Source organism: Emydura macquarii, unplaced genomic scaffold (assembly GCF_026122565.2).
Source record: "Emydura macquarii macquarii isolate MOO-44397 ecotype Brisbane River unplaced genomic scaffold, CSIRO-AGI_Emac_v2 contig_295, whole genome shotgun sequence".
Classification (NCBI taxonomy): Eukaryota; Metazoa; Chordata; order Testudines; family Chelidae; genus Emydura; species Emydura macquarii.
In genome coordinates this window covers 2,514,019-2,568,627 of record NW_027130432.1, presented here as the reverse complement: position 1 = coordinate 2,568,627, position 54,609 = coordinate 2,514,019, and the positions used below count along the sequence as shown (strand labels likewise).

The following is a 54,609-nucleotide window of genomic DNA, read 5'->3' as shown; positions in this document are numbered from 1 at the left end:
GATGGAAGACAGTTGGGTTGTTTTCACTTTGAGTTATAATTTGCACCAAACCATTCTCTCTCTCTGTGGTGGGGGGCTCCACACTCCTGTCTTTATGAAACACACTTTATTGCTTTCCCCTGAAGCTTTTAACTGTTTCCCTGCTCACTTTCTCTCTCCTTTCCATCCCATACCTTACACTGGCGTTTAATATCTGCTTTTTATATAGAAGGATCATAGGAGCGTTCCCTCCCCCTTTAAATCCATGCATCTTGCTTGTGATTCTTACCCTTCTGCCCACTCCTTCCCAGCCTTTATTTTACTTGACTTAGGCCACAGAGAAATAATGGTCTTGAGCTTCCAGGTTTTACATCAGTGCGTACATCCACTGACAACAGTAGCGCCTGTTTCACCCCTGGTGAGGGAAGAACGGATGCCCTTTTGGAGTCTTGTATCAGTGACACACATATGGGCTACCCTACCTGACCTCTGCAATGTAGACTAGATGATCGAAAAGGAGGACAAGACAAAAGTCATAGAAACTTCGAGTAAAATTACAGGCCTGATCCTGCAGCCTTTTACTCAGGCAAACCGTCATATAGATGCTCTTTAGGTTTTGCTTGTGTAAAGACTAAAGGAGCGGGTCCTGTATCTCATATGTGCCTCTCCCTTGTATCTGTCATAAAATGATCCGTGCCACAAATACCGAATGGTTCCACATGAAACGCCACACATGCAAAGGCTGATGGTGCTCTTTTACTGTAGGAAAATAAAATCGCCACTTTCCCATGAAAGTTTTCCCCTGGTTGCGAGAGTCGCATTAATATTGTACAGCTGGAAATTATATTCCCCCCAATTGCAGCAAATCACCGAGCTTCTGCCATTAAAAACTCCACAATTGCGCCCGGAAAAGTCTTGCTCATTCAGTTTCGGTGTTATGAGCCCCTCAGCTCCCCTTCACAGGGAGCCCCTCCTGGCAACTGCACTGACATTCATTAGGCGGGCTCGGAATTATTATACTTTTATTAGTCCAGGTTAAGCAATACACAAGCTCAGCAAGTCTTATTTAGCCAGGGGTGTTACGCTAAAAGGCATGCGTAATGGGACAGTGCGGTTGAAGGATTCCCTTGCAGCAGCTGATGGGAGTGGACTATGAACTCACTGGACGGGAATGTAGCACAAAGAGAGGGGGAGGAGGACAGCTGCACCTCTGAGGGTTTCCTGCCTCCCATTTTTGAAGACCTCAAGCGTCTGTTCTAGGCTGAAATCTGTATAAATCAAAGCGTGGCAGTTGTTCAATGCGCTGAGCAAACAAACGCACTGCAGTGGGACCCGGCAACCCACCTGACGGGCCCCAGGCTGCTCCACCGCCCCCTGTGCTCCGAACAGGAGTCCTCGGAGCGAATTGGCAGCCCCACGTTGAAAGGTGGAATGCTGCTGCTTATGGGAACTCGTGGCAAGGACGTTCTAGTTCCCCTGGCATTATCATGGGACACCGTCCCCGGCTTCTGGGGCTGTAATGAGGGATTTGTAAAATAGTCCGGTCTTTTTCCTTCCCTTCCTTTCGAATTGAGTGTTTCGGTATTCAGGTCTAGCGTGGCACTATTGGAGGGCGAGGGGCAGACCCTACTTCCAAAAGGTTGATGTGGGATTTGTCCGGAACGCCCTTTTGGGAGGATTGAGAGCTGGGTGGGATTGCAGCATGGCTGGAAATATGTTTAAATAGGAAATCTGAGCTCATTCCAGATGGGCTCATTTTTAACTTTCATTACGTTTCTGGGGCTCGAACTTGTTAAAAAGGGGGGTGGGGATAGGAATATTATGGTCTGTGACTAGCTTTTAGTTGATGTCTTGGAGACAGCTACAAGGAGCTTAGAAGCACACTTTGCAACAACTCAATGGACCAGAGCTGAGAAGAAATAAAAGGCGACGTCGCAGACTTCAGAAAAGTGCATCTGCCCAAAGCAAGTCGCAGGTTCAAGGCTGAGGTGCTATGTGAAGGTCAGCAGGGGGATCCATAGCTTTACTATTTTGATTTTGCAAAATTTTGGATTTTTTGCCCAAATTCTCATGCTATGTTTTCTTAACCCACTATTGTGAATCAAACGGAATGCATTTCGGAGTAATACATTGATAATACTGCCCAGAAGCTTCATCTTATACCATAGGCTGTAAAAGAAAACACTCCTTTCAATGATCCCACTGAGTTCAACAGGGGCCGGATCCATCCCTAAAAAGACTCCGTCCGGGCCACCGAACTGGGAATTTTGACATTAATTTCAATTGAGACAGGCTCCTGGCCTAACCGCACCTGTTCTTTTTCACGGACAGTAGGGTGTGGAAGATTCTTCCAAGGATCGGGATGGGAGGCAGACAGGCTAAGCCATTTAAAGGGATACTGTCAGGCTACAAATCACAGTTCTGTCTGAATATATATTTTTGTTACTGTGGATCAAAGTAGCACCCGAAGATTAGTAAGACGGAAAGAGAAGAGAGAAAAGAGATGTGTTTGTTCCTATTAGTGGTGATTAGTTACCTTTTGCATCTGACAACACTTTTTGTATACGCAGCTCAGGCATTACCCTGCAAAGTGTGTTAACTTCGCCCTGCTGTTTGTGCGGGCCTATCAGACCTCAACAAGGGAGAGCATTTAAAATAAACTTAACTATACAATCAACTGTAGTACCTGAAATTACTTTTCTCTCTTTTTTTTAATTGACCAAATTTAAAGTGGAAAGTGGTCCTTTAAAACACTAGGGCATATACTATGGGAGCACTCCAGCAGTGGTTGGGGGTGGCCTAAATGCCCTAATAAATGTATCTTAATTTTTAAACATAAAGTCAATGGGAGTTAGGCGCTTAACTGCCTTTGTGGACCCACCTACTGGCTAGTAGGGCTAGACACGAGATTCTAGGTCATGGTCATATTAGCTACTCTCCAAACTACGATTGCCATGCATAAATCATCACACTTACTAGGTTTTTAAAGTGCGGGATGATTTAGTTGGAGTTGGTCCTGCTTTGAGCAGGTGGCTGGACTAGATGATTTCTTGAGGTCCCTTCCAACCCTAGTCTTCTATGATTTATTTATAATTCTCCCTCTAATGAGGCCATAACAATTGCAGCTTGAATTATAAAGAAAAGGCAGGTAGGTCCGGTTCCACAAAGGTATTTAGGCTTCTAACTTCCATTGGCATCAATAGAAGACAGGAGCCTGAATACCTCTGTGGATCTGGGCCATAATATCGCTTGCCAAATCCTGCTCATTTTGCTGATACCGACTGTCCCCTTACGCCATAATGCAGCTGTGTCGATCAGCCAACTTGTGATGAGTGCACGGTATGGCCGCTATATATCTTAAAGTGCGGTGAGTCCGCTGAGAGCCTTTCCTTGATAAATGATTCTAGCATGCAAAATAGCACTACTAACATGCATCACAATCATGTCCGTCATTCATTATGCGGTATTGCTTCAGATGTATGCCACCAAAGAATCAAGTCAGTGGCAAATTAATTTGTCTTGTTTGAGAAAAATCTCACCCCTCCCCCCCTTCCGAAGATGAGGTTTGATGTTGGTCTGAGGAGGGTTCAGTAGGTATCAGTTCATCAAGAGGCTGGAAAGAACTGGGATCTGGAAAGAATTACTCCGGTTCGCACTGGTCAGCGCTTAGCTAGTGTGGTGAGGGGCGACAGAGAAAAATATCAAACGAGTACAAATCGTGATTGGCTAGATTAGCTCGCTCTACTTTCTATGACATTATTTCTCAGGTCAGTATTTCTCCTATAAATAATATGCAGTACGAGAAGCCAAGGTGAGAGAACACCAGTTTTGTGCAGGACAGCGATGGATCTACGTCCGAGCCAAGGGACTGTAGTGCCCAGTGGCAGTGGAGCCGTAGTGACTGGTTTAGTGCGCACGGAGGCTAAGGCTGCTCTTGCTGTGGTCCGGTAATGTACTGAGATGCTGGATTCCTGCGATAATCGTTTGGTTTATTCGGCCCGCCCAATCAGCAACATGTATTCAGAACATTCCAAGGGCCATTTTACAGCTAAGGAAAGTAGCCGCACAGCGAGTAGGTGACTTGTCTGAAGTCTCCCAGCGAGCCAGGGCAGAGCTAAATTCATTCCAGAGCTCCTGAGCCGGGCTCAAAAAGCGCCCTTCCCAGGAGAACAAACTGCATATGTTGGCCAGAAGCATTTGTTTAAACACAATTATATTTAATGAGCAGGAGGAAGCGATGTGTCAGCAATGGTAAGGTCACGGCACTGACAGACATCAATATCTTTGGGAAGGAAAGCGATCCCTCACTTACTGTGTCAAGCCGCTGAGGCACGCGTGAAACAACATACAGGGACCCCTGCACATTTTGGGCACAACTACATGAAGATGTGTGCCAGCCTTCACGGTCGTTTTCTTTTCTATTAGCTTGTTGTCATAGCATTAAAGTGACACTATTCAGCACATTGTGCACGGATCTGTGATCGCATTTCAGATCCCATTCAAAGCAGTTGCGCAGGTGGGAGACCTTTTCCTCCACAACAATTGCATTAAATTAAATTAAATCATAAGGAGTTTGCAGCTCCCAGATTTATGGCCCAGTCATGAAAAGGCTGGGGGAATTCGGAATGAATACTTCACTTTTACACGGGCATCGTCTAGTATGATAGTGGGGTTCCCATTGCCGTTTGAATGAGGAAACACAAAGTTCGCATCATAATTCCCCGTTAGGGCAGGGGGATGGATTCTTCTTTAACAAACTATATTGAAGTACTATACATTTAAATCAGAACCCAATGGAAAGAGAAAATTCCAGGTTCAAGAGCGGGACACTACCGGTGTTGGGTATAGCTGCGGAATTGTTTAACACTGGAATAACATTCTGGATTTGATCTAACGGACAGGGTTTGGGGTTGTTTTGTTTTTGTTTTTTGCGGTGTAAGTGTGCGGACGCACTGAGAACCACTCTCAGCCCGGGACAGCAGCAAAGAAATAATAACAATAATAAACCCCTACAGCGAAGCTTTTATTTACAAGTTACACACAGGAATTATTGTAATAGAAGCAAGTGGTGCGCTATATCCATAGCCAGAAGAAACTTTGTTTTTAATAAGAGTTCATGACTGTGCTCTGTATTGAATTCTGCGCCCCATGCAAGGATCCCGGGGGGAGGGGTTGGGTCTTGGTTGTGGCAGAGCTCAACTGTACAGCTCCAGTGCATCTGGTTCTACGATCCACACTAGAACCTCAACTCCAGGGCCACCGCCACAACGCACCGAACAGTAAGAGCCTGATCCTGCTCTCGCTGAATCCGGCTCCAGCCCTAAGAAACAGCTCGTCCGCGCGCCTTTGCTCTCTTCAGGCAGGGGATTCGAACCCACGTGCAACGGTCACGCTGATTTCAAAGCCCGTGTTACATCCAGAGAGCGGTTTCCTGGAGGCTTATAGAGAAACTTGACTCTCCGTGTGTTTGTTACAGGTCAATCGGGAGGGAAGCAATGGAATGGCTTCGATGCAATCTGCATCCGGGCTGGACATACAGAAGGAAAGGTGCCTTCATCTTGCAGTAAACAAACCACTTTCCCTCCCCCTACCTCCCGAAACCCCCTTGCCTTGTTACTTAAGATCCCTCAGATGAAGCATTCCGTTGAATTCAGGAAAAAAAAACCCCTGCAAGAATTCAACCAATGTTTGCTCCAGCCCAGGAAATATTCACGTGGATTTCATGTGCAAATATGGCATGAATACCGAGCACCAGCGTTTACATGTTTCTTTCGTCTGCAGATCACACAGAGTTAAGGGAAGCCTTTGTTTATTTATTTATTTGTTTTGGTGCATCTTCTCCCCCTATCAGTTATGGAGTACTAAAATATTTCTCTCGGGCGCTTTGGGTCCCATAAGCCTCTGATCACCCCATTAAAGCTTGGGCAGACATTAATCATTTTCTTGCAAAGGGCTCGGCAAACGGCACTGAAATGAATGTATTTAAATATCCCTTCAGATCGTTTGATTTCACGTCTGTCAATAAAGAAAGCAAAGGCGAATCCTTCCGCACTGGATTTTGTTCAGAGCGTTACAAAACCTGATCCCTGTTAACATTCACCGCAAGATAAGTCGTTATCTTCAGGTGGTCTCGTGGGTAAAAAGTTGTGTGTACTTTACCCACTCATTTCCTAGACCGTATAGAGAGGTTCCCTTTAAGTGAGACAACACGGGGTGCCAGAATACTCTGGGCACCATAACCAAAGCCTGAGTCAGCGTTTGAACAAGGAGCTAAACTTTCGTGAACCTTTCTCCTTTCTGAATGACTCAGTTCCATCTCGCGGCAGCCCTGCCATTAGGGTTAATTACTACTCTTTATTAGACAGCTAGAGACCGGATTTAATTTACTGAAAACGCAACTAGATTAAAATCCCAACCATTAAGAAACCAAACCACAGTAAACAATGAGTTCAAATCGTAGGCTCCTGTCTGAAGTGCAGAAAGGAGGTCATTGACTAGTTCACTGTGCAGAAGCCGTGGGAGGATGATTTTTCTCCCCAACACTAAATCCTACTAAAAAGCGAAAGAACGAGGTTGATTTAGCAGATGTCTGGGGATGTAAAGGAAGTCGTTGCTCCTGCTGCAGCTCTTTAGCTGCAGGGCTTGGACAATTTAGGATCCCTACGAACAAAAAGCTCCAAACTCCTAGCTAGGGATTTAAGCCTGCGCTTCTTACACAGGCCAGAGAGTAATTGATTGACCGCGTACGGCTGGCAGTGCTTGGAGTATGCCTAGGCTCTTATGAATTTATTAGACTTGTCTGCTTTTCCCCGTGTTATCAGAGAGCACCACTCTGCTACTTTGGGTTTAAAGCGGCTAATTGTGCAAGTAGCGACACATGGGCTACACCTGTAGTAATTGGGCACAGTGTGTAAGATATAAACCGAGTTCAGTCTGCAGGTTTCCCCCAGACCGTGTTTTAACCCGGCCCTTGAGGGTCTCCAGCTGTCGTAGCACAGAACTTGGCCACTAGCAAGACTTTAGGAAACCTCTAGCTGCACAGCTGGTGACTGTGAGTGGCCTTTGTATACCTTTTGCCATCGGACTGCAAACAGCAATTGGCTGGACCTGAGACGGACTGCAAAACTTGTGCCTCCGTCTATGACCGCTGGAGACCAGCCCTGGGAGGGGGACGCCCCAGGAATCCCCTTTGGGCATGTCTGATGTAGGCGGGGCTGTACGGTACGTTTTCTTCTGCCGTTTATAACAACGCTACTACTAGTAACTAATCGTGCAACAGCATCAACTGTTTGCTCATTGGTCTCTGCCCAACTGAAGATGGAACAGAAATGTGTTTGAGGAGGCAATAGCCATAATTACCGTGTGTAAAATCGACTAGATGTCAGAGCTAGGAGATCATTACACTCCCATGCCTGCGTGTGGCTCGATACAGGAGAGTGGCCTGAAGTTCAGGCTAGACGAGCAAACCAGAACAAAACGTACCATAGCGTCCCTTCTGAACGCCTACAATTCTGCCCCACTTCAGCACGAGCGATGGGGTTGCGTGTTTCTGTGCGCGCGTCTTGAGATGACCTGTGTTCCTAAGACACGAAGTGCAGCTGTGAGAGCCACAAGGAGACACTTCCAAGGCAAGGCATTCCCGGGCCATGCTGCAGCTCGGCCATCCGGCTCCCAGCAACGGGCCTTGTCCTGCAGTGGGTAAAACCCTGGTTTCGTCATATTAAGGGCTGCACAGGGGAGATTTGAAGGTCAAGACGCCACCGTAGAAGATCAAAGCTTCCTCGCTGATGAAATCACGTGACATGCTCAGTTGTCTCTTTGAAGAGCTCATCTCTCCATGTGAGGTACCAAGCCAGGTAAGGTGCCCTAGACACGCTCGATATTTTAATATAGGTGACGGGATATTCACTTCCTTTTTTGGGGGAAAAGTTGATGTGGTGATTTTTTTTTTTAAATCCAGTGCTAGATTTTACACAATTATCATAGGCGGAAGAGAGGTTCTCCCCACGAACTAAAGACCTTTATCTCGTTTGCTAGAGGTCCTCATCTGCGTTCACACTGGTGTCTGTGATGTCTCTTCTAATGCACGTGAATTAGTTGAGGATCCCACAAAGCGAAACGGCTGACTTTCCCTTCCCCCACAGAAGCTACACCTTTCTGTTTATACAACACCCCCCTCGCCCCCGACGCACCTAATTAATTACGGATCCTATTTACCTGTGTTTGTCACTTGGTACTTATAACGCTCAAAATGAACAGTTCGTACTTTTTTTAGAGCCTTTAATATATTTTCAATTGCGGTAAGTAAATTGCTGCTTGAATTTAGTGCTGATTGGAGTTGAGCGTCAGTTTACACAACAAGAACTTATGTTTCATTCAGCTAATTAGCATGACTGGTGTTCGGTTGATGAGCCATAGCGCTAATGGTAATGACCAGAGCTGATTGATTTCTAATGTGATTATAATTACACAGATGTAAGGGAATTAAAACAAATCCACACCGTTAATTGTTCTTCTTGGGGGCTGGGCGGAAGGGGAGCAGCAAACCCACTCTAATTATTAACAAAAATGTGGATGAATAGTTCTGTTAAGATTGTATTTAAATGGAAAAAAGTCAAGTACAATTAACTCACTGAACGGTTCATCTATATCCTGTATTGCGAAATGTCATTTCCTCTCTGCTAACCCCCTAGGCACTTCCTACTTCCCCATAAGTTTCTTGAGAAGAAGCCTCACAAACTCATTTCTCGCAGAACATGCAGGCAACGTGTTTCCCAGATTGCCTGGGAAATCGGCTCCCAACTCCCTTCGAGCCCGGCTGCTCTGTCTGTGTAGTTTGCCAGCCGTCTGCAACAGACTTCCCCTAACTCCTTCTCAGTACTTCTGGCGGCACCGGGGACGGCTGCCTGCTCTGGGACATGGCAGAGCCGTGTGAACGCTAGCGCCCGCCGAAGCTTCCGGTTCTCTCTTGCTGTGGAAGGGCCCCTGGGTGAGCATCTTCCCCCTAGCAGAGGCCAGGATGGCGCGGCTAACTAGGGGCGAGTCTCGGCCAGCATCAGTATTCTGGGCCGCTGAGAGACTGGGGCGGGGGGAGCGTCTGTAGCTCCAGAGCCAGCACGGCTGCGCCTCGCCCTCACTCGCTTGCTGTCCGCGGCAGGCACAGAAATAACAGACCCAGCATTAGCCTCCGCATTTGCCGGTGGAGGGATGGGGTCGGCGGGCTGCGCCTGGCAAGGACGCTGGATGTGCAACAGGTAAACAGTGGGAGCGGCTCGGCAGGCTCCGGGGGCCGGCGGGGAGTTAGCTGGGCTGGACGGCTGCAGGGCTGCGTGTAAACGGACTAGCGCATCCCCCGCTTATCAAACCATACCCCTGCCGCGGCTAGCCGGTGCATGCGCTAGGGTCTGCTGGCAGCGGGGTGCAGCGTAAGGGGGGATCGTGCAGTAAATCCTGGGCTCTAGCAACCCCCACCGCTCCAGCAAACTTCCCCTTCGCCCGTGTCCGCCCGGGGGGTCCTCCCCCGGCACTAGCTGGCAACCAGGAGCAGCGGCTGCAGCTCTTCCTCGCGGGCGGGTCCTAGGCAGGGCATCGGCCTAGCTGGGGGTGGCGCGTCTCCAGCGGGAAGGTGTCTCGGCGAACGCACGTGCTCTGGGGGACGCCCAGGTTGCCACAGCCGGTGCGGCGCTTGGAAGGGCCAAAGCTGTGAGAGGCGGGCTGGGCGGGGGGAACCCCGGGGGCACCTGTTCTGGGCGTGTAAAACACTCGCGCTGTTGCTAAAATAGTGCGCTTCAAAGTCGTGCCAGCCGCTCCTGAGTAATCCAGCTGCGGGCGCAGCTTCTGCTGCTGTTAGACGCCACTCGAAACTTGCCGCCTTTGAGTAACAAAGCGGGGAAGTTCAGACAGAAGCGGGCTGGGGACTGGAGTGCAAAGATGTCATGCTCTTCCCCGGCCACGCCGCTTGCAGACTCCTTGGGGGAACACGAGCCTTCCCCCTCCCCCCACCAGTCCTGGCCCTTGCTGCTGAAATCTCTGCAGACGCCAAAACGCTCAACCGTGCGGACGATCACAGGAAAGTTGCTTCTATATTGCAGCACTCGTGGGTTCTCCAGCCTTTCCTGGGCTGGGGCGGAGTGCGAAAGCTGGCTTGTGACAAGGCAACGTTGTCTTTGCCAAGAAGCCCCTCTGCTGCAGGCTTAACTTTAACGAAAGAGGCACCACTGTCCTAAGGAAAATGAAACTAAGTTCCTTTGTCCTCAACTGGGTATATGGGATGGTCAATTTAGGGAAAGGCTCAGAGATAAAAGTAACACCGGGTACTCTGGGCACAGAAAGAAATGATTCGCTCCCTCCCCAATAAAGATGGGGTTTATTGCATCTTCTGCTAGAGTCCCTGAGCAGTAAGTGAGTTAATGACCTGCTTTGCTGTCATCGCATCCATCCACTGCCTTAGAATTGCATCGGAAAGAGGGTGTATGAGTGTGTGTCTGCGAATGTGAATGTGAGAGAACAGCCTAAAATACATAAACCCTCCCTCATCAAACATTTCCCTTCTCCAGGAAGGCTGAGGGAGGTCTTAGACAAAGGTCTGTCACAGATGCTGTAAGTCAGTGTTTTGTGACACTTTTCTCTGGGAGTGGGCTATCTTGTCACAAACCCTCATTCGAAGTTGGTGTCGTTGGGTAAGAGACTGGTTCTAGCATCCCAGACATTTAGAACTGGGAAGGGAATTTACAGAGAGCCCTCAATAGTTACATTAGACACTTCCTGCCCTGTAGAGTGTCTCTTATTCTATGACTGTACAATGCCTAGTACAATGGGGTCTTGATCTTGGTTGGGGTCCTTTGACAATTCAAAAAGGAATAAAGGAATTAACGTATTGGAACAGACCTGAGATCCATTACTATAGTCCTGTCTGACAGTGATCAGAACCAGATGCTTTGGAGGAAGGTGTCAGAACCCTACAATAGGTAGACCTGGTCAGCCACACACACAAGGTATCTTCCTGGTCTCTAATAGTTAGAGATTGACTTAGCTCCTGACACATAAGGTTTAATATCCCTTCCAGAATGTTGTTAATTAATTCTGATTAACTCTGGATATTCCTGTTATAAACATCCATTCCCTTTTTGTTAAATTGTTTTCACAGAAAACAATTGAGACCATGAGTTTCACAGTCTAATTTACATGTTGTGTGAAAAAGTATTTCCTCTTATTGATTTTGAATTTGCCACCTTTTATTTGATTGACTTTCTCTTTACCTTCTGTTCTCCCTGTCTCATAATACAAGAACAAAGTGGCTGGGTGATATAGTGACATAGCTTTTACCTACAGTGCCAGAGGTCCTGAATTCCAGTCCCCAGGGAAGCTTGCCAAGAGGAGTGGCTTTTTATTCTCAGAGCCTTGTATTTTTGCAAATGTGAAATAATACCCCCCTCCCCCCCCCCCAAAAAAAAAAAAGAAAAAAAAAAGAAAAAGATGGTATAGAACAAAAAAACACTTTCCTTGCAGCAATAGTTCTTGAGGTTCATGTTGCATGAGACTGCATCTGGTTCCTGTTCTATGCATTGCAGCATGGGGTCACAGCACTGTTCAGGTTTGGCCTGGCTGCCCCTTTATCATCTTTTAAAAAGGTATGCTCTAATTCAAAAGGAATTATTTTGGGAAAGTTCTATAGCTGTTCTACAGGAGGTCAGACTATGATTACAATGGTCCCTTCTGGCTTGGGAATTTAGGAAGCCTCTTGAGCTACCTTCTCTATCCTGTTCATTATTTTATAAACTTTTAGCATGTCCCTTCTTATTTATCTCCTTTCAAAAATGAACAATCCCAGTCTTTTCAGCCTTTTTACATGTGAGATTTTTTCCAGGGTCCTAATGGTTCTTGTAACTTCTTCTAGTTCTGGAATATCAATTTTGAGATGGAGTGATCTGTTTTGCCCCAGTATTCCAGATGAGGCCATGAATTATTGATTTCTATAAAGGCATTATAATATATTCCATATTATTTGCCATCCCATTCAGTATGCATCTTGACATCTTAGCTTTTTTGACAACAGCTTGACATAAAGAGCAAAGATCCTAACTGAGCTGCCTGCAATGATGTCCACACCCCGTTCTTGGGCTAGTACAGTTAACTTATTACCCTGTCAGGTGAATGAGGAGTTTAAAATCTACATCTAAAGTGCATATCTCTGCACTTATCAGTGGTGAATTTCATTTTTCATTGACTATATAATAAACAATAGGGTTTGGTAAAACATTAACTGGGTTCTGGAAATGACAGCCAAGCTGGCAGCAATGAAAAGTTCTGAAGCACACAGGACATCCATGTCATGTATAAAAGGCTCATTTGCTGTTCAAAAGTATATGTAGGGCCTGCTCCAAAGCCCACTGAAGTTAATAGGAATCTTTCTGTTGACTTCAGTGGGCCTTAGATGAGGCCCATGGATTGAAATATGGCTTCTGTCTTCTAAGCATATAGAATATTGATACTCCTACTATGGGCAAAGAAGCCAGAGCTCAGGATAAGATATGGTCTGAAAGTGATCATATCTCTGGTAGGGTATTAGAATGAAATCTCCGCTTCTGTAAATTGGTAGTTCCACTGCAGTATCAGATTTTTGCAAATTGTTTTTCATAGGGAGAAACAGAAGATCATGGAGTAGATTTCTTAAAGTATTTCCCAGAGTGTTGCTGCAGATGTATAGCCCAGTCCTGACACTCTTAGATACATAGGGAGTTTCATTGACTTCAGTAGGTCTGCTTGCATGGGTCAAGGATTACTCAGATGCATAAGGATTTGCAGGATCAAATCCATATTGACCTTTGATCTATTTTTTTTTTTGCTAGTTTGACTATTGGCCTACATATGTTATATGAACGACTTTTGCCAGTTCTTTCTAGATCATACAAAACCTCCTAACCACTTCATATAGCTAGGTAGCACTAGTGACAAACAGTATCTGTGAGGTGGCATAGGGATATGTAATATGAAAACGTATTTCCAGTATAGTTTGTTGAAAATCGTTGAGTCCACAAACTAGGTCAGCAACATCCTTATTTTGGTTTGGGCAATCTGAAGTCAAGGCCAGTTGCTCTTTTTCTGCAACAGTAGATTATGGTGGGTCTTTGTGTTTGAAAAATATGTTGCTCAGAGTACTACCTTCACAAGCAAATACTGGTAGAGAAACTTTCTTTTGTAGCCAGCAGCATAAATACTAGATGTTATGGACTGAAAGAAAGTTCTGTAGGTGGTAACAATTCAGAAGATATTTGGTCTTGTGCTCCTCCTCCCTTCCAGAATTAGTTCCTTGGGCACATGTCTACATATTCAGTTGTATTTCTTGGTTTATCTCTACTGGAAATTGCCTGTCAGGTATTGTAGAATTTCAAGATTTATCAGCAGCTTACATAAAATTATCTATTGATACTTCTGTGGAACCAAATGCAATGAATAGCTCTGTGTATATTTTTGGGGGGTTGGTGCAGGAAGTTCTGCAATACAGGTGGAAACAAATAGGCAGATTTTGGAGATGAAGGAATACTAGGATATAGCAAAAGCGTCATTTAGGAGTGAAGAGAGTGGAGTTGAAAATAACACTGTGGTTTGCAAGCCTGAGGATGGTTGAAGTGCCAGTTGTGATTAAAAAATGGGGAGAGGGGAAGGCTGGGGAGAAAAGATAAGGAATTCAGTTTGTCATGTTTAGTTTGATGTGATGATGGACCTTCCAGGAAGAGAGATCAGTCTGAGATCTGAGACTGAATGGAGGGGGAAAGATATCTCTGGGAATTCTCCATTGTGACCAATGCATGCATTCCCTGGTGCATCTTTGTACTATGTCTCTGCTTCTTCATTAGTCCCATCAGGTGTGCTGTGAGCAGGGCCCAAGCATAATTTTTTCAGGCCCAGTACAAACTTGTAACATGGGCCCTCTTTCATGCTCACACATGGGGTTGCAGCCTCCGGGCCCCAGTAAAGTGTATCATTTCCCCCGCCCCCCCATGTGGGGGCCCTGGCTGTGAGTATAGCTGGGTATCCTGGAAGAGCCTTTCAGTTGGGGAGTCCACAGCTACAATACCCAAGATTCAATTTACTCTGTCCGGTCCAAACTGCTGTGCTACTCTAGATGGTATAAGTCTGTCAGTACAGTCATGAAAGGGGTCAGGCAGGGAATTTATCTAGTCTATATACATGTTGGGACTGAAAATGGTCAGAGGACTAGTGGATGGAATTTCCTGTACAGGAGGAGTGTGAATATGTGCTGTCACTTTCTGTCCCTGAGAGAGAGATGGGAAAACATCTTGATCCCTCTGGGTTACAAGATCTTATCAGTACTCTGTAAGAATATTCCTTTTGCTCCAGAAGATATTCTTGCCCCCAAAGAGGGAGCAATGTTGTTGCTGGAAGTTAAAAACAAGCTACACAATAATGGGGTATATAGAGTTGTATGTAGCATCTGAGGAGTACTGGTCAGTAGACACCCATACAGTATCCCACAGCTAGCACAATATATGCTTTTATTTATTTATGGTGTATTTGCACAGAGTTGTACTCAAATATATTGAGCATGTGATATGATAGCTGTTTCACCAAGCCTACATTGCCCATTTTTTCAATACTTTGGTAAATCCATCCATATTTCAATATGTGCAAGAGATGCTTGATCCTATGTGTGCCATAAAGCAAGAGAAGGAAAATAATCCCTAAAGTAATTACAAATATATATATGACCTTATCTTGGGATTGGAAAAAGTGCAATAACTTTTGTGTGTATGCAATATATAATATGTAAATTGCTTGTGTGTCAAAGACAGAATGAAAACAGTACAGAGTACAACAAAGGTACCTCTTTAAAAGGTTAGTGCTAGCAGTTTGAAGGAAAAAAGGCTTATGAAAATAACGTTGGCAGATCTCTGCACACTGACTTCCATTGAAGTCAAAAAAGCTTCAAGTTTTTCCCCTTAGTGCATGGGGCAGTTTACAGATGTACACGTATACCAAACCTATATTAATTTCAGTGGAGTGGTACCAGTATAAAACTGGTGGAACAGAGCAGAAAATCAGGTTTGAAGTATTTTAAAAATGTGAGTAAGATTAAAATGTACATACTCAGATTCCCCGGGACAGTAGTTTTCAACCATTTTTCATTGGTGGACCCTTAAAAAAATTTTGAATGGAAGTGTGGACCCCTTTGGAAATCTTAGACAGTCTGTGGATCACAGGTTGAAAACCACTGCCCTAGGACAGCTACCTAATACATGGGCTTTTGAGACACAATTCCTATATGCTAATGGCAGTTGTGATGCAGCAGGCTAAAGCCCTTTGGTTACAGCCTAGCAGCTGGAAAGATAAATGAGTACTATAGAACTGTAGGTCAAGCACAGAATTATAATTTGATGATTTCTTTTACCATTTAAGAATGTTTAATGCTTGCTTTATTTAATGGATTCCAAGTATGCTGGAAGATGCTGCAAATATAACCTTGGGGATAAGGTGAGATGTGGGTGGTGAAGTGGACTAGTTTGTTGTTCTGTAATGAAATTTTGACTTCAAAGGGTGGTGTTGCTAAATTAATACAGCTAGGAATTGGTCTGATTAGTGCAATTAATGTCAGCATATTCCAAAAACTAAGAAGATTCTCTGCTCAGGCTGGCTTCATGTGTATTCCCTTAATTTGAAGTTGTGTGACTGTATTTTTTGAATACATCCTTCACATTCTACCTTAATGGTGACAGCACATCATACCATACTGTGTTTCTGCCACGTTGTACCTACAGTACTGTCTGTCGAATACCAGTGCACAAAGGCTTCTGTACATCTTGCACCTGACCGAGCTCCCGTCTGACTCATAGATAATTTTAATTCAGCCCTTTATTATTGCGGTTTATTTTAGTTTCCTTTCTGTTGCATTATGGGTCAGATTGTGGCTAGCCCCATGTGAATGTGTTTATATCAGGGGGAAGGTGCCAGGAGCTCTCTTCAGCCTCTGTGCAGGGGGAGCCATGATCTCAGTTTTGCACTCCCTGACTACAAAGACAAAGGGAGTATCATGCTACCAGTGGCACTAAACACTTGAAAGGGAGCAGGCTATGGTCTTAATCTCATAGCAGTTAGCAGACTGCAATAAGAGAGGGGGAGTGCATGCTGCACCTCTAAAGAAAAAGCCCTGTTCCTTAGCACTTTCGCTGGTAGCACTTAGATAAATTGCTTGTGTGTGCTGCAGGTAGAATTCCTCAGATGCTGACGTATCTCTGCACATACATCCTCTCTGCAGCTTTGGCTTATAGTGCCATGATGAGCCCTATTATACGTTTCCAAGGCAATTACATAGGGCAACTTACCAGTTTACCCTAGTTCATTAGTCTTCACTTTCCAAGCTAGCCCAATGTTTTTATTTTTCCCTATCCACATTAGACCATCTTTTCTGTCCATAAGAAAATCCACTTTATGGTTCACTTTCTCCTCCCCATTATCTATGTCACTTTAAATTAAACATTACCTTCCTACTCTTCCTGAGTTTCCTTCCATACCCTTTTCAAATTTGCTCATGCTACTTTAGAGTTCAATCCATTATGTACTTTTCTCTCCCAATTCAGCCTATTTTTTGTTTTGTTCCTATTTCAGGTGAGCCCAGTTTATACACTGCATCGGGCTCTCTGGTGGAAATGATGGAATGTTTACCCTACACGGAGATACTGAGCACATGCTAATTCCATTGGATTCAAAGGAGGTTATGGGTGTGCGTATTGGGGGATCAGGCTAGTTGTTCCCAATTCAGCCAGGCACTCGAGCATTTGCTTGACAAAAATGTGATTAATCCATTGACAACATCAGAGAGGTTACTTGCATCCTTAAAGATAAAGCGCTTTTCTGGATTTGGGGCTAAACTAAATACATTTTCTAATTATTATTGGCATTTTAGTGGTGTTTGCCAGAATGGTATCTGTTGCTCACTAAAACAGAGGAACAAACATCCAAAACCTGGTCTGAATTATAACCATCCTCTGAGAGTCTGGCACTCGCTTCCCCTTTGCTTCAGCGGGGAAGAAAACTGGGCCAGGCCTTTTGATGGCACAGCTTACTTCATCCTTCCTGTTGGCTCCCTACTGCTGCCTGCCCACTTCCCCCTCACCTCCATGGTAGGGAGGCATGAGAGCCCATCAGCATGTGCCTATGTGGGTAGCCCATGCAGGGAGGAAAGGAGTCTGCTTATGTCCCTTACTCCCCTGCATAGACATGCAGCCTGGCTCATGAATGAGCCCAAATAGCTTCCTGCAGCTCTCATAGCTTTAAATAAACCAGGAAATAAAATGGTTCCCACTGAGCAATATTAAAGATGTGCTAGGAGAGTATTTCTTTCAGGGAATATAGACAATCATATTTTTGCTCAGAAAGCAGTGCCCATCAAATGGGGAATCTCTTCACTTTTTAGCTAAAAATCTGCAATTTTTCCCCAAATACTTCTGTTTCTGCTCCTGAAGAGAATATGGTTTACAGCCAGTAGATAATCCCTCCTCTTGTGCTACCTGTCCTTGACCCATAGAATTTTGTATTTTTTTGATAGAAGAACATAAAAACTTGCTTTCTACACTAAAAGATCATTTTTTTGGCCAATCTTGTAGTAATAGTTCACTGAAGAAATGGAGGAGGAATACTTGGGGAGAAATAGAGGAATAAAGAATTTCAGTGCATCGCCTTTTATGGACTTCTGAATGTTTAAAATGGAAGTTACTGGCATATCCATAAATGAGGAAGGACAAGCAGGAGGTGCAGGTTTATCATTCTTTCCACAACTCCAGAGGGAATGTACTCAGGAGATAATACTGTCCCCTGAGGTGGTATTAGCTTCTGAGCAAAGCCCCTCAACCCTTTGAGAGGGGCTTGACGATCATCTTCTGCTAGGAGAAGTCCTGTCAACATGGCTCCAGCAGTTTTTTCTTGAAGAGGTATTGTATCCTAGTATTGCACAGTATGTCCAACATTTTCAAACACAGATGCCTGAATTTTCAAATATTGGCCTATCTTATGTACTGCATACATACACTTCTCAAAAATGCGCCTCATGTTTTAGAATCGTGCACAAACTGGGAGCATGCAGGATAGGATATTTGCTTCCTTTGAGTCTTCTTAGGATTGGCCTCGCTTGAAATAGGGCAGAGATAAATATGGATGGAGAAGAAAAGGAAAACAGCTGTACTAAACTGAAGAACTGGAAAAGAAAAGGGATAAATGAAGCTGAATTGAAAATGAGAAGTGGTTATTTGGAGGCTAGAACTAGGCTGAGATAAAAAGAGGTGAAGATACAGTATGAATAATGGGTGAAGCTAAAAAACGAGCAGGTACATATTCTAACTTTTCCTAGTTCAAATCTGTTTATTCCTCTGTCTTTCTTGATCTACGTTAGTTATCTCAAACAGCTCAGTCCTGGATATTCTTTCAATTACAGCTCCATTTCATCTGCTTCTCTTGCAGTTTAGTGCAGTTTAATCCTCTCTCCCTATTCTATTTCAGCTCCATTTCGTCTCCTTTTTAGCATGACTCAGGGTATTTTCTTTTTCTCTTCATGTTATGTCACTTGTTCTGGCTGGTCTGATGTCGTCCTTTGTTGAAAAGAAACATCAGTCCAGCAAGATGATAAAAAGAAATTTTGAAATAAATTCCTAGGGAGTATCAATACATAGCAAAAACAAGAGGGGGGAAAAAGTGAGTTCCAATTATAGAGAACTTCATTTATGTACAGTATAACTTACTTTTGATATCTTTAAAGGCACAATAGGCAACATCAGGAGTTATGAAAAACACAATAAAATTGAAAGCTGTGTGAATGTATAAAAGATGTAAATTTTTACTTCAAAATACTGCAGAAAAAAGGAAAAGGGAAGAACCAGGACCAAAAGCACAGGTCATTCTGAAAAAGCAATTTGATAAAGCTGTAAAAGAAAAGCCAAAAGCACTTAAAGATGGAATCTATTAAAAGCAGCTCAAAGTGAATGCAAAATGAGCGCAATGAAAAATGGTAAAGAAGGGTCAAGAAAAAAATTACAAGAGTCTTATCGTTGGATAATAATAATCCAGGTGTATTGCAGAAGAGCCGTTGCTTGGGCTTATTTTGTTGAGATTTAAAAAAAAAAATACCAAAAAAACCCCCATAAAAATATAGCACTCAATCATCTAATTAATACTTATGCCAAATAATGTATGTAAACAAAGACTGTCCTTCATAATTATTAAATGCACTAAAGCCCATATCATGAAGTACTTGATCAGTCTTTACTCAGACAAAACTCACTAGTCTAGGTGAGTTTGCAACAGTGAAGACTTCAGGACTTGGCCATGACAGAATAATAAAGAAAGATTCACTGGCCAACCAATACAGAACTCTAACTAGGGAATGCCAACTGCAGCTGTCAGCATGGAGTCCATCTACTATCAACATCAGGAACTACTTCTCTTTAATAGGGCTTTTGACAGTCCTTCATGACATTCTCATAAGCAAACTAGGGAAATGTGATCTAGATGAAATTACTGTAAAGTGGGAGCACAACTGCTTGAAATACCATAATCGAAGAGTAGTTTTGAATCGTTCCATGTCAAACTGGGAGGGTGTATTTAGTGAGGTCCCATTGGGGTCAGTCCTGAGTCCAGTACTAGTCAATATTGTCTTTAATGACTTGGATAACAAAGTGAACAATATGCTTATAAAAACTGCAGCTGACCTCAAGGTGGGAAGGGTTGTGAACACTTTGGAGGACAGGGTTAGTATTCAAAATGACCTTGACAAATTGGAGAAATAGTCTAAATTCAGCAAGATGAAATTCAATAAACACAAGTGCAAAGTACTTCGTTAGGAAGGAAAAATCAAATGCACAACTACAAAATGGTGAATAACTGGCTAGATGGTAGAAATGCTGAATAGGATCTAGTTGTAGTGGATCACAAACTGAATCAAAGTTAATGTGATGCAGCTGCAAAAAAGCTAATATTCTGGAGTGTATTAACAGCAGTGTCATATATAAGATGTGGAAGATAATTATTCCACTCTGCTTGGCATGGGTGAGGCCTTGGCTGGAGTATGATGTGCAGTTCTGGGCACCACACTTGAGGAAAGACATGGACAAACTGGAGAGAATCCAGAGGAGAGAAACAAAAATGATAAAAGGTTTAGAAAACCTGACATAGTGAGGAAAGGTTTTAAAAATAAATAAATAAATAAAACCCAAATCTTGGCTATGTTTTAGCTTGAGAGGGGAAAAAAAAGACTGAGGGAGGATCTGATAAGTCTTCAACTATGTTAAGGGTTGTTATAAAGAAGACCATAATCTATTGTTCTCCATACTCCCTGAAGGTAGGACAAGAAGAAGTAATGGGCTTAATCTGCAGCAAATGAAACTTAAGTTAGATATTAGGAAAACCTTTCCAACTATCAGAGGAGTTAAGCTCTGCAAGAGGTTTCCAAAAGAGATTGTGGAATATCCTTCGTTGGAAGTTCTTAAATTGTTGGATAAAGACCTGTCAGGTGGTCCAGGTTAGACTCTAGCCTGGTTACTTGGTCCTGCCTCAGTACAGGAGACTGGACTCGATGACTTCTCGAGGTCCCTTCCAAATCTACACTTCTGTGATTCTATGACTAACACAGAGCATAGCTACTGTAAATAATGTGGTGCATCCTCTACTAGCAGTCAACCACCGCTGCTACCCATGTCAAACACCAAAGTGGAGTGCTGAACTGGCTCCACCACCATAATGGAAATGTTTCTACCACCGGTGGGGACCGCCCCATGAACATCGAGCACTGATCACCACTCAAAAGACTGTGCCTTCCGAGGTGAAGCCCTTTGTGGCACCAATAATGAGACTGCTGCACTCTTCACCAGGTTTTCTGCAATGATATAGTGACATGACAGAGGAAAGATGAGTTCCCTTTTTTCCCCTCTTCTTTTCCATTATTACACAACTGGTATATGTGAAGGTGAACAAAGGGGGTATACAGCTGCTACCACCAACGGTGAGCATTATCATCACGGTTTTAACTGCAGTGGCCACTTTCAAGGTACCAGAGATCAGTACCTTTTGAATAAATTCCTTTTTGATCTTGCATTGTTTGGTCTGATTGTTTGGGTCATGTTCTGGGTGTAGACACTGGTACATTGATTTATTACACAATTTCCTCAATGGTTGAGACTAGCATCTCAGCAGCTTTACCAATATATTTGAAATAAGGAATTTTTTCCAATTAAAAAAATAAACAGATGACACAATGGGTCAGTGATTCTTTCCTGTTATCTGAGAATCAGTTAATGCATTAGGGAATCACCACTCTTTGCCTGTTCCTAAAGAATTCCTTTTGTCTAGTGTACCAGGTTCGTTCAGTAACTGACTAGGAAAGCTCAGCCACAATAATAGGCTTTCTTTGGAATGACTTATCTTTTTCTGGTAGAAGAATTATCACCATTTCTGTTTTCCACATGCAACACAAGAATGTCTTTTTGTCAGTATTTATTATTTCTATTTATTGGCCAAAGGAACGTTAGGCACCTTAGAATAATGTGCAAAGGGAACAAACTGTTATCTGTACTTAAACATTGCAAACTTTCACTGGTCAGCAGCAATAGCCTTCTTGGTTTAGCTTTCCAAAAATTCAGCTCTTTAATTTTAACAAAGCCTCCTTAGTGAAGCTTTCTTCTTTGTGTTCCAATTTCTACAGAAGACCATTTAACAGTAAGGGAAAAACATACATTAGGGGAAATCTCATTATTTGAATCTCAGGCTAGTAAAGAAAAGGTGACAAAGATTATAAATAGACATACTTACAGGCCTTCTGTTAATGCTTGTATGTGTCCGATTAGGGAATTGCTGAAAACACACATCATTTGCATGTTAGCACCCATCAATAGGAATTGTACTTGCAATCTCCCACAAAGCCATAATAAATGCACAATACATAGGTATAAAATCAAGCTCTGCTTTAATGCTTGGTTTACATAATACAAAATGAAAAGATTGAGTGTTCCTTCATGAACAGCCGTGTTAGTGTATGCTCTTGCTGGAGCTGTACTATCTCTGTATTCCAAGGGTAATAACATTCTAAATTTAATTCAAACCCTTGTATTGGGGCACAAGTGCCCAAAGGCCACGTGGGGGTGGTGTGTGTGTGTGTGTGTGTGTGAATGGACTTTTTGTTTAGGTCATAACTGCTTAGCTAAACATGGTGATGCAAGTTAACAAGGCCCTCTGGTGTTGATCATTATGAAGGCTTGACTTGTGGCTCGGGTAGAGACATTTTCTTTCTACTGAAGAGGTAACAGTTCTAGCATGGTTCAGTGCCATCTCTGATCTAGCGTACCCTCTTGCTGATTTAGTGTATATTCTCAAAGTTCTTTGAAGAAATTACTATTTATTAGTCCTTTGTTTTCCAAATGCCTTCTCATCTATTTTAGTTAACATGTTATCTAATTAGGTATTCATCCCACACTTTTAAATGTAGAATCTGAGCCTATTCTGGGTGCCTGCAATTTCATTCGTAACTCTCACTTTCCTCACGTCGGCAACTACTAGCACATCATAAGAATGATTCGTGCCTAGTTAAAATTAGTTTCTACTCACTGTGGTATGGTGTGATGTAATGCACTTTGGTACTCATGTCTATACCAATCTCTTATCTGATGTGTGAGATGATGCAACTGGTGCATTGGCAGGAAAGAGTCCATCTTGACAGTTAGAGCCCAGATTGCGTTTGCAGACTGGCAATCAGAAAATCTCTCACCATAACACATATCCCTTACGGGTGTATGGAATACATTTGGCACAAAAATCAGTAAGAAGAGCCCTGCAATGCCACTTTGACAGAGACAGGACTAACATAAGCATCTTGCTTATCTATAAATCTCCAGTCCCCAAAGGCTTTGGAGAGAAGCTGATAGAGAGGATGTCTGATATGATGAGGAGGCTCACAGGATGTAACATCTTAGGAGACCTCAATAACCATGCCACTGATCTATCTGAGAGCCCAAAACCTTCCGTCCAAACATCCCACCTTCAGTTTCTCATAGGTCACCTCTGTATATAAGAAGTGCTCCCACCCTAAAATCCTGGTCAGACCACTTCCTCATCCACGTAGAAATAAGAAATCCCTGCCACAAGACATCATCATTATGGTCCACCGCAAAGAACACTCAAAGTAAAATCCTGGCCCCATTGACTTCAATGGCAAAATTCCCATTGATTTGTCCAAGATTTCACCCTTAGACACTGCCACATGCCAAATGTACATATGGAAAACTATACGCAAACAAAAGCCCCGGGAGCAGAAAAGTTTGTGAGGCACTACAACCTCTACCTGCCTACTTCCAGGTCTACACTACAAAGTTTTGCTAGCCTAACTATGTTGTTTAGGGGTATGATTCACCCCCACTCCCCTACTGCTAACCAACATAACTATCCCAGGAATATCCTTTGTATAGAGTGCTTTTGCTGCTATAGTTTGTTTGGAGAGGTGGTTTAACTAAAACAGTAAAACAATTTCTTTTGCTTGTGTATATACTGCATCTTCACTAGGGAAGACACTTCATATTGTACACTCAGACAAGCCCAGAGACTAGCACCAAAGTACTTCTCCCACCCAGGCCAATTACAGTTCAGGGGTGAGCACACCTGGGATCACTCTTCCAAAATCTCTCTAGGCACCTCTTCCTGGTTTTTACCTGCAAGTCTTCTCAAACAGAGCTCTGTAGTTCTTCCCACTTTAGACTGGATCGCCAGACTATAATGCCCCCTTTTTACTGACTGTATTTGTCTCAACCAGCCCAACATGAGTGGGGTCCTCTCTGGAACTTGTGAGGATACAAACTCATTTGACACATGATATTTTGTTTTTGAAGAAGCTATCATTTACTTGTAATTAGGAATATAACAATCAAAGGTAAGGGTTAAAACAACAAAAGGTTTACACACTCAATTCTTACCTAAGGCTTAGAAAGACAAGGTGAAGGGGTAATATCTTTTATTGGACCAACTTCTGTTGGTGAAGAGATGAGCTTCTGAGCTTATACAGAGCTCTTAAAAATCCTTTTAACCTTTTATTAAAGAAAAGGAAAAATAGTCAAAGCATTTCAAATAAAGTATCAAATTACACTTTAACAATATCCCTTGTTCCTTTTTAAAAGCTGTAGATTTTTTAGAAGAAAGACCCCCTTGTTTGTTGGGTCTTTTAGATGGTATTAAATACTATAATATCTGTCCTTTTTTGGGGAAAATAAAATGTTAGGTGAAATGGGCTGGAGCTGTCATTGCTGCTGTTATCTGATCCTGTTTCCTAGAAGACAAAACAAGAGAAACACATGAGAAAAAAACAGCAAAGGTAGAAAATGCAGTTTCCATCGTTGATGTTGGTAAAACACAGACCCAGCACACAGTCTCATCAGCCACTTTGAGACCAGGCAAACTTGTGACAGCATCAGACTGATTAGGGCAGTACTTCTGGTTGCCTCTATTGTCACATCTTACAGCAGTGTTGCAAAACATAAAGTCCTGGTTGGCTGAGTCAGACTTTTATTAGTCAGAAGGAAAAAGGAAAGTAGTAGGAAAGAAGAAATTAAGGTAGAGCAGGAAAAGAACATAGTGAAGGGGAAGAGAGAGAGTCTTACATCCCAGGCTTTGGCTGGGATTCAGCTGGAGCTGGTAGAAGTGGTGGTGTCATCTGGGCCCCTCTCTCTGCCTGGTCTGGTCAGGATGTCTTTAGATTAGAATGAAGCGTGATCTGAGGTCCCACAAAGTGGTGGGGATGGCAGCCAGGATGGTGAAGCTCACTCCTTAAATTCCCCTTGCTACCAATTTACATTAGTGGTACCGCAGCTGTTTTTCCCCCTTATGGCATCCTCTCTCTGCTCTTAAATAATATATTGGAATATTTTAAAGTAAAATATGTAAATTCATTATTGGTTAGTTGGTGACGTTGGTCTGCAAATATTTGCCTAGCCCACAACACAACTCGGACCATAATATCATCATGCTACATTTGATCTGGCAGTTTTATTTGAACGTAATGTATTTTTCCTTTAATGCTGTTTCTCAAAGAATTATGAGACAGGCATCAACTGACAGCACCAGGGGAAAGAGAGGTATTGGCAATGACATAAAAGCAGAAAGGGAAGAAAAAGAATAGCTATTGTAGCGTTTATCACTATTTCACTTATAGTCTGCATAGACACAGCTCTGGAATAAAATAGAAATTCATGCCCCCATCTTAAAAGAAATTGCAGTTATTCAGCTGCAGGGTTACAAAACAAGGGTTTTTTTAAAAAAATGCAACAAATTATAGTTCTTTCCCCATACTGTTATAAGCAGAAAAAACATTGAAAAGTTCCTTTCCTAGCCCCATGCATATGTGGATCCACTGGTCATACCTCCCTGCATATAGCAGTACAGCAGCCACAGAGGTCACCGGAGCCTGGAAGCTGCAGTGGCAGCTATGAAGCAGTTTTGTTGCCACTCTGTAGCCTGAAGGGAAGATTCTCTTCTCAGAATGTTGTAGAAGCCCCTTGCACACAGGCCATTCACAAAGGCTCTAGCAGTGGAGAGGTGTGTAAAGAGGAATTATTTTAGACCTTTGTAAAAGCCAGTGAAGTACAAATAAATGTTGTTCATATTTTTAAGACAAAAACATGGATAGAATACTCATAGCATCCTTTCCATTGGGCAGTGGATAGGACACAAGACCTTGCTTCTATTCCCCAACAAGGCCAAAATTTTCCACTAGCTTCAGGTGCTTCAGTTTTTGGGCCCCCAATATGAGAAATCTAAGGTCTGGTTTTCAGAGGTGCAGAACACCACAGCCACTGTTGAAAAGCTTTAACGTACATAGGTGGCACTAAGCAACTCTGTTTTTCCCAATTATACCTACTTGAATGATCAATTTGCACCAAACAGTGTCAAGACCCCCTTTTTTTTTTCTTTTCTTTTTTTTTTTTTTTTTTTTTTTTGGGTGGATGATTCCACAATTTTAATTCATTCATTGGTTTTATTCTCTTGGAATGTCTGGTTTCCCTAAAGCTGAACCTTAGTGAACATTGATTTGAATATTTTATTGAAAAATATTGCAAAGAGGTAAGGATCATTAAAGGAGAGTGCAATAAAAATGGGCTAGACAAGTTTTATCCCAAATAGAATGGGTTGGATGACCATTATTATAATTAAAAGCAATATTCTAAACATTATTATAAAAACATGGAAAAAAGAACAAAATATTTGATGTGTTTGACTCAGAAAATTACTTTATTATTATTATTATTATTTAGGATTCTGCATGTTTTAAATGATCAGTTTAAATATGTTCAGTTCCATACATGACATTAAATGTACAAAAGCCCAAATGAGAACATGTTCAACTAAAAGCTGCATTTTCAGACAAAGTAAAATTCCACATTAAAAAGTTAAGAGTTAGAGTATGCTGAAGAAATTGACAGAAAAGAGATTTTAAAGGCAAAAAGTATGTGGGACATTAAATAAAAAGGACCATGGAGCAAGGGAGATCACAATTAGCAAACATCTAGATAGAGAGATTCCCACATGCATCCATACAGGGCCATGTCCAGGATGTGGAAAGAAAGAAAGATAACTGTCAAGCTGAGGGCTGACCATTTTTCCTCTGATAATTTTGCAGCAATGTGATACATTTTGTGGGCTTGTCTCAAATCCTTAGCTGGTTTTCATGAAAGCGAAATGCCATTTCCCATAGGTAAACATGTCTTTTTAACACACACATGCAAATTTTACCATAAAAATTGAAACCTTTTGTAGTGGTTCAGAGTCAGGAAAAACCAGCTTTGTCTTTTGTGAAATATTGGCATGTTTGGGGGGGGGAGAGAGAGCAGAAGGGGGAGGAACTAAAAGCTGTATTTACTGGCAGAAATGGTAAAATTTCATTGTGGGCACATTCTTATAAATAGCAAATTCTTAGGCTACTGTGCTTGTGAAGTGAAACTTAGCGGTTCTGTGCAGTCTTGTTACCTAGGTCAATAGGACAACAAGGTGAATTAAAAGATGAATGATCTAGCCATTTCAGTGCAGCAGTCCTGAATCCTAATCCCAATTCAACATCAAAGGTGACTTTAAACACATATGGGGCCCCATCAAGTCATTTCATTAAAATCCTTCCAGCTGCAAGTTCAAAGAGTGTATACAAACCTCGTCTCCTGTATCATAGAACCTAGGTAAGTATGTGGTTAGCATGGAGCTGGTTGAAATTTTTTTTGATGAAATTGCCTTTAAAAAAAATTTTTTTTTTTAGGTTTTCTCAAAAAAAAAAAAAAAAAAAAAAAGGGGGGGGGGGAATTGAATAGAAATCCAAAAAACTGCAATTTTTTTTTTTTGATGGAAATGAAAACTTTTTTTTGTTTTCATTAATGTAATGAAACATCTATCCTAATCTTATCAGCTTTAGGTCGGCAGTTGGAGCCAAACACCGCAATTGTTATACCTGGAATTTTTATACCTGGAATAACTACACTGATAACAGTGACAAACTGGCAGATGACATCACTAGACAGAGCTTTAGTTTGGGAAAGGTTTTTTTGGGTCACAGTGTCCATTGTCTTGCCACATGTAGTCAGTTGCACCAGTGCAAAGGGAGTGGTAAATATGATCAAATCAGAATGGTAATGGTCTACCTGCCATTCATTCCCTCCAATCTGCACTAGCAGAAAATGACTACACAAGCTGCAGGGCAGCAGAGAACATTGCCTCCAGTCTTTATTGGAATTTCTCCCCATATGAAAGCCAGTAAAATGGTATTCCATCTTTTTTTTTTTTTTTTTTTTTTTCCCCATGTAGGATTCTACAGTTCTGGGAGGGGAGTCATCAATGAGCTGAAAAGTCATCTTTCACTGCAATTTTCTGGCAGGTCAAATTCAGATTGGACTCTGGTTTATCTCTAGGAGACTGACTTAAAGCCCATTGTAGATATGTGATTCATATGTGAGAGAGAGTTCCCAGGTACCCCCTGCTTCTGTTTGCGCTAGCAGCACTGGAATTCCCAGTATGTCTCAAAGTCCTGAGAGAGAGATTTCATTTTTTTGATAATTAAAATAAAATAAAATGTACTGCCCTTGTTTATGCATTTGAATGGGAACTCTGGCATTTAACAATATAAACAAGAAAAAAATCCAGTTACAGGAGAATAAGCAGCTGCACATAGTCAACCTTGTTGCAGACTCTCGTTGTCAAACACAGACTCATATTGCAATATTTTATAATAAAATTGCCCATTTAATAGTGTTTAACTGAAAAGATAATTTCCGTTTTTTTTCTTTCTCTTTGACATGTTTTACTTTTGAGTTACTGGGCTTTTGACAGGAACGTTAAGACATGTGCTACACTTACATGCTATTAATACTGTGGGGTTTGGGAAATGTCTATGCATTGGTGTATCTGACAATTTAGGGTATTAGTTAACAGTGAGACTGTCTGTGAATAGAATTTTAGCCATAACTGCTGACTTGAGCATTTAGTCAACCTTTGCAATCCAGAGCTGAACTATATACAGCAAACAATGCAATAGGGATACAAATTGGCTTTGTACAGTATGTATTGGTTCTGTCTGAGTGCAGTGGTAATTGCAATATATTGAAGTTTTGTATTGTAATAAAAATAGAGACCATTAGTGGATACCATTTATGTCATTAGTATTTAGTGGTTGTGCATTGCAGCTTTTTTAGTGCTCATAAAACTGTCTCTGCTTGCAGATATGTCACAGCACTGATATAAATTTAAAGGTTTAGAAATCCATAAGTTATAAAATACAGATAGTAAATAGGAACACAACATTATAGAGAAAAACTTACATTAAGCATGCAGATGTTTATCTATTTGCATGTCTAGTGCAGAGATTAGCATAATGATTATCACATTTATATTACAGATAGACTTGATTAAACAGACAGTTGTAAATAAGGTAAAAAAGAAGCACATTAAGTACAAGGAGCAGAGAGTTTTCTATGCTCCCAGAAAGGACTTTATAAGATGTCCAAAGGTATTACCTTGGGCAGTTTGGGGTGTATTTATTTCTCTATTTCTAGGCTTTTTTAATAGAGATGTGACCATTGTGCCCCTTATTGATAGTTGAAATATCTCCAAACAAGTAGCTGTTCTCATTAACCACTAGGCCCAAGATCAAAGCACAGAGGTTTTAAGGGTGCCTTTTTGGAGTAACAGTGCTGGGAGATTAGGGAAACCCTGTGGTTGAGGTTAACTGAGTTTTTAGCAGTTGTAACTATGCCAGCCGGTCTGGGGGAGTTTGTAGGCTGGCTAGGACAGCATAAGTACATCATGCCAATGAATGGGCACTGGCATGGAGGCAGCGAAGAGAGGTGGGCTTGAGAGTAGGAGCTGGCTGAGGGAAGTTGTCTTTATGGAGAGAAAAAGTTTTGGAAAACATATCATGAAGGGGCAAACAGAATGGTCAGGGGTTTGGATGCTCTTTGAGATGGACGTGTCTGTGGACTTGGGCTACTCAGCACAAGCAATACCTGCAAAAAAAAAAAAATCCTGTAATCTGGATGTCCTGCAAGATCCTCTCTAGCACAGCCACCACCAAACCATCCCGTTGCTTTGACTTCAGGAACATGACACTGCAATACCGATGACGATTATTTGGGGGCCGCCAAGAGCCATCCAGAATAGATTCGCTCCCTTCCAAGGAGCAGTGTATTGTGCCCATTGGTCCCAGTTTGCCTCTGCTTTCCTTCAGCAGCAATTGATTTGTCTGCTCAGCACCTCTGGAGCAGAAGTATCTGAAGTTGGTCTTCTGGGTCCCCTTCTCCTCTCCAACCTTTTAAAAACTGGAAGCACCATGGAGTTTGTCAAAGTGTGCATCAGGAGACTTGGAAATTAAATAAATTACACAGATACTACAGAGAACATAGGAACCTATAAAAACATTTCAATTGTAAATGAAGTGACAAGAAACAGCAGATAGGGACTGCATTGCTTCAATTAATATCCCCTTTCCAATCCTTTTTCTCAACGTTTTTGTCTTGTGAAAATGTTGATAATTTTGACTTCATCTTTCAATTGAAAATCTCTTGATGTCCCCCCAACTCTAATTTAAAAACCATAAATGAATAAAGTTCAGGGTTTCTTGGGTACTGATCGTTAGCTGTGTGGAAGAGCAGATTGCCACAAGGATAATTAAAATAGTGTACCAGGCATTGGCTCCTGTTAAAATAACTAGCCAAAAGTGATTTGCAAGGCTTGCAAAAGAGACTGTTTTCAGAAGTTCTAGTAATAGCGCAGAAGTGAAACATAGGCCTTCAATAAAAGGGTGAATTTTATCCTCACTGATAACTCTTCCTATGGCTAAAGTATTTCTGAGGTATCGACAGTGGAAAGTGTTAAGCTGGAAAGCTGATTGTTTCCTTACTAAGCCTGTTTTTGTGTCTATTTAGACACTCTAAGTCTACACAGACAGAAAATGTTTTAGAAATTTCCATTGCAAACTTCAAAGCATTCAGTGCATTGATTTATATCAATCTAAATTGTAAAATTTTTTTGAAACTTTTGTCTTACTTTCTGATTGTAAGATTCCATGTCACTTTAGCATATTGAATATTGGCTGCTTTGAACATAGTGCATGGTACAAGGAATAACTTAGCACAGAGAGCTACCCTGCTGAGAAAATATTCTAAAGGAAAATTGTTAGCACCCGAGGTTGGTTGATTTTAGAAATAAGGAAATAATTAAAGAGCATAACATTCTTCTCCTGAGGCCTTTGGACGCCATTAAATTGCTTATTGCTTTATTTGTCTAATTAACAGATATCTCAAAATCCTGTGCCAGATTCTCCAGTTGTTCTGTGCATGGAACTGCCATTTGAGCCACTGAGATCAGAATGCCTGGGAAACAGGTGAAGTACAGAATAAAGAACATTGTTATATTTGGTGACTAGATCAGGGTGCATCTATTAGGTTAGTGAATCAGTGGGAGAGGAAGACATACAGACAGCTATACTATCTCGAAGTGGTTTTAAGAGGGAAAGTGGGTTCTTTTAAAACTATTCCAGTAGATGCTTCTTTGGTGACTCCATGGTTCCCTTTAGGGTGGGATTTCTGGCAATGGGGAAGGAGTGGAGGGTTTCACCTGGGTTTCTGCTGGTGGAATTTGGCAGAATCCAGGAGTAAATCTGGCTATAAATTTGTACATATTAAGTCACATGCCATGTAAGGTCTAGTGGTCAAAAAAACTGGATCCCTGGAGGGTGCAAGCATCTAATCTGGTCTGAACAATGGTTCACCATATGACCTTGTGCAAGCAGTTTGACCTCTTGTAGTTTACTTAATCCATCTGTAAAACTAGGAAGAGCAGGACCTCAGTGAAAAACAGATGCTGCATCTGAGTCAAGCTGTCTGTGGGTAAATAAATTACAAAGAAGCTGATGGCACAATGTAAGGGCTAATAAAGAGAAAATGTGAGTCTTTGTTTCTTACGCACACTTATCATTAAACTAGCAGCATACTGTGTTTACTCTTATTGGGCATGTTTCGTCTCATTGGGTATCCAGCAGAAGAAGATGTGGAAACACTGCTGTTTCCTACAGTTCAATGCAGTAGGATTACTATATGTTTAGTCTCATTGGCGTGAATTCAGGAAAGCTTTAGCGACTTGTTAATAAATCAATAAAGCATGTTCCCTTAGGTTTCTGATTCACCCAATTCATTAAGAACTGAATTGGGCAGGTGAAGATTTTTTGGTAAATCAGAATTTTTTCAATAGTCCCTCATTTAATATGTGGCTTCCTGGGATTCACAAAGCCTCATCAACAGTGCTTTTAGACAGATTACACACACTATTTGGACTATAACAAGAATGGTGATAAACAATCTAAATGGTGTATTCTAGAAGGCTTTTGTGAACTCAAAAGACATATGTGGCTGGATCTTCAGCAATCAGCCCCGCTCCACTGAAACCAGCAAAGCCATGCTGATGTATAACTGCTGAGAATATGGCCCATTTAAATCTTTGATATGACCTAGGCAAGTGCGACATCGAAAGAGGAAGTTTTCATAATGCTTAAAAATAATTATCTGCTTGTCTAGGAATATGCCCAATAATCCTTTTTTAGGATATTGAAACTGTTTATGACAGATCTTGGCAGTACAGATGTGTAAAATAATCACATACTTGAAAAACCTCTAAAAATGACGGCTGCTTGATAAATTACACAGGCAAAGAGCAGATTTGTGTTTTTGCTATAGAAAAGCTATGTGAGCTCTGTTTTAGAGCAGTTTTACATTTACTACATTTAACTTTTTTCTCTAGCAGAACCTGGTAGAATTGAATTCATGGTGACTAGTGAATCTGGCTTTAAAAGAAATAGTCCCATAATTTCTTTTAAAAAATCTAAAACATTCATAAAATACATTTTCTGTAACCTGTATGGCATATACAAAGTACACTGGGAGTGTGGTACAGAGGTTTAAGAGTGTATGTTTGGGATGACTGGCATAATTCACTCCCTGGGTAATGTGGCGTAAATTCTGGAATCCACTAAACCCTTCTGTCTCAGAACAGGATCATATTTATCACATGGATATTCAGTATATCACATGGTTAGCACCTCCACATATTATACACACACACACACACACACACACACAGAGATCTGTGTTTGAGAGAGAAAGAAAGCTCTGTATAATCTCTGTATTCTGTATCAACATTAATTGTGCCCAAAAGCTGGGAGACAGGCATAAAAGAATTGTATGTACAGCACTCATCTTAACAATCTCATAAAGTAGAAATCTGTATTTACAAGAGCAAATTCAGAAGTATCTGGGGAAACATGGATGAGCCACAGTGCTGAGCACAGACAAAAGCAGCGAATGAACAACAAACTCAAGAGAGTGGCTGTGACAGTAATATTCATAAACTTGGTGATTTCTTAATTATGATAAATAATTCATTTCCCCCAATATATTGTTATAACATGTTCAGGAAATATGAATAAATAATTGTATGCATTCAGTTTAGACATGCTTTGAATAGGTTATTATAACAAAGCAACTGTTAAATATATTTACTCACTTGTACATGTGCACTGAATATATCTTATAATAATTCACTTATTCAATTCTATTAATCACTATTCAATGATTTATCCATGTTAACTTTATTTAAAGTGTTTTACGAGCCATCTTTTGCTTAGTGCAGCCTGAGCCCTGATTCTGCCTTGTTGTTTTCTCTTTGGGCTAGCTCTATGTGTATTCTCTCTCATTATCTTTCCTAGATTACTTTAGGAGTCTATGTAGTTACATTTTTCCCTGAAGAGTGACTATAACTGCTATACATATAAAATAAAATGTTATGGCTCTGCTTGTTACTGTAATGCAGTAACAGATGTTGATGGTACAGTGCTTAAGTGGATGGCCTCTAGTTCAGTTTCCTTTCTTACACAATCCTTATTTGTGACACTGCTTGTTGTGTTACTATTTGTGTCACAGGCTTCACTGGTCAGGAATTTATTAGAGGTGGGTGAACTTCACAGAATGCAGAGGTTTGGTTAAATTAACAGAAGCCTGCATGGTTATCGAAAGCGTAATGAAACCTTCTGAGGGAAATCCTTTACCTTCCCCACACCTGGCCACCCCCTCTTTTGTTCTGAGGTGTGAATCCTTCCTTTCCTTTAGCAGCAGCAGTCTTTAAAGGATGCTCAGCAGCCCTCCTACTCCCAAAATCAGGTGGGAGTGCTCTGAGGCTAGTGGCTTTCTCTTTTGAATACATCACTCCATTGCTGGGAAGAAGTCAATGGGACTTAAACACATGCCTAAAGGTTAGGCACATACTGAATTGGAGCCTTAGGACTGTATGAGGCTTCTATTGGGAAAACTATGCTTCTCTAATCACGTAGATTTCCCTGGAAAAGTTAATGGGATATCTGTCATGAGAGCGTGACACACAGAAGAGCTGGTAAGAGACTGATCTTTATTCCCAGTTGTACGATCTGGCTCAAATTTACAAAAGGTAAAGGCCCCTTTTTCAGATGAGGGTCTAGTCTCTCTTGTATCTATGAAGTAACTCACTTAAGAGTTACCGTTGCAGTAGCTAAAGGGGACTAGATGAATTACTTGCATCAAGATGTTCAAAAGGTCCTTCCCAAAAGGGGCCTGTATCTTGAAGTCCTTAATATTGTCTTAATCACAACTCCCATAGAAATCTATGCAAATACTGTCTGAGGTAAGGCTTGAATAAGGACAGCAGAACTTGACCAAGTATACAGAATACTAGAGGTAAGAGTCAGAATTTTATTCTAGATTAAATTCTGATTTAAACGTCAGGAAATAAAGGGATTGAAGAGCTGAGAGAGTTTAATGACTGCCCCAGGTCAGTATTATGACCAGTGACCAATTCTCTGTCCTGTGTTATAAAGGAAATCACACTATTATGACCTAATGGTCTCTTCTCACCTTAATAGCTATTACATGTATTCTACTGAAATGAGGTTTGATGTTTGCACGTGCACATCTCTATGGGTTTACACAAACCTTGACTTGAGTTGGCTTCAGGGTTTGAAATGCTTTTGTTGTGTTTAAACAAATCTGCATGCACACTTTAAAACATTTGGCCTTTAGAATCTTCTGTGACAGCTCAGTGGAGATGTCTGCCCAAACAGATTGCTGGTGAACAATGAAACATGGATAGGAAAGTTATGGTCCAGTTATGGTCACCTAGAGCCTGATCCAAAGTCCACTGAAGTAAATGGGAAAAACTCCCACCAACTTCAATAGGATCATGTCCTTCAAAAGCAGGAATGCTAGAAATTTGATAGGACTCGGAGATGGTCATTATGATGCTCCTAACATAGATACCAGCCAAAAACAAACAAACAAACAAAAAACCTGCTTAAAAAAAAAGGCAAAACAAACAAACCCCCTGAAATAGCTTGACCTGGAAAGGGAGACATTCCAGAGACCCTCTGAGGACTTCACTATTCCTACTGATTTGAACGTGAAAGATCTCAGATACTACAGGGATGGGCAGCAGTACAAAACCCTATGATAGACAGACAAATAGATAGATCCACACATATAGGCTGCCGCTCATTTGTTACAAGAGTTTGTTGAAAACAAAATCTTAAATAGATCTTTCACTGAAGTTTGTTCCAATATGTTAAATACTAAGTGATTACATCAAACATTTGCATGGACGTTTGACAACTGAATTACAGATTGTAGTCTTAGTTACATATTTAGGTTAGTGGTACCTCCGTGAATAATTTTTTTATAAATTCATTATTATTTTATCATTTAAATAGATGTTTCATGAAATCTAAATTAGATATTTGGGAATAATAACTTTATGGGCCACGGTTAGTGACATCCCCCAGGATAATTTATAATGAAGTTTCAAACCATTAATAATCCTTAACTCATAAATAAAACATTAAGATTGAAATACATGGAAAATACTGAAATAAGATGTGTGAACTTTAAACACTGGTAAATATAGATGCATAACCTGCTGGGATTCCCATATGTTAATACATATTATCACTTAGCCATGAGTGTTAGAAATGCTTCACTTGAAGTCTACTGTTTTCAGCCTTTATCATTTAAATCACACTGCTGCTCATATACACTTCCCTCCATGCTTTTGCTGCTGTGTGCTCTGTGCTATTCTCAGGAACCTCATGTGAGAACTGGGATTGTTGATAGAATACCATACTAACCTCTAGGGCATTTTAATGAGCTAAAAGCAGTGATTCACAATGGACTGCAATAGCAGAACACAGAGCCATTCTGCTGAAGAATAGGGGTAAGGCAGACCATCTGCTCCTCCAAGGATGCAGCTTAGGGCTTTTTTAGGAACAGGAGGGAAGCTAACTTTCTAGTAGTGAATGTCCAGGACATGACCACACACCCTTCACCCCTGCCAGCTACTTTCATTCTCCATGCAAGGCTGAGGTGGTTTCCAGGCCACCCCTTTCACATTCCTGCAGGGGATTGGTAGGCTCCTGGGGCCCTCCCTCTGAAGATGTAAGGCATATATGAGAGTGGGGGGAATTGGGATGTAAAGGGGGATTGGGTCTAATATCTCCCTGCGGGAGGGATGAGAGAGCTATGTCAGGACAGGGTCCATTAGCAATCACTTTCAATCTTCCCTTTCTTTTCGGCTTTACTACCATTGCTCACTCATTATTCCTTATAGTTACATTTCTCTTTCCTTGTGGCTTTTTCTGGGTCCCCAGTGTCCTACAAAGATCATAAGGGATCCAAAATAGCTACTCATGAGCAAAATCATTGTAATAACCTTGGCCCAGAAAAGACAGAGCCAAATCCTGAGTGGTACTCAGTATCTGCAGTTCCCATTGACTTCAATGGGAGTAGCACATGCTCAGCACTTCTTAGGATGTGGCCATTATTTAAAAAGGTCAAGTCATAAAGCTGACTAATAAACATGAAGTAATGCCAAAGTTTTCAAGCCTGGTGTCTAAAGCTAGGCATCTAAATATTATCTTTTGTGTGTCAGGTGACTAATCAACACCTCTGAAAATCCAACTTTATGACTGGAGCTCCTAAGTGCCATGGTAATAGAAATTAATAATAATACAGGTGCTCATTATAGATTCAGGTACCTAATTTTAGGCACACATGGTGAGAATTTAGGCCTAAAATATCCTATATCCTTCCTGCTGCTTGATATAAATGTATTTTTGATTAGAGTGTTTTTTGTGTTAAATATTATAATTTGTTCTTCATTTTGAAAATAATAAAAATACTCCAGAAAATGAATGACATGCCTTATTCACTGGGTGGAGCTTTCACTGATTTTTCCTGCTGTAGATTCCTGATCATTATTGAACTGCTGTAGGGTCATATTCAAGAAATCTGGATACAGAAAACAAATTAGATCTTTTGTTGACAAAAGACCTTGGTTGCTAGGAAGAGAGCTGTCAAGTGTCTGTTTATATGGGTTTTATTGTCAGTGTGGAGTAAATGCAGTCTTGTCTGCCTTTTAGATGCTGTTTCATTACATAGTGAAACTATTATATATTTTATCTAATAAAAACAATAATCCCATAATTCTTCCAACATTAATGTGAATTACAAAATTTGCAATGAAAAATACTTTATTATGGAAACATAAAACTGCTTTGTATACATTTCTTAATATTTATCTAATTATAGTTTTGTAGATGAAAGAGCTGCAGAAAAGGAAAAATTCAGATTTTTCTCTATAAGTAGACATGGTAAAAATGCAAAAGACGTTTGCTTGACATAAAAATGCACCTTCCCTTCTGCCACACACAGGTGCCATTACTCTTGCAGATCAGCTGGGATACCTGCCAATGGTAAAAGCATGCCAGCTGACTTGCAAGACACTCCTCCCTCCAAAAGCATGCAGATTGGATGAGTTGCATAAAACACACAATAGTCATAATTCTTAGTGATTTGAAGAAAACTAATTAATGTGTCATTTGGATGTGTAGATGGTAAGGGGTAGTCAGAGTACCACAGGAAAAATCCATCCTGATGAACCACCTATGCCTCAGGAGAAGATAATTGATTACTGTCTTTTTCTGTATGTCTAATCACAATATATGCTTTTGGTTCACATAAAGGTTTGAAAATAATAAACCTAAGTGTTCAGGACTGTGTGTGGCGTTCTCACCAACACAGACCCAAGTTCAGTTCCCCTCTCTGTCTGATGTGGAGAAGGGATTTGAACTTAAGTTTCCTCCATTGCTGGAGAGTGTCTAAACTACTGGGCTATGAGATATTTTTTATGCAGATTTATCTTTCCTGTCGAAGCTGTTTTATGGTGTATAAATTTAAATATTTACTGGCGCTAAGGCGGCTGGAACCTGGTTTCCCATAGCGCAGGAGAGTGCTATAACCACTGGGCTAAATATTATAATAGGGCATTGGCACCACCTCCTTGAGTTGGCATCTTTTGTGTGCTCAGAGCATGCCTATATGATTGGCCCTCAAAGGCGAGATAGGTGAATCCTATAGCTAGTCCGTGAATCCCCTTGGGGCTTATGTATGAGGTAGCTACTGGGCTGAGTCAGGAGTTAGGAGAACTGTGCACATACTTAGTCAACTTGGTGTCTCAAGGACTTCAGCAGTGGAAACTTAGGTGCCTACAGTGTTAGTGACTGCAAGTGGTGCCTAAAGTGGCAGTCAGGGACCTAAGTCCCCCTTGTGAATCTCACCCTTAGGTACCTTAGAAAATTATACCTTGAGGCCCAGATCCTCGAAGGTATTTAGGCTCATCACTTCCATGGGAGGTGGATGGTAAATACATTTCAGAACATGGGCCAAACTCACCCGCTCTGTGATGCAGCTGAGTTCCAAAAGCTTTGGAAGATGAGGAATCATGAGGCTGGTTTTGACGCCAGGTCTCCCATGCAAAGTATGCCATTCTGACCCTAAACAAAACTATTTATCTGCAGGGAAAAAGTGATGCCTGTCATTTTTCAATGAACCACGCTATCCTGTAGTTCTTATGCAGATACAACTCCTGTTAACTCAGTAGGAGTTTGTCTGTGTAAGAACTGTAGGATTAGACCTTAAATTTGTATTTAAGTTATTTGTTTCCTTTTGTACGCAAGGTGCATGTCTATAAAAAGCAAGACCCATGTGAATACACCACATGTCCTATAGTTCCATGTAACATTTGCATTGTGCAGTGTGGCAAAAGACACACACAAATGTATAGCTCTCCAAATAGGCAATAAGTGTAGGTAAAAACATAAGAACTGCAATGCTGGGAAAGACGATGGTCCATCTTGCCCAGTATCCTGTTTCTGATGGTTGTTGGTACCAGAGTTTCAGGGGAAGTGCACAGAACAGGGCAATTATGGAGTGATCCACCCTGTCTTCCACTCCCAGCTTCTGGTAGTCAGATGTTTAGGGTTATCTCAAGCATGTGGTTGTGTCCTTGATCATTTTGGCTAATAGCCATTAGTGGACCTATCCTTCAAACGTATCCACTTCTTTTTTGAAACCAGTTATACTTTTGGCCATTACAACTTCCATGGTGATGAGTTCCAAGGTCAATTATGTGAAAAAATACTTCCTTTTGTTTGTATTTTGCTGTCTGTCTATTTCATTGTGAAATTACCATGAACTAGGGGACCCCGGGGTTTTGTATTATGTAAAAGGGTAAGTAACACTTTATTTTTCCACACCATTCATGATTTTATAGACCTGTTTTATAACTCCCCCCGCCTTAGTTATCTTGTTTCTAAACTGAATAGTCCTAATCTTTTTAGCCTCTACTCATATGGAAGTTGTTCTATATCCCTGATCATCTCTGAACTTTTTCCAATTCCACTTTTTGAGATAGGGTGACCTAAACTGGACACAGTATTCAATGTGTAGGTGCACCATGGATTTATATATGGGCATTACATTTTCTGTTGTATTTTTATCCCTTTTCTAATAGTTCCTCACATACTGTTAGCCTTTTTGACTGCTGTTGAAGTCTGAGTTGAAGTTTTCAGAGAACTATCCACAGTGACTCCTTAACTTCTCTCTTGGGTGGTAACAGCTAATTTAGACCCTATCATTGTGTGTGTGTGTGTGTGTGTATATATAGCTGGGATTTTTTTCCTAATGTGGATCATTTTGCACTGATCAACATTGACTTTCATCTGCCATTTTGTTGCCCAGTCACCCAATTTTGTGAGATCCTTCTGGAACTGCTCTGTGTGCTTTGGACTTAACTATCTTGAATAATGTTGTATTGTCTGCATACCTTACCACTTCACTGTTCACTCCCTTTTTCCAGATCATTAATGAATATGTTGAACAACACAGGTCCCAGTACAGACACCTGGGGGATTTCGCTGTTCATTTCTCTCCATTCTGAAAACCGACCATTTATTCCTACCCTTTGTTTCCTATCTTTCATCCAGTTATTGATACATGACAGCACTGTCTCTCTTTCTTCATGGCTGTTTGGTTTTCTCAAAAGGCTTTGGCATGGGACCTTGTCAAAGGCTTTCTGAAAGTCCAAGTACACTATATCGCCTGGATCACCCTTGTCCACATGCTTACTGACTCTGTCAAAGCATTCTAAAGATTGGAAAAGGCATGATTTCCCTTTAAAAAACCCATGTTGCCTCTTCCCCAACAAATTGTTTATCTATTATAATTTTGTTCTTTCATACAATTTCTGTCAATTTTCCCAGTACTTAAATTAGGCTCAGCAGCCTGTAATTGCCAGGAACACTTTTTTAAAAATTGGCATTGATTTCAGTGATAGTTCTGCAATTTTGTATTTGAGTTCCTTCAGAACTCTTAGGTGACTACCATCTGGTCCTGGTGACATATTAATTTATCAATTTGTTCTAAAACTTCTTCTATTGACACCTCATTTGAGCCAACACTTCAGATTTGTCTCCCAAAAAAGATACCTACATGAGAGCTATCTCCCCCACATCCTCTGCAGCAAAGACCAATGCAAAGAATCCATTTAGCTTTTCTGCAATGCCCTTGTCTTCCTTGAGTGCTGCTTGGTTGTCTAGTGGCCACACTGTCTGCCGGCTTCCTGCTTCTGATGTACTTAAAATAATTTTTACTGTTACTTCTTGCAGCTTTAGCAAGTAGCTTCTCAAATTTTTTCCTGGCCTGTCATATTTGTACATTTTACTTGCCAGAGTTTGTGCTCCTTCCCTTTTTCCTTATTAGGATTTGACTTCCAAATTTTGAAGTATATTTTGCCTGTAATGGCATCCATTACCCTGCTGTTTAGTCATGGTGGCATTCTTTGGTCCTCCGACTGTCTTTTTCGATTTGGGGTATATATTTAGTCTGAGTCTCTATTATAGTGTTTTAAGTAGTCTTTATGCTGTTTGCAGGCATTTTATGCTTGTGACAGCTCTCTTTAATTTCTATCCAACTAGCATTCTTATTCCGGTATAGTTACTCTTTTTAACTTAAATGTTACTGTGATGGGTATTTATTTATTTATTTATTTATTTTTGGTATTTTTCCCCCTACAAGGATGTTTAGTTTAATTACATTATGGTCACTTTTACCAAGCAGTTCAGATTCTGTGCTCCACTTAGGACTAAATCAAGAACTGCCTCTCCTCTTGTGAGTTCCAGGATTGCTCCAAGAAGCACTCATTTATGGCATCTAGAAACTTTCTCTCTGGATCACACTCTGAGGTGACATTTACCCAGTGAATATTAGAATAGTTGAAATAAACCTTTATTGTGTTTTCTAATTTTTGTAGTCTCTCTAACCTCCCTAAGCATTTCACAATCACCATCACCATACTTGTCGATAGTATATTCCTACTGCTATACTCTTATTATTCAAGCATAGAATTTCTATCCATAGAGATTCTGTGATATAATGTGATTCATTTAAGATTTTCACCTGATTTGACTCTATGCTTTTTTTTAAAATATAGTGCCACTCCCCCACAAGTGCAACCTCCTCTATCATTCCCATATATTTTGTACTCTGGTATTACCATGTCCCATTGATTATCCTCATTCCAGCAAGTTTCCACAATGCCTGTTCTATCAATATCCTCATTTAATGCCAGGCACTCTAGTTCACGCTGTCTGGAGTGGCTCATGACTTTGAGTGCCAAAAATAGAGCAGACACTACAAACTGATTTGTGTTCTATAATTAGATTTCACCAAGCCAGTAACAAATGTGAACACCTGGATCATGATACTATATTCTAATCCCCTCCTTCTTATATGATCAACTCATCCACACATTTAGACCTTGCAGCTCTGTCTGTTTGTTACTCTTAGTCCTTGAGAAGTTGGGTACATTTTCAGGACTTCATATTTAAACGGGTATGGTAAGAGCTGAGTTCTCTCTCCCCTTCTGAAAAGCTGAACATCTTTTGTACAAGAAATTTCAGTTCTGTAAATCTTTTTTGGTTCATTGTAAGGAAATTCAGGCTTTCTGATTCAAGTGATAAAGCACTTACATTCTTAGACTTTTATTTCGTTTGTCTCCAACGAGCAAGACTAGAATGCTAGGTCAAGCATCCTGCAGATGCACTTCACCAAACTTATCGTTGATAGTTTGCCCTTGTCTACCTTTAAAACATTTCTATTGTTGTTACACATCTTCATTCTATGCTTTCTTTCATCGTTGATGGTCATGAAAGTGAAACAGAAAACAAAAGAAACTACCAGTCACGGGCAATCGTTGGGCTAGCCAGTTACAAGCATTTCAAAAATCACTTCTCAAAAGTATTCCTTCGGAACAAGGTGTAAATTGTGATTTATGGGCCAAGTAATACCCTCAATAACTTGTTGGGGTGCACATTTCAAGGATTTGGGGGTCTGAACATGACATCTGCTAATCTTCAAAAATACATTAAAAACCCATTATCATCCCATGAACTATCAACAATGAATGAAATCCCTGTAAAACCCTGTAACTGAGACCACATCTGGCCCAAATACTATGGTGATTTAAGTTACAGCTTTGGCCTGATTCTCTGCTGGTTTTACAATGATGGCCCAGACACCACGCAAATCAATGACAAAACTGGGATAAGAGCTTGAGAGCCTTGATACCCAGCCCCATTCCATTCAATGAGCTATGTTGTCTTCTTTATATCATCTATATACATATCCTCTATATCTTTTACATGGCTAGCTCCAGTCTGGTTCTCATCGACGTCAAGACACCTATTGACTTCAGTAGGATTTGTATCTGGCCATTAAAGGATGGGGGTTAAGTATTTAAACCAGATGCTATACATCATTATCGTCACATGATACTGAGTAAACTGCTAGATTAGATTGCCAGCTTTGCTTGTCTTTGCTGAGACTTAGCTTTAGAATTTGATGATGCAATTTTATTGCAGCACAGCTTTCAGTTTCAAATGCTGTATTTTATGTCAAGATGGGAAATGGGGATGGGGAAGTCAGAGGATACAATCTGTAATATACAACAGGAATTGTATGCATGGTGATTCACTTCAAATGTACAGAGGGGAAAATCTAATCTAGGCATTTTATACACCAAAATATCATGTTAGCCATAGGACAGAAACAAAGGCCACCTTGTGTCTGTTTGCCAGTGCTTCCACATTAGCATCCCAGTCTGCTACATTCAGACTCATAGCTGACTTTCATTCTTTAATAAGAATACCTAGTTCTTGTATAGCTCTTTTCATCCACAGAAATCAAAGAGGGGGAAAATGACATGCAGAAAGGTGAAGCGATTTGTGTGAGGTCACCCAGCCTAGCAATGGCAGAGCTAGGAATAAACCCAGGTCTCCTGATTCCCAGACCGGTGCTCAATCCACTAGACAGCACTTGCGCACCCAATATGGGAGTAGTAAGAGCTTAGAAAAATGGGAGACTTTAAAAGTCTCCAACCCAGTATATACATCTGGCAACCTCCAACACATATCTACACAAGTTAGACATGCATAGTTACATTTGCACATTGAGGGCATGATCTTTGCACTTTTGATGGTATGAGAATGCTCTTCATAATAAGCAGTTTTGCTGCTCCAATAGGTTAACTTTTGCAAACCTATGTTACAATTTAAAACCTCTCAAGTCTCTTTGAATAGCCTTCTCTACAATCATGCTTATAAAGTCCCCAAATGATTGGGTAATGGGGCACAAAACACTCAATAATTTAGAAGTCCTTCCATAATATTTCTTTAAGGATAGTAGTTAGATTAATGTAATTTCTTAGGCATCTTCTCTCCTCAGTATGTATTTAATTCCATTGTGAATCACATGCTCATAGCAAAGGGAAAACGGACCCCTCTGCAGACCCTGAGTTGTAAGAAATTTCAATTAGTTGACTACATAAGGGGTTTGCCAGGCTGCCAGCAATTTTTTATATTCAGAGTTAAATAGAGCAATAAGATGGAATTTAAGCTTTAGTGCAGTGGATTGAAGCTCTTCAGTCAATCAAATTATAGTTCAATCAGTTCATTTTAATCACTTCTCTGGAGAGAAGTAAACCCGTATGTTGAAGAATATGCAGCAATTTTATTGCTGGAAAGTTTAATTGTTTCATTTTTCCTTACTGTCTGTAACACACTAGACTTTTAATCAGTGGGAACTGAAGTTATAATGAAGTAAAGTCCACTTTCCATAGTTCACAACTAGATGAAAATAATTGGGCTGAGACTCCCATCCAGACAGTGTAATGCCTCTGGCATTTTCTTGAAAACTGTACTTAATTGCTTTGCTGATGTTGTTAAGTGGTCCTGAGGGGCATGGAGTAGTAAAGCTACCCACATATGCAAGGAAACAATACACAAAAATGTCTTCTAAGGTCCTTAAAGGAAGACCAACTAGTGCAGGGGTTCTCAACCTTTTTTTGGCTATATTTTTGCTGACACCCCCCTTTGAAAATATTTCAAGCTGTGACGACTCCCCCGCCCCCACCATGCCACCCTTACTTCTGCAGTACTACTGGCAGCTGCCTTCAGAGCTGGGAGCCCAGCCAGCAGCTGCTGCTCTCGTGACCCCTACCTCCACAATAGTCTTGCAATCCCCTTTTTGGGTCAGGACCCCAAGTTTGAGAAACACTGAACTAGGGGTTAGAAGAAGAAAATAGCCTGTTTTTTTCTTTTCTTTTGTACACCAGAGAGCACAGAGAGTTTGATAAAATAAACAGTGGAAATTTTATAAATACGATGATTTTAGATAAACACAGAAATCTCAGCACTGCCAGTGCAGAGAATATTAGGACAACACCTCACCATTGAAACTGGATTTTCCTTCAGATATTTGACTGGCGATCCAGGAAGTAACAATTCTACTCACAGCCTGAATCTGAGACAGGTATGTTGGTGAGTGCCTTGGTATTAGCCTGGGAGCTTTGCGTCCCACTCTTTGAAGTCTCTGAGGGTCTGTGCAGCATTTTGGAATAAGCAGGAGTGAGCCTCCCAGCTCAGGTTAACAGACTTGGGCTAGTGAGGCTCACACATGTGTTCTAAAAATAGCTGTATAGACGGCGCTATGAAGCTGCGGCTTGGGCTGGAGCTCGGGCCCTGAAGCCTAGGAGGGAGGGGGAAAGAAGAGCTTCAGAGTCCGTGCTGAGCCATTTGGTAATAGTGACCATAACATAATAAAATGTAACATCCCTGCATCCTTCTGGGGAGGGGGACACCAAAGCAGCCCACCACGGTAGCATTTAATTTCAGAAAAGGAACTACACAAAAGTGAGGAAGTGAGTTAAACAGAAATTAAAAGGTACAGGGCCAAAAGTGTAATCCTGCAAGCTGCATGGAAACTTTTTAAAGACATCATAATAGAGGCTCAATTTAAATGTATACCTCAAATTAAAAAACACAGTAAGAGGACCTGAAAAGTTCCACTGTGGCTAAACAACAACATAAAAGAAGCAGTTAGGGGAGATGGTCGGTAGTATATCCCTACCGCCTTATTCTTCTTATTCAAGCATGGAATTACTAGCCAGAGAGATTCTATAACATCGTTTGGTTCACTTAAGATTTTTATTTCATTTGACTCTATGCTTTCTTTCACATAGTGCCACTCCCCCACCAGTACGTCCTATTCTGTCCTTACGATTTAATTTTGTACCCTGGTATTACTGCATCTCATTATCTTCATTCTACCAAGTTTCTGTGATGCCTATTATATCAATATCCTCATTTAATATGAAGCAGTCAAGTTCACCCATCTTAGCATTTAGACTTCTAGCATTTGTATATAAGCACTTTAAAAAAATTGTTATATTTTAGCTGTCTGCCATTACATGATGTAATTGAATGGGATTCTTTTTCATTTTACTGTTTCTCATCAGATCCTACCCATATTTTATCTTCTTCCATTCTCTCCTCCTTACTAGGATATAGAGAATCTCCATTAATAGATCCTCCCCTAAGTGATGTTCAAACCATGTGCTCCCCTGCACCTGTCGGCTTTCCACCAGCTCTATGACCTTTTTAATTTTACATGTCAGCAATCCAGTTCCATTTTGGTTTAGGTGCATCCCATTCTTCCTGTATAGGCTTTTCCTTTCCCAAAAGGTTCCCCAGTTCCTAATAAATCTAAACCCCACCTTCCCATACTATTGTCTCATCCTCGCATTGAGACCCTGCAGTGCTGCCTGTTTAACTGGCCCTGCGTGTGAAACTGGAGGCATTTCAGAGAATGCTACCATGGAGGTCCTGGGCTTCAATCTCTTACCTAGCAGCCTAAATTTGGCCTCCAGAGCCTCTCTCCTGTCCTTCCCTATGTCATTGGTACCTACATGTACCATGACCACCAGCTCCTCCCCAGCACTACACATAAGTCTATCTAGATGTCTCGAGAGATTCACAACCTTTGTACTCGGCAGGCAAGTCACAATGCAGTTCTCTCCCGGTCATCACAAACCCAGCTATCTGTTTCTAATGATTGAGTCTCCCATTGCTATTGCCTGTCTTTTCCTAGTAACTGAAGTTCCCTCCCTCAGGGAAGCATCCTCAGCATGAGAGGATCCCATGATATCATCTGGAAGGAGGGTCCCATTTATGGGATAGTTTTCCTCGACTCCAGTTTGATGTTCTCCTTCCCTGAGACTTTCATCTTCCTCAACAGGACAAAGGCTGTCATGATGGGGTGGGACTGTTCTACGGTGTCCCGGAAAGTCTAATCTATTTACCTCTCTGTCTCTTTTAGTTTCTCCAATTCAACCACCCTGGTCTCCAAAGCTCCTATGCAGTCTTTGAAGACCAGGAGTTCCTTGCGCTAAATGTGCACATACACCACCAGCCCTTAAGGCAGGTAATCATACATGTTGCATTTAGTGCAATAAAGTGGATAGCCCCTACTCTGTTGCTGGACTTCTGCCTGCATTCTCTTTTGACTCCTGCAGCTCTTTCTTTTACTGGTTATTTTTTATCAGGCGGGTTTATTGTCTTTAGTTTACAGACTGTTAATGAAGTGTATCTACCCCCTACTCTCTCACTCCACCTCTAAATTTCCTCACAAAACTCCCTTGTTAGCTGCCTCGGGTTGCTTAGGAGTGGGCTTTTTAAACCCTGGTTCTCCCTGAGTAGCCCCACCCCTATGGTTAAGGATTGATGCTGCTAAAGGGCTTAACTGAGTCCCTGAGAAAATTGCAATGGATGGGTAACTTGGCCCTTACACCTGTTTAATCCTGGAACAATTTCACTGGAGTCAACAGGCCAAATTCTGCTCTTAGATACACTGGCATAACAGAGCAAAATCTGGGCCAGAACCGTTACATGATCACTATTGCTATGGGATTGCTACAGTCATGGAAAATGAAATGTTCTAAATTGTTCAGGCCCGAATGCTATCCAGAGGATTATAGTGCAAGCTGTTGCTCTTTTGCCAATAATCACAGTCCGCTCCAATGGGCTAAATTCTGCACTCATTTCTACCAAATTTAAACCAGAGTAGCTCCATTGAAGACAAGAGGGTTATGCTGGTGTAAAGCCAGGGAAAGGGGAGAATCAGGCAGACTGTACTTAAATCTGGAGAAAATTTCAGCTTTCATCCGGATTTCATCATCGTGTCATTTCTTGAGCCATCGCTATCAGTTTGGCAGCAGTAAATTGGGAGCTGCTGCTGCCTATAACATCTAATCTAAGCTCAAGCTCATTTCAGACAACAAGCTGGGGTTGGAATATGATTTTGGCACTCAAAGATTTAGCTTCATTGACTGAGTCGACACCTCCTGGAGCATAAAAATCTTCCATGAAGGTGAAAAAATAGAGGGAAAGCCTTCTTTGACTTTAGATGTGGAGTTCTGAGTGGGCAAGTGAGGGTGCAGCATAAGCTCAAATGAACAGCACTTAGAGAAGTAAAAGTTTCCCACTGACTGTTTGGTTTTGATCATTTTTAACCAATGCTACCGAGATTCATTTAAGGGTACCCAAGTGTACAAGCAATAGGATTTTTAAAAGGAGATGAGCAAGGGCTAGTTTTCTGATAGTAGGAAGAAATGGGTATTTGCCCTACTAAATCTCGCTGGAGACTAGCAATTTGTCAATGTGAAATGATAGTCTAATTCCCTGCTTTTGGTCAAATGGAATCACGAAGTCAGCAGTGAAGCTCACTTACGTGAATAACTGAATGATAAAAATAAAAAGCTGAATTTTCAGAAAGGGACTCTGTTTATGACCGCCCGTAGAATTTGCATGCATAAGCCCTGGTGCACAAATCAAGTAGATATCCACCAGTTAACCTGACTTGGGTGTGCAACTCCCATTTGTAGGACCACTCTCTACACTTCATACCAGCAACATACTCTACATGCAAAAATATAGGCACAAAGTTATATCACAGGTTGAAACATCTTAAAAAAATGAGACACAGCCTGAGTGAAGGCACAACTTAACCACAGAGCGTTTCTATATGCCTGTTAATTAAACTGTTAGATGAATTACTCTGCAGGGACTGTCTGTGGCCTGTAGTCATAGCTCCACATTAGGGCTGGTATAAAGACTTACTGTGGAGTAAGCGCAGCAAGTCGGGGAGCTCCAGAGGGTGCAGGAGGAGTTTGGACCCCAGAACCTGGCTGGTGTGGAAACAGGTGAGCCATAGCTCTGCCCCATACTGTCTCTGTTGGAGTGGCTAGTGGCGGCAGCAGCAGTGCTAGTTCTATAGAGTCCCCAAGTTCAAGGACTTACATTGCGCCTGTCATGGACATCCTGTGATCTAGCTTTGTTAATTAATATATTGTACTATTATTGTGCCATGCCTTATGTTGTGATGGCGAATGGAAGAGGGCAAAGAACATGGGAAATGTACTGATTCTAACTTGGTTTCTGTACTCTTCCAGATTCTGCTGATTCTGAAAGACTACCTCCCTCCATGTAACCTCGCCATAGAAGAGGAGGAAAAAGGAGGATAAAGGATTTAACATGGCTGTTCACATCCACCTATACCCTTGTGTCAGGCTTTCTATTGGACGATTTCTTTGCTATTTGTTTGTGGGGAAAAACCTTGTATTCCAAGTGTCTGAATTTTTTCTTTCTTAAAAATTCCTCCAGTCTTTCAAGGGAAAACAAATGCTTTATTTACTGTGTCACAATATGGCCCTCGACCCCTCTCTGGATGGATGCCAGTTTGTTGTGAGGGGGCCCAACCACTGGATCTCAGGGGCTTTTAAGCTTCCTGGCTCTGGACAGAGGCTGGTCTCTGTTCCTGGCTCTGGGGTCTCTCAAGTGCACTTCCCCGTGCAGATCCCGTGTCTGACACATTTCTCAGGCAGTGGGAGCCTCCCCTCAAGCCACTAACCCCCCAAAACCAGTACCTGATTCATCCTGAGCCCCTGGCAGTTTAGATATGTTCTCCCACAGTCCACCTGGTCACGGGAATGTGGTTTCTTGATTAGCCCCTTCACCCACACTGTCAGGAAAGCCAGGAAGACAGGATTAGTTTAGGAATTTCTTAATTACAGGTATACATGTGGGAGTTACAGACCTTTTGAAAATAACAAACCTAGCCTCACAAGAATGATCTCAGTGCACTTTTGGGTCCTGGATTTGGTCAGGAGCCCTAGGCCGGCAGTCCTTTCTGCCTTCTTCCTCATTAGCTTTGCATATGGCAATTGACCACTCCCCGCCCTCCCCCTTCCAAGAGCATTCCCAAATCCATGTGGTCTTCGACACCTTTGCTCAGGTGGCCAGCCAAAGAAACTACAGATCTACCACCCATGTGCTTCTGCAGGGGACTTCCAGGCTCCTTCCTGCTCCTTTCCCCCTTGCCTTCCCTATAGAGTTTACTGTTATGGTGGATGGCCTGGTAAGATGAAAGAGAATCCGAATTCATGGCCCTTGATTGCTCAGTGCCAGCTTCTGAAATGCAGCCATATGACTAATTACAGCTTCAATACAACAGGAGGGACACACTCCAAGGTGAAGCTTCCAGTACAAGGTAGAGCCCTCTGGAAAAAAAAAATGGCATCCCCAAAACAAGATGGAGTTCACTACCTCACCCAGACGTCACATGCTGCATGGTAGCTTTAAAAATACAGTGTGTCCTTTATCTTATCTAGTACAGTGTTTCTTGACGACCGCTCCGTGGAGTGGCACCGCTCCCTGAGATCTCCCGGATGCAGTTTAGGAAGGCAGCAAGCTAAGCCCTGGTATCAAAAAGGTTGAGAAACACCGATCCAGCAAATCCAAAATAAATAATTTGTGCTAGAATAATTCTGAGTGGGCATCTGAAATGTACACTGGTCAGACCCAGCAACGTTAGCAGTTTAAAGTTCTAATCATGCTAGACATAGTGTTGCCAGCAAGGTAGATAGAGGTCAGTTTCAATAACTTTGTATTACACAAGACAAGTTTCAGTATCCAGTGTTTCATCATTTCAGTTGGGCCATGAATGAGATTTGATCCCTGGACCATCAATCTGCAAAGTACTAATCTCCATCACATAAGCCACAGGATTTAGATCCTCTAGCGGCCAGCTGTTGCTGAAAAACCCAGTTCAAAATGATCTTGTTCAAATTTTTCATGGAAAACTTCCACTTTTTTTCATGCAAAAAATCAAAATGAAATAATGAAAATTTTGTTCCAATGAAGAATTTATATTTTGTTTGGTTTCCAGATAAGATTTCAATTTTCATATTTTCTCTCCCTCACTTTGCTTTGTTTTACTTTCCCCCTTTTTTCCCCTAGGACGTGGTGGTGGTGGTGGGGAACGTGGGAAAGAGGAGAAAATAAGAATAAAAAAATTGATTTTTTTTTGTTTGTGAGAATGAAAATGAAACAAAAATCTCTCTTTGAAATGATTTAATTTTGTTTGAAAATTTTCTTTGAAAAAAATCAAAATTTTATCAAGATTGAACTATTTTGAGAAACAGTTGGTTTAAATGAAACTGTATTTTTTCTATGAAAAAGCATTGGTTGAAAATATTTTCAGGCTGTTCTTACTGGTTTCCTATATGGACCAGCTGTGAGTTGAGGAGAAAGACCCACACTTTCTAGCAAGTCACCCCAATGTTTCTTTACTATGAGCATACAAGACTGGGCATTTGGCAGAGTATAGATGACGACAGACTCTAGGGATGTGCAAATCACCTAGTACTCTCATTTCCCTCATGTGCTACCTTGTTCTACATTTTGTAAGCAAGCAGCACTTGAAGATAATTTAGATTGTCTCACAGCAGGATGAACACAAAAGGATTATTTTAAAGAAAGGGAGGCAGCAAGTCCCGTGCTTAGATCAAGGCACTGAGAACACAGAGACTGCGAACAATGGGAATCGCTGGGTGCAAAATACTTTACAAATTTGGTCCTAATTACCTAAAAATGGAGCAGTGAGGAGTGCAGTAACAGCGGCGTCATAGCAGAGCAGGCTGGGGCCGCAAGAGGAGGTCATTGCACCCTTTCCTAGGAGGACGATGAACTAATCCAAGAGGATGTCTGACTGGATCTAGCATCTACTACCGCCACTTTGACTGCAGCGTAGCCTCTTTACATGCATTCAGACATGCTTCTTGTCCTCCACAGAGGCCTCCAGTGAAAAGGTATTGATATTGATATTCCTGAGATTAAAAACAAACAGAAAAAAATCCTTAAAAAGACAATTCCCCCCACCCACAACTGTCAGGCCATTTGTATACATCTCAGCTAAGGCACAGACACCACCACTTTTTTTTTCTTTTGCAGATCCCCTTTAATATATTTTTTTGCAAGGTCAAACCTGAAATCAACAATGTTACTGCAAATTGATTTTAAAACACTTTATCACTCATAATGCACGGGTCAAATATGCAAATTTAATAAGTGCAGGAGGCTGAAAATACTACAGCATAAGAGGTTTGGAGGATTTTTTTAATATAAGCAAGTATTGATATTTATAATAATGGAGATTAACCTGTTCTAAAAAAGAATGGGAAAGGAGCTAGTTTAACCTTCAGAAAGGCTTATGTAGGATGAGTGTATGAATAAAAATATGCAGTATGTATAGTAAAATATCGAAGCCACCAGAAGCATTGCACTTGGACATTGGGTATACATAGCTAAAACATTCCACGAGTCATATCTAGCTGTAGGCTAAATGTCATGGGCGAAATCCTGGCCCAACTAAAGTCAGTGAGAGTTTTGCCATTGACTTGTATAGGTTGAAGATTTCACGGCTAGTGCATCATGAGCAGTGCCATTAATAACTATTAGAATATGGTCTATTAAATGTCCAGCATTAGCTACTGACCATACTTTTTTTTAACTGATTAAGAATAATAATGAGATTTATACAGCCCGACTTCTAACAGGGGCTCTGACCAGTTCAGGTACTTTGAACGGATATGAGCACCAAATACTACTAGCTCTTTACAAGGTTTCAGAATCAGCTATTTCTTCCTCTTATGGACTCCATTCTGATTTTTTTATGCTTGCCTGATTTTGCTTCTGACAAATCTTTTACACAGCAAGAGGCGTGCATTAGCTGCATGCTGTGTAGCAAACATTTGTAATATGTGACTGCACACTAGCTCACAGACAAAGTGGTCTATAGCGTACTGAGCATGGATAGCAAATACAGGTACAAGACCAATACTTTATTGACTACTAGGCACTTCACACAATATTCAGCACCTACACAGGGATTAATCAGTAGGTTGCATACTATAGCAAGGTGAATACTCAGCTATCATGGTGGTATCCCTTGAGGCATAAACACAGCCTTAAAAAGGGGCAGTTCTAACAATGGAACTGTTTGTTTCTCTTTATGGGAATGGGGGGAGAGCGGAGGAAGAGCAATTACTTCATTTATAATGATCTCCCATCCCTCCTGCCCAAGTTATAGCAGTTATACCTCATTTGAACAATCAGTGTTAGGCCTCACTTTCTCCAAAGACAGAAAGAGAAAACTCATTTTTCACTGATTATTTTGTGCAATTTCCATGGAAGAGAAATAAAACACACTTTGTGCACAAGAAACATCATTTTTCTCACAGTTTAGCCCCTTTTAATCCGTCTAAGAAGCCCAGTTCTCTTTTTTGGCATTTGCCAATAGCCAGCGTCTTAGCTCAATAAGGGATGTCAGATTCTCTTTTTACTGAAAAAGGGTAGGTTGGCCAGACTTGTAGAACTATGAAGGAACAAGCATGCAATACAGAAGGCCTGGGAGGGACTCCTGCAGAAAGGAGTGTGGAAATTGGGACTGGACCTTCAATTCCTTACAGTATGTTTCACCATTTTCCATAATCACTAGCACCCAAGATCATCCCTCCCAGTGAAAAGCTCATGGGAGGGAAATCCAGTGGAGGCTTGCCTAATGGGGAGTTCCTCAATACTGCCCCCTCAGAGTGAATAAAGTTTGCGCATCCACCCCCACTGAAGTGAAAGGTTACAGGGCACATCCCCAAACTAGGAAGTCCCTCATGACCAGTTGGAGGTCAGGGACACTGGTGCAAAGGCCTGAGATCTCTATTCTTGCTCTGGCTTCAGGTGCCCCAACTCCCTGTAGTGCCATTCCATTGAATCTCTTCCACCAGGGACTACCCATGGCCTCTGCTTCAGCTGTATAGATTCTAGTCCTGTGGAAATGGCTTCTGTGGCATTCAGAAGGTGGTGTGATGTTGCAGCTACATTTTTGCTTAATTTATCCAATTACATTCTCCCAAACTTGGCAATTACTTTTTAAATAAATACTTCCAGTCCTGCCTTTGGCCACTGTTCTCCATGGTGACACCAGATTCCTGCCTGACCTGTTTGTATACTCTACAAACCTGACTCTGTTCAGGTCCTCTGGGTAAGTTTATACTTTCCAGCAAAATTTCCATAGTCCTAAACTCTCTCTAAAAATAAGATGAACTACTTGAACAAGTACTTCCAATGTGACATTGTAGCAACAAAATTGTTGAGTTGCAGATGTTCTGACATCCTTGCTGAGATGGCACTGCTGGAAAAGCAATGGGTCACATCAAGCTGGCCCTAAACCAAATGGCGCCCCAAGTGAAGAGCATCTTTGGTGCCCCCCCTCCTTTTGATGTTTGAGGAGAATGTAGTTCTCAGAAAGTCTGGGAGGTTCCACAAATTCTACAAAAGGGCAGAACATTCTAGGAGGCTAGTGAAAAATTAATCCACAAATGGAATACTTCAAACATTTTACTTCAAACATTCTATTTTCCCTTTTGTTGCTAACAACAAAAACAGCACCCCGAGTCCAGCACCCCCCCAAGCCTGGCACCCAGGGCAGTTGCCTGGGTCATCTGTCCCTAAATCCAACCCTGGCTCACACTGTATTGCTTAAAGTGAGGCATCACATTGATAGTACCAAGAAATGGATATTTGCCAGTTGTCTCATTGCTATCAATTTTCTTTAGATATAAATAAAAAACATTTAAAAAACTTTAAAATCTTTGTATTAATTAAGTCAAGATTAACGAGAGCCCATGTCACTGTTCAATTGATGAAAACACTTTTGATCTACTTGATGCAGAATCACTGTTGATTCTTCAACCTCAGATGGCATAAGTAACTCCTTAATTGAGTTGCTCTCCTTAAACTTTTCACCCCCTTAGTAGACTGCCGTGATAATTTTAGGCCACCCATTGAAACTTTGCCATCTGCAAGTCTCAAGTTTGTCACTTGAATGACAACCATTGGTTGCCTTCTTGGTGCCCTCTTAGCCTTCTATGCTTGAAATGTGAAAGAGAGCTTTGCTACTTTATATAATCTGGACTTTGTCCTTC

General features: G+C 41.3%; 1 long non-coding RNA gene across 1 annotated transcript; it reads left to right on the top strand.

Annotated features, from left to right (window-relative positions):
- Nucleotides 1-6,949: 6,949 nt before the first annotated feature.
- On the top strand, nucleotides 6,950-49,481 carry LOC137154801 (uncharacterized). The gene is made up of 2 exons (XR_010920297.1): nucleotides 6,950-7,835; nucleotides 48,742-49,481. It is a non-coding gene; the product is annotated as an uncharacterized lncRNA (long non-coding RNA).
- The last annotated feature ends 5,128 nt before the right edge of the window (nucleotides 49,482-54,609 follow it).